Consider the following 72,089-nt stretch of genomic DNA (forward strand, 5'->3'; position numbering starts at 1 on the left):
TATGAACTCATTTATAAAAGCTTTTTCTTCATATTAGCGTTTTATAAGTTTAAATTCGGGTAGTACCTACCCGTTAAGTTCATACTTAGTAGCTAATATACAATTCAACTACTACAATTCTATATGAAAAACTGATTATAATAATATTTCGCGTTCAAACTTTTATACAATATTTTACAAACTTACAATACCGCTTATTTTACATAAAGCATGAAATATAGCACACAATAACTTTGATACAAGATAGTTGTGAAGACAATTCTAGCTAGTACACAAGTCGTTCAGCAAAGGCAATAAAGACACGTAATTCATACGTCCAGAAACAAGTCATGCATTCTGGTTTTACTAGGACTACTTCCCATCCTTGGTCTTGTGCAACATAACCGTTATGGCCGTTGATAAGACAGCGTGTTGTAACGTCATCAAAGGGACGAGGGTTACGTAATGTCCAACAGTCCCGTAATAATCTAAAAACCTCATTTCTTACCCCAATTACCGACTCCGTCACTTGTGGAAACGTTTTGTTTAATAGTTGTAGCCCGATGTTCTTGTTCTCACTTTGGTGAGAAGCGAACATTACTAATCCGTAAGCATAACATGCTTCTTTATGTTGCATGTTAGCCGCTTTTTCTAAATCACGAAGTCCAATATTCGGATATATTGAGTCAAAATAATTTCTTAACCCGTTGCGTAAAATAGCATTTGGGTTCCCCGCAATATATGCGTCAAAGTAAACACATCGTAACTTATGGGTTTCCCAATGTGATATCCCCCATCTTTCAAACGAAAGTCTCTTATAAACCAAGACATTCTTGGAACGTTCTTCGAATGTCTTACAAACTGATCTCGCCTTAAATAGTTGTGCCGAAGAATTTTGGCCGACTCTAGACAAGATTTCATCAATCATGTCTCCGGGTAGGTCTCTTAAAATATTGGGTTGTCTATCCATTTTGTGTTTTTAAACTGTAAAATAGACAAGAGTTAGATTCATAAAAAAATACTTATTAATACAAGCAATTTTTACATATATCATAAAGCATAAGAACACTATATTCCATATATTACACCACACGAATACAACTATCTTATTCCGACTCGCTCGTTTCTTCTTCTTCTTCGGTTTTGGTTCGTTTTGCCAAGTTTCTAGGGATATATGATGCTCCCCTAATACGAGCCGTCGTTGTCCACATTGGTTTAGAAAAACCTGGTGGTTTAGAGGTTCCCGGGTCATTGTTACAACTTAAGGACTTCGGGGGTTGACGATACATATAAAGTTCATCGGGGTTGGAATTAGATTTCTCTATTTTTATGCCCTTTCCCTTATTATTTTCTTTTGCCTTTTTAAATTCAGTTGGGGTAATTTCTATAACATCATCGGAATTCTCGTCGGAATCCGATTCATCGGAGAATTGGTAATCCTCCCAATATTTTGCTTCCTTGGCGGAAACACCATTGACCATAATTAACTTTGGTCGGTTGGTTGAGGATTTTCTTTTACTTAACCGTTTTATTATTTCCCCCACCGGTTCTATTTCTTCATCCGGTTCCGATTCTTCTTCCGGTTCCGATTCTTCTTCCGGTTCCGACTCTTCTTCCGGTTCCTCTTCGGGAACTTGTGAATCAGTCCACAAATCATTCCAATTTACATTTGACTCTTCATTATTATTAGGTGAGTCAATGGGACTTGTTCTAGAGGTAGACATCTATCACATAATATCAAACACGTTAAGAGATTAATATATCACATAATATTCATATGTTAAAAATATATAGTTTCCAACAAAAATGTTAAGCAATCATTTTTAAAGAAAACACGGTCGAAGTCCAGACTCACTAATGCATCCTAACAAACTCGATAAGACACACTAATGCAAATTTTCTGGTTCTCTAAGACCAACGCTCGGATACCAACTGAAATGTCCCGTTCTTATTGATTAAAAACGTTCCATATTAATTGATTTCGTTGCGAGGTTTTGACCTCTATATGAGACGTTTTTCAAAGACTGCATTCATTTTTAAACAAACCATAACCTTTATTTCATCAATAAAGGTTTAAAAAGCTTTACGTAGATTATCAAATAATGATAATCTAAAATATCCTGTTTACACACGACCATTACATAATGGTTTACAATACAAATATGTTACAACAAAATAAGTTTCTTGAATGCAGTTTTTACACAATATCATACAAGCATGGACTCCAAATCTTGTCCTTATTTAAGTATGCGACAGCGGAAGCTCTTAATAATCACCTGAGAATAAACATGCTTAAAACGTCAACAAAAATGTTGGTGAGTTATAGGTTTAACCTATATATATCAAATCGTAACAATAGACCACAAGATTTCATATTTCAATACACATCCCATACATAGAGATAAAAATCATTCATATGGTGAACACCTGGTAACCGACAATAACAAGATGCATATATAAGAATATCCCCATCATTCCGGGACACCCTTCGGATATGATATAAATTTCGAAGTACTAAAGCATCCGGTACTTTGGATGGGGTTTGTTAGGCCCAATAGATCTATCTTTAGGATTCGCGTCAATTAGGGTGTCTGTTCCCTAATTCTTAGATTACCAGACTTAATAAAAAGGGGCATATTCGATTTCGATAATTCAACCATAGAATGTAGTTTCACGTACTTGTGTCTATTTTGTAAATCATTTATAAAACCTGCATGTATTCTCATCCCAAAAATATTAGATTTTAAAAGTGGGACTATAACTCACTTTCACAGATTTTTACTTCGTCGGGAAGTAAGACTTGGCCACTGGTTGATTCACGAACCTATAACAATATATACATATATATCAAAGTATGTTCAAAATATATTTACAACACTTTTAATATATTTTGATGTTTTAAGTTTATTAAGTCAGCTGTCCTCGTTAGTAACCTACAACTAGTTGTCCACAGTTAGATGTACAGAAATAAATCGATAAATATTATCTTGAATCAATCCACGACCCAGTGTATACGTATCTCAGTATTGATCACAACTCAAACTATATATATTTTGGAATCAACCTCAACCCTGTATAGCTAACTCCAACATTCACATATAGAGTGTCTATGGTTGTTCCGAAATATATATAGATGTGTCGACATGATAGGTCGAAACATTGTATACGTGTCTATGGTATCTCAAGATTACATAATATATAATACAAGTTGATTAAGTTATGGTTGGAATAGATTTGTTACCAATTTTCACGTAGCTAAAATGAGAAAAATTATCCAATCTTGTTTTACCCATAACTTCTTCATTTTAAATCCGTTTTGAGTGAATCAAATTGCTATGGTTTCATATTGAACTCTATTTTATGAATCTAAACAAAAAAAGTATAGGTTTCTAGTCGGAAAAATAAGTTACAAGTCGTTTTTGTAAAGGTAGTCATTTCAGTCGAAAGAACGACGTCTAGATGACCATTTTAGAAAACATACTTCCACTTTGAGTTTAACCATAATTTTTGGATATAGTTTCATGTTCATAATAAAAATCATTTTCTCAGAATAACAACTTTTAAATCAAAGTTTATCATAGTTTTTAATTAACTAACCCAAAACAGCCCGCGGTGTTACTACGACGGCGTAAATCCGGTTTTACGGTGTTTTTCGTGTTTCCAGGTTTTAAATCATTAAGTTAGCATATCATATAGATATAGAACATGTGTTTAGTTGATTTTAAAAGTCAAGTTAGAAGGATTAACTTTTGTTTGCGAACAAGTTTAGAATTAACTAAACTATGTTCTAGTGATTACAAGTTTAAACCTTCGAATAAGATAGCTTTATATGTATGAATCGAATGATGTTATGAACATCATTACTACCTTAAGTTCCTTGGATGAACCTACTGGAAAAGAGAAAAATGGATCTAGCTTCAATGGATCCTTGGATGGCTCAAAGTTCTTGAAGCAAAATCATGACACGAAAACAAGTTCAAGTAAGATCATCACTTGAAATAAGATTGTTATAGTTATAGAAATTGAACCAAAGTTTGAATATGATTATTACCTTGTATTAGAATGATAACCTACTGTAAGAAACAAAGATTTCTTGAGGTTGGATGATCACCTTACAAGATTGGAAGTGAGCTAGCAAACTTGAAAGTATTCTTGATTTTATGAAACTAGAACTTTTGGAATTTATGAAGAACACTTAGAACTTGAAGATAGAACTTGAGAGAGTTCAATTAGATGAAGAAAATTGAAGAATGAAAGTGTTTGTAGGTGTTTTTGGTCGTTGGTGTATGGATTAGATATAAAGGATATGTAATTTTGTTTTCATGTAAATAAGTCATGAATGATTACTCATATTTTTGTAATCTTATGAGATATTTCATGCTAGTTGCCAAATGATGGTTCCCACATGTGTTAGGTGACTCACATGGGCTGCTAAGAGCTGATCATTGGAGTGTATATACCAATAGTACATACATCTAAAAGCTGTGTATTGTACGAGTACGAATACGGGTACATACGAGTAGAATTGTTGATGAAACTGAACGAGAATGTAATTGTAAGCATTTTTGTTAAGTAGAAGTATTTTGATAAGTGTATTGAAGTCTTTCAAAAGTGTATAAATACATATTAAAACACTACATGTATATACATTTTAACTGAGTCGTTAAGTCATCGTTAGTCGTTACATGTAAGTGTTGTTTTGAAACCTTTAGGTTAACGATCTTGTTAAATGTTGTTAACCCAATGTTTATAATATCAAAAGAGATTTTAAATTATTATATTATCATGATATTATGATGTACGAATATCTCTTAATATGATATATATACATTAAATGTCGTTACAACGATAAACGTTACATATATGTCTCGTTTCAAAATCATTAAGTTAGTAGTCTTGTTTTTACATATGTAGTTCATTGTTAATATAATTAATGATATGTTTACTTATCATAATATCATGTTAACTATATATATAACCATATATATGTCATCATATAGTTTTTTTACAAGTTTTAACGTTCGTGAATCACCGGTCAACTTGGGTGGTCAATTGTCTATATGAAACCTATTTCAATTAATCAAGTCTTAACAAGTTTGATTGCTTAAAATGTTGGAAACATTTAATCATGTAAACATCAATCTCAATTAATATATATAAACATGGAAAAGTTCGGGTCACTACATATGGCTCAAGTCTAACATGATTATATGATTTATATGCTCGATTTCGTTATTTGAAGTAACTAGCTTGAATATGAACTTTGGTGTGTTTGATTTGGTAATTTGGTTGCTTAAATATTGTTGTTATGGTAAAGTGCAAGTATTAAATGTGTTACTAGTAGCAATAGCTTCAATTTGATGTGTAGGTTGTTTTAGAAAACTTCATAAACTTGATTATTGGTTTTGGTGGATTTGGGTTAGGGTTTGATGAACTTGAAATGAACTTTTGATGCTTTGAATGACATGAAATGTTATTTGTAAGTGTTAGGTTGTATTGTATGCTTGATCACCTTCGAAACGGCATATCATTCATGTAAATTGGTTGCCGAATCATCGAATTTCATTTAAGAACTTGAGTGCATTTAATGAGGAGCTTTGAATGTCATTTTGGTTGTTGTAAAAGTAAATGTGATGGATGAAATGTGTTTAGTTGTTTTCCTTGTCAAAATACCTTTCCGATGATATAAGGTACATGCTTTGGTTGTTTGCGGGTCATAAATGGTGATTGGTTGAAGTTAGGTTCGTGCATAAAACTTAAAAACTGCCAGAATTCTCTGCACAGGTAATGGCGCGGCGCGCCATATACCCGCGCGGCGCGCCAAAGTGGTCTGTCCAACTTTGTCGATTTTCGAATAATGTTTGCTATGCTACGCACCTCCGATTCACATGTAACTTGTTCTAACATGCTCATATATGATTAAAAACCTCAGAAAAATAGTTCGGGACCCGACCCGAACGTGTTGACTTTTTTGTTGACTTTGACCGACCAAAGTTTGACTTTTTGTCAAACTTAACCAAATGATTATGCAACCTTCCTAACTTATTTCTATACTTGTATCTTGCATGAAACTTGACAATTTGATTTCACATGCTACATAATCGAGTCGTAACGAGCCATAGGACTAATTGAACATCTTTGACCTATCGTGTTTACCGTTATTGATACGACCTATTTGTTTAGGTCAAGACTAGCACTATCCTTCGCACACGTTACTTTGTGAAGTACTTTTCATACGTGCACTCAAGGTGAGATCATAGTCCCATCTTTCAAACAACTTTTATGCTTTAAACTATGGGATGAGAAACATATACGTATCATACTTTTATACATTGAACACAAGTACGAAAACGAACATTCCACGTACGGGTTTGAACGAAAATCCTCAATTCAATTATCATTAGTTACACTTACAGGGTGTAAATGTGAACTTATATTATGTGATCACATGGGCTTGACGAGCCTCATTCGGACGGTTCGCTACCGTTAGCGGATGAAATATATTTTCTGGTCTAGTGTATGTTCTAACACTACGCAAAGGGTGCAAAACAGTTAAGTTTGATAATTGGGTGCCCGCGAAACAAATAACAAATTTAGAATGCAAATGATTTTGATAATCATATTATATTAAATCTTGTGGTTCAAATGGAACGTTTACTAAAACACCTATGATTTCACCAACGTTTTCGTTGACAGTTTTCTATATGTTTTCTCAGGTCCTTGAAAGCTACATGATACATGCTTCCGCACTCTTTTTGATACTTGCTTGGATGTCGAGTATGCATGCATAGTTGGAGCGTCTTTTGACTACTTTAAATTGTGTCGCATAGGTTTCATTCGTACGTTAAACTTTGTATTGTAACTAATCTTTTGAACTACATTTGTAAACTTGAAACATCCCTTTACTTATGAAATGAATGCGACATATTTTGGTCAAACGTCATAATAAAGACTTATGACCACGCTACGGGACCGAAGTAGTCGTCACCGTCAAACATGATTTGGTCGGGTCGCTACAGATGGTATCAGAGCGTTGGTTGTAGGGATTTAGAGTTCATTGGTGTCAACCCCGAGTCATAGGGTACATTGGTGAGTCTAGACTACAACCGGCATATAGACTTGAAGTAGGAATTACTTGACTACTTGTGCATTATACTCGAACTCGTCTATCACATCAAATTCTTATTCAACCTTAATCTCACGTTACTTGATTTAATTGACGCGTCACCTTGACTATATGAATTAGTGTCGAATGCACATATGAATTAGGGTAATATAATTTCCTAGATTATATTACGGTAACTCATATGAACATTCCGACATTATGACATAAAGAATTTAAGGCGAGTCAAGGAAAAATTTTTCTCTAGCCTTATTCCATATCATGGTTAGTATTATTAAGAATACTAATTAATGGTATTCTTGTGTTTTGAAGGAACAATGCCTCCTCGTCGTGTGCCACGCCATGAGACTCCCGAACAAGCTCTACAACGAATGATAGCCATCGCCGTGGAAGCGGCCATGGCCGATCACTCCTCCAACAATAACAACAACCACAACAACAACAACAACAATGGAGCCGGTAACTCAAACGAAGGGTGCTCCTACAAATCCTTCATGGGGTGCAAACCTCACACTTTTGATGGAACCGGGGGACCGGTCGTGCTCACCCGATGGTTTGAGCAAACGGAAGCCGTCTTTAGCATAAGTGTAACAACCCAAACCATCCCGCGAACAAACCACGTGAAAATACAAAATAAAAAAAAAATTGCTGCACAGTGAACTGGCGCGGCGCGCCATGATGGCCGCGCGGCGCGCCATTCGGGTCTGTCCGGAAAGTCTCAAAATGCGAAAAAGATTGACTAGTTCCCGACACTTTTAGACAAAACGCTTTTTACCATACATCCAAATATGTAAAACTAACCTGTTTCAAATATAAAATCAAGTTTTACATAATGGGACCCACATTGGCCGTTTTACGACTTTCGTACAAAATACAAGTTTCAATCACAATTTACATTTAGACGAGTTAGGACTCTATAACCCAACCCGATACCAAGAGCATAATCCCGGGGACTACCAAATCCCCAATCCGCGTCCGCATATCCAAAAGCTACCCCATCGAGCCCAAGCACTCCTACGCAACTAGTCTAACAACTAGCTAGTTTCATAACGCAATACCTGTAAAAAGGTAAACAACGAGAGGGGTAAGCTAAAAGCTTAGTGAATGCAATAATTATACGAATACATATATAATTATACCTACTTGCAAACACTTACACAAACCGCAAACACGCTAGCGAACATAATTAGCTTATCGTCACAATAACAAGCTATAAATCTCCAATACCACAAGCTAGCATAACAACCGCATATAAATATAACTCGAATAATATAATATGCTTACAACACAAATAACCATGGTTAACCAATAGTACAAGGGAACGGCGCTCGCGAAAACGCCATCGGTGTTCATAACATCCGTTAGGGCACTTAACACCTCGCACCACTAACCCCTAGGGTGGCACCTTAACACCTCGGCACTTCACCCCGAGTGGCATCTTAACACCTCGATGCTTCACTCATTATTTTACGGAGTGGTGTCTTAACACCTCGACACTACACTCCTAGGTGGCATCTTAACACCTCGATGCTACACCCGAGTGGCATCTTAACACCTCGATGCTACACTCTTCACGTGAAACGTGGTGTCTTAACACCTCGACACTACACCTTTCACGCTACAACAAATAGATACATTATATACATACGTATATAATTATTCCACTCACCTTGGAATGCCCGCATAAGTCATGTACAACATGATCTTCGTCCTCAAATCCGAGCAAGTAATCACCTATAATACACATAGGCACAATATACACATAAATTACACATTCTCTAAAAGAGAACCCGACACAAACATCCCTTAACCGAGGGATTACACCTTGCTTGCCAAAACCCGCCCATTTAAAACCTAATGGACACTAACACATCACCACTTCGGGTGGTAATTCAAACCAACACAACAAAGTACGATTTAACCCTAAATCATACTTTACACCTATTAGACCAAACCTTGGTCTTAAAACTAAATTACTACTTAGGTAGTAGTCATTTCAAACGCCAATTACACAAAAACCCCAACACGTGCAATATTGACCCATAACAAGGTTGACCACGTTTGACTAAATCTTAAAATATCATTTTAACTCAAAATTACTTCTTGCGAGTAATTCATTCCAAAAACATCATTTAACACTTAACAAAATCGTTTAACATCCATTTAATCCAAATTAGTGTCATCCTCAATTTTGACCCAATTCAAATTACCCATTTTGACCAAAGTCATAAAACGCCCCAAAATCACTAACGACTAGTGATTATATTTCCAAGACAACCACTAACACTTAAATCAAGTATTTACCTACTTGACTTACCAAAACTTGACTTGAAACTTAATTTAACACCGAATCAAGCTTACTTGTCCCAAAATACCCATTCGACCCGTTTTGACCTAAATTAGGGTTTGCACCCAAAAACCAAGTCAACACAAGTGTTCTAAGGTTTAACCAACACACGCAAGATCCAAACTTACAATTTAATCAATCGAAACCCTAAGTCACCCATTTAGGCTTACTTACATGAATTTTACCCAAAACCCCCAAATTTCACAATAAAATGGGTTTATAACTCTAACTAACACAAACCCTAACTCAAACAAGAAATCAAACACTACAATTCGGATTAGGGTTTACCTCAAGCACCAAAACGAGCTCTAGTAGCTAGAAACACCAAGGAGAACCAAAACCCGCTTCCAATTTGGGCAAAAATCACCATCTTCATTATTAACTCAAGCTTCCTCTCTCTAGAAACTCATCTCTCTCTCTCTCTAAGATTGGAAGTGTTTGAATGGATGTCAAAATGATCCAAAAGTGGATCTAAAACTGATATTAAAGCCACAAATCCGTCCATAAGTGAAAGGACCAATGTACCCCTCATTTGACCCTTTAAAATGCTGAAAAAACGCATCAGGCACTTTCGGCGCGCCGCGCCATATGGTGGGGCGCCGCTCCACCCTACAGGTCAGATTTCAGAAACTTGTTTTGGCCATAACTTTTTGACCGTAGCTCCGTTTTTGATGAATCAAATATCGTTGGAAACGTAATGAGATTTACTATCAAATGGTAAGGTTTTAGAACATCAACTCCAACTTTATTTAGGATCCAAATATACACTTACAATTCTCGTATTTCGAATGACGCTCGAAATAACATGTAACTGAAAAACGGGTGTTACAACTCTCCCCCACTTAAATTGGATCACCTCCTCGTGATCCGCACAAACACTAGAAGTTAAGCACTTCTCCCACGAACATTTCCGCTTCCAACGCGAAGTCACACAAGTAGTAAACTCATCCGAATCCTCGCTTCGTGCACTAACGCATCATAATACCACAATATTGGGTAATCAACCCACGAGTCGAAACAACCGTAACCGTTGCTCCTACGCCGAGTATCCAAACTCATACCATACACTTCACAATCGTCCTAAGAGTAGAACAATTTACCGACAAACATCGTCGTCACGCCTCACGATCTTACGAAACACAACCAAGCCCGACATCCATAACATCTTCTACAAATCCGAAGATCTAACCACACGCTAATAATCACTAGCGTGCACTACCGCAATAAACGATATCTCATACACTCAACGTCCAGAATTTCCATTTCGGAAAATACGAAAATCACTACATATACCTTCAAGTTCTCTCGGCTACAACTCGCCACAAGCTACGTCCGTAACCATATCACTCAATCAGTTAATCCGCACACGACCAATCCGTCACTGGATTAATCCAGGACAACAATAATACACCACGAATTAGACGAAGCATCAACACATCGTCATAGGGTTTCTCCTCTGAACCATACAATACGGCTTCCTAGTACTAGCATAGAAGCTATTCGTATACCAAAATCCCGTCAACGGCGAAACATCATCACAAAATTTCCGCAATTCGCCACACGACTCACAAAAATATTCACCACGCCGGGTGAACTTTCCTACCTAGACCGTCCGTTAAGGATGGTCTCAACATTTCAATGCAACTAACAGTCGCATCACTAGGGAGCACACTCTCGTAAACAAACAACATCTGCGTGTCTCGATGTGAAACAGTCAAAATCGACACTCTCCGCCTCACATTCGTCCATAAAGTGGAATAATCCACTGACAATCTTCACGATTGCGTTTCCCGACAGGGAAAATACGATATTCGCCACGATATCGAACTCGTTCTCATTCAATTATACTGTCCGGGTTTCATGACAACCCAGATTTTTCACTACGGGAGCACTCGCAACAACACTTCATTCTCTCACTCCGGGATCTCAAACTTCACATTTGGTCTCATACCGCACATTGGTACTACACGACCACCTTACATAGGAAGTCTTACACTTCCTTCGATCCCATCCTCCCAATCTTCACGCATAACATTCCAGAGTTGTAACTCACAATCGTAAAGCACGATCTCGAGTCGACATTAGCAACCCGTCACTCTTCCTCGTTAGGAACTCCGAATACCTATTGAGGCTTAGCACGGTACGCTCCGACATTTCACTATACATAACACCACTGGAGTTTTCCTCGGGCGACAGTAAAAACTCCCCCACTTAGGATTTATCTCCCTATTCTCACCGCCAAGATGATAACATCCCGCGGAATTGAAATTCCACGTCACACCTGACCATTGTCACTGTTGGTCATAAACATCAATTCACCGCAAATTCACTTTAAGCTCTCAGAGCCGACAGGCACAATCATTTGAGACGTCGTACACGCAATGACATCGCACATTCATACCATAATTCACAACTAACTACCTTAATTGTTTGAAAAGCAAACTCCACCAAAGTCCTACATATGCCTCTAAGCCTAGGCATATGTCACTCCGCTTACTCAGTCGTGCATCTCAGTCGAGATCACCCGCCCTTTCACGCAATGAGCTTTTTCAACAATTGCTCACTCTCATGGAGAAGAGTGACCAATTCCGACACATAATTGCGTCCACCACAATGTCAACACTTCATCATATCCTTCGGACTAACCGACCATTAAGTCTGTCACCGGCTCACCGGTCATCTCTACCCGTCTATCACTTAAGAGCAACAAGATTCGCTCACCCGTCACTTCATAAGAAATATTCGTCACAATGCTCTTAAACTTCGACTTTCGCAACCGTCGAATTACCATCACCCGTCGATCACTATTATAATCTCTGATGCTTCCAAGGGTATCTCACGGGCACCCTAAGCACAAAGTGATCACACCACTACCGGAGTTGAACATTACACTAGCAGGTATAAAAAGGCACCTGACGCAGTGTCATGCAGACTCCCACCACAATCAAATGAATTTTAGAAAATCGATCTTTAGGTTCCACACACCCGATGTCACCCATCTCTCTATAATAATGACCCGAAGTCATACCTACCCGACAACCTTACGGTTTATTGTCTTATCGAAAGTTCCTAGCGATCACACGCTACTCGCAATTTTCAAAAGGCCAAAACGATATAGCCTAACGAAACCTTTCATCTAACACTAAGGAGATGCTTGAGAGCACCAAGTCTTACACCCTTCCACCTATCGGCACAGTCACAACGACGGGGGTATTCCGTTAGGAATGTTACCCTATAATCCACAACACACCAACACACTATCTTAAACATCGTCATATGGGTCCCACTCCCATGAGTTTAATGACCCGAAGACTCCTCGATTCACCAATTCCAAGGCGACTCACAATTAGAATCCTAACACGATTCTCTACCCACACACTCTACCGAGTGTAACTCAAAACTACAATCATTAGACTTGTCGTATTCCATTACGGAATTCAAGTCCTCGTCGCACACACGCAAGCGTAAATCGGTCATCCTAGTTACGATGGGTAACTAAAACCAATTACAATCTCAATAATGCACCCACTACTTAGGGTGGCTAAGCACGCACCAAACTCGTGAGTTGGCTCACTCACTTAACTAACCGAATCCATCGTACACTTCCCGACTCTTAACGAACTTGATGTGCCAACAAGCACATCACCCGAGACCACTATAAACTAGGAACCAATAAAAGATTCCAAATACGTCCCGTTCTACCCCAACCATGCCACGTTTCCTCCGTTCGGTACTTGTCATGTCATGCTTAGTGTCAAGATACGGTTTCGTAATAATGGTGATCATTCACTATTACAAATGCGTACCTTACCATTTCCACATGGTCACGCAAAGTACTTTATCCGGACTGACGCAACATTCACACAAAACAACACACGATAACTCCTAGTACCCGTATGACCAAAGTCCTTATCGTGAACTTGATCACTCAAAACCGCCAAACATACGAATCTCTCCAATAGATTCATCCCTAGGATACCGCACAAAAGATACCTGTATATATATACACATATATACAATATAATAATAGATATACACAAGTACACCGCAACAAGTCAACCTACAACCTAGGTGACTATTACTGAAACAACGTCCAAGTTCGCCTACTTACATTAGGCACTATCTGTCTAAGGCACTAATTTACACACGAAATAAGGCCCCCACATAATCACACTTTGGACAAAAACAAGTCCTAGTTAGTCATCTACTCTAAGGCACTAACAAATCTCAATCCGACCCGTATTCCTACAAGTCCCGCAAATAACGCACAACGGCCAATAAGTCTAAGACTAGGCACCTATTCCAAGGTCACCTAATTCCCTTAGACTATGCTCTGATACCACTTGTAACAACCCAAACCATCCCGCGAACAAACCACGTGAAAATACAAAATAAAAAAAATTTTGGTGCACAGTGAACTGGCGCGGCGCGCCATGATGGCCGCGCTGCGCGCCATTCGGGTCTGTCCGGAAAGTCTCAAAATGCGAAAAAGATTGACTAGTTCCCGACACTTTTAGACGAAACGCTTTTTACCATACATCCAAATATTTAAACTAACCTGTTTCAAATATAAAATCAAGTTTTACATAATGGGACCCACATTGGCCGTTTTACGACTTTCGTACAAAATACAAGTTTCAATCACAATTTACATTTAGACGAGTTAGGACTCTATAACCCAACCCGATACCAAGAGCATAATCCCGGGGACTACCAAATCCCCAATCCGCGTCCGCATATCCAAAAGCTACCCCATCGAGCCCAAGCGCTCCTACGCAACTAGTCTAACAACTAGCTAGTTTTATAACGCAATACCTGTAAAAAGGTAAACAACGAGAGGGGTAAGCTAAAAGCTTAGTGAATGCAATAATTATACGAATACATATATAATTATACCTACTTGCAAACACTTACACAAACCGCAAACACGCTAGCGAACATAATTAGCTTATCGTCACAATAACAAGCTATAAATCTCCAATACCACAAGCTAGCATAACAACCGCATATAAATATAACTCGAATAATATAATATGCTTACAACACAAATAACCATGGTTAACCAATAGTACAAGGGAACGGCGCTCGCGAAAACGCCATCGGTGTTCATAACATCCGTTAGGGCACTTAACACCTCGCACCACTAACCCCTAGGGTGGCACCTTAACACCTCGGCACTTCACCCCGAGTGGCATCTTAACACCTCGATGCTTCACTCATGATTTTACGGAGTGGTGTCTTAACACCTCGACACTACACTCCTAGGTGGCATCTTAACACCTCGATGCTACACCCGAGTGGCATCTTAACACCTCGATGCTACACTCTTCACGTGAAACTTGGTGTCTTAACACCTCGACACTACACCTTTCACGCTACAACAAATAGATACATTATATACATACGCATATAATTATTCCACTCACCTTGGAATGCCCGCATAAGTCATGTACAACATGATCTTCGTCCTCAAATCCGAGCAAGTAATCACCTATAATACACATAGGCACAATATACACATAAATTACACATTCTCTAAAAGAGAACCCGACACAAACATCCCTTAACCGAGGGATTACACCTTGCTCGCCAAAACCCGCCCATTTAAAACCTAATGGACACTAACACATCACCACTTCGGGTGGTAATTCAAACCAACACAACAAAGTACGATTTAACCCTAAATCATACTTTACACCTATTAGACCAAACCTTGGTCTTAAAACTAAATTACTACTTAGGTAGTAGTCATTTCAAACGCCAATTACACAAAAACCCCAACACGTGCAATATTGACCCATAACAAGGTTGACCACGTTTGACTAAATCTTAAAATATCATTTTAACTCAAAATTACTTCTTGCGAGTAATTCATTCCAAAAACATCATTTAACACTTAACAAAATCGTTTAACATCCATTTAATCCAAATTAGTGTCATCCTCAATTTTGACCCAATTCAAATTACCCATTTTGACCAAAGTCATAAAACGCCCCAAAATCACTAACGACTAGTGATTATATTTCCAAGACAACCACTAACACTTAAATCAAGTATTTACCTACTTGACTTACCAAAACTTGACTTGAAACTTAATTTAACACCGAATCAAGCTTACTTGTCCCAAAATACCCATTCGACCCGTTTTGACCTAAATTAGGGTTTGCACCCAAAAACCAAGTCAACACAAATGTTCTAAGGTTTAACCAACACACGCAAGATCCAAACTTACAATTTAATCAATCGAAACCCTAAGTCACCCATTTAGGCTTACTTACATGAATTTTACCCAAAACCCCCAAATTTCACAATAAAATGGGTTTATAACTCTAACTAACACAAACCCTAACTCAAACAAGAAATCAAACACTACAATTCGGATTAGGGTTTACCTCAAGCACCAAAACGAGCTCTAGTAGCTAGAAACACCAAGGAGAACCAAAACCCGCTTCCAATTTGGGCAAAAATCACCATCTTCATTATTAACTCAAGCTTCCTCTCTCTAGAAACTCATCTCTCTCTCTCTCTAAGATTGGGAGTGTTTGAATGGATGTCATAATGATCCAAAAGTGGATCTAAAACTGATATTAAAGCCACAAATCCGTCCATAAGTGAAAGGACCAATGTACCCCTCATTTGACCCTTTAAAATGCTGAAAAAACGCATCAGGCACTTTCGGCGCGCCGCGCCATATGGTGGGGCGCCGCTCCACCCTACAGGTCAGATTTCAGAAACTTGTTTTGGCCATAACTTTTTGACCGTAGCTCCGTTTTTGATGAATCAAATATCGTTGGAAACGTAATGAGATTTACTATCCAATGGTAAGGTTTTAGAACATCAACTCCAACTTTATTTGGGATCCAAATATACACTTACAAGTCTCGTATTTCGAATGACGCTCGAAATAACGTGTAACTGAAAAACGGGTGTTACAATAAGCGGTTGTCGGGACCAAAACAAGGTCAAATACTCCACTCACACATTCGCCGGTGTCGCTCTTACATGGTGGAATACTTATGTAAAATCGGTGGGTACCGATGAAGCTCACGCCCTCTCTTGGGCCTATTTAAGGGAAAAGATGGTCATCGAATATTTCCCTCGCGAAGAAACCCGAAAGCACGAACAAGAGCTAAGAACCTTAGAGGCGGTCGAAAACGATCTCAAGGCCTATAATCAACGATTCGCTGAACTATCCTTGATGTGTCCCAACCTCGTGAACCCCGAATCTCAAAGGGTCGAACTTTATATCTATGGTCTTCCAAAGAGCATCAAACAAGGGGTGATGTCATCCAAACCCGCTAACCTACAACAAGCATTGAACATGGCCCACCAATTGATCGAAACGGTTGACGAAATCGTAGTTCCGGCACCTAAGGCCGAGGATAAATCAGGCGGCAACAAAAGAAAGTGGGAACCCTCCCAATCAAGCGACAACAACTTTGCTAAGAAGCCTTACACCTCCGACGCCAAGAAAAGTTATGGCGGAAATAAACCCTTTTGCAACAAATGCCACAAACACCACTATGGTGAATGTAGCAATCTATTTTTCCACCGGTGCCAAAGGGGTGGTCATGTGGCCAACGATTGTATAAGTGCCGCCCCCGTCGCTCAAAAGGTGCCCAATGCACCAAAACCGGGTACTTGTTACGAATGTGGCCAAACGGGTCATTTTAGAAATGCATGTCCGAAGAAGAAAGCCAACCCCAACACACGCGGCCGAGCTTTCAACATCAACACCGAGGAAGCCCGAGATGACAATGAATTAGTCACGGGTACGTTTCTCCTCAACAACACTTATGTTACTTGTTTATTCGATTCGGGTGCCGATAAGAGTTTTGTATCCAAGACCTTGACTCATTCTTTTAATACTCCACCACTCCCACTAGATACCACTTATACTATTGAAGTGGCCAACGGAAAACTATTGAGTACCGACACATATTAACGGGGGTGTACGTTAAACATTTTGGGTAATGAGTTTGAAATTGACTTGATACCCATGGAACTAGGAAGCTTCGATGTATTAATCGGTATGAATTGGCTAGCCAAAACGAAATCTCACATCCTTTGTGATCTTAACGCAATCTGAATCCCTATCGAGAATGGTGAACCTTTGATCGTCTATGGCGATAAGAGTTGCACCGGACTCAACCTCGTTTCGTGTATTAAAGTTAGAAAACTACTCCGTAAGGGTTGTTTTGCGATCCTTGCTCACGTTAAGAAAGTCGAGTCCGATGAGAAGCACATCGATGATGTGCCAATTGTTAGTGACTATTCCGATGTATTTCCCGACGAATTGCCGGGTCTTCCACCTCATCGACCGGTTGAAATTGTGGACACCTCCGTCAAGACATTGAAACAAAGCCGAATTCCGATTGTTAAAGTCCGTTGGAACGCCAAAAGGGGACCCGAGTTTACTTGGGAAAGGCAAGATCAAATGCAAAAGAAATACCCTCATTTATTCCCGGCTCCGGAAACGCAAGATCCCGAGGAAGAAACAACGACTACTACGCCTACTTAAATTTCGAGACGAAATTTCTTTTAAGGAGTAGGTAATGTAACATCCCGCCTTTTTCCGTTTACTTTTCCGTTTAACTATTTAAATCCCGTTATATGTTTATAACATCTCCGGTTAATACGTGTTTTAAAATTATCTCGTCTAGGTATTTCGCGCACCCACAAACGAACTTGAGGGACTAGTTTCGCCAAAATGCCAAAGAGGTGACTAGCCTTTGACTAGTCAACCCCCACTCCCATCTTTTCTTTTTCATTTCCCTTTTCTTCTTCTACTTCCATATTTTCTCTCAATTCTCCAATTTCAAGAATCATCATCTAAATCAAATCGAGCAAGCATCCATCTAAACAAATTGCATATTCGGAATCTTCTCATCTTCCTCTTTGATTCCATACCAATTTCATCAAGTTTGGGTAACTTTCTAAAATCACTAGATTTTGTGTTCTTGATGTTTTTTTTAACTTATAAAGTTGTTAATTAGTGTCTATGGCTCAAGTCTAACATGATTATATGATTTATATGCTCGATTTCGTTATTTGAAGTAACTAGCTTGAATATGAACTTTGGTGTGTTTGATTTGGTAATTTGGTTGCTTAAATGTTGTTGTTATGGTAAAGTGCAAGTATTAAATGTGTTACTAGTAGCACTAGCTTCAATTTGATGTGTAGGTTGTTTTAGAAAACTTCATAAACTTGATTATTGGTTTTGGTGGATTTGGGTTAGGGTTTGATGAACTTGAAATGAACTTTTAATGCTTTGAATGACATGAAATGTTATTTGTAAGTGTTAGGTTGTATTGTATGCTTGATCACCTTCGAAACGGCATATCATTCATGTAAATTGGTTACCGAATCATCGAATTTCATTTAAGAACTTGAGTGCATTTAATGAGGAGCTTTGAATGTGATTTTGGTTGTTGTAAAAGTAAATGTGATGGATGAAATGTGTTTAGTTATTTTCCTTGTCAAAATACCTTTCCGATGATATAAGATACATGCTTTGGTTGTTTGCGGGTCATAAATGGTGATTGGTTGAAGTTAGGTTCGTGCATAAAACTTAAAAACTGCCAGAATTCTCTGCACAGGTAATGGCGCGGCGCGCCATATACCCGCGCGGCGCGCCAAAGTGGTCTGTCCAACTTTGTCGATTTTCGAATAATGTTTGCTATGCTACGCACCTCCGATTCACATGTAACTTGTTCTAACATGCTCATATATGATTAAAAACCTCAGAAAAATAGTTCGGGACCCGACCCGAACGTGTTGACATTTTCATTGACTTTGACCGACCAAAGTTTGACTTTTTGTCAAACTTAACCAAATGATTATGCAACCTTCCTAACTTGTTTCTATACTTGTATCTTGCATGAAACTTTACAATTTGATTTCACATGCTACATAATCGAGTCGTAACGAGCCATAGGACTAATTGAACATCTTTGACCTATCGTGTTTACCGTTATTGATACGACCTATTTGTTTAGGTCAAGACTAGCACTATCCTTCGCACACGCTACTTTGTGAAGTACTTTTCATACGTGCACTCAAGGTGAGATCATAGTCCCATCTTTCAAACAACTTTTATGCTTTAAACTATGGGATGAGAAACATATACGTATCATACTTTTATACATTGAACACAAGTACGAAAACGAACATTCCACGTACGGGTTTGAACGAAAATCCTCAATTCAATTATCATTAGTTACACTTGCAGGGTGTAAACGTGAACTTATATTATGTGATCACATGGGCTTGACGAGCCTCATTCGGACGGTTCGCTACCGTTAGTGGATGAAATATATTTTCGGGTCTAGTGTATGTTCTAACACTACGCAAAGGGTGCAAAACAGTTAAGTTTGATAATTGGGTGCCCGCGAAACAAATAACAACTTTGGAATGCAAATGATTTTGATAATCATATTATATTAAATCTTGTGGTTCAAATGGAACGTTTACTAAAACACCTATGATTTCACCAACGTTTTCGTTGACAGTTTTCTATATGTTTTCTCAGGTCCTTGAAAGCTACATGATACATGCTTCTGCACTCTTTTTGATACTTGCTTGGATGTCGAGTATGCATGCATAGTTGGAGCGTCTTTTGACTACTTTAAATTGTGTCGCATAGGTTTCATTCGTACGTTAAACTTTGTATTGTAACTAATCTTTTGAACTACATTTGTAAACTTGAAACATCCCTTTACTTATGAAATGAATGCGACATATTTTGGTCAAACATCATAATAAAGACTTATGACCACGCTACGGGACCGAAGTAGTCGTCGCCGTCAAATATGATTTGGTCGGGTCGCTACATAAAGTTTAAGTAGACGTGTAAAGTAAGTAAAACATTAAAAGCGCATGTATTCTCAGTCCCAAAAATAGTAAAGTAGAAAAAGAGAAGCTATAACTCACATTGAATAAACAGTAAAAGTCGATATGAAACGTATGCAAGTAGTAAGTCGGTCCGAAAGGTCGTCAACCTAAGTCAAAGGTCACTAGGTGAAAGGACCCGTTCATATCGATTATAAACGATTCACAATAGTTGATTACATCGCGAGGTACTTGACCTCTATATGATACATTTTACAAACATTGCATTTGTTTTTGAAAAGACAATCTTTCATTACATCGAAAGTTGACGGCATGCATACCATTTCATAATATATCCAACTATAACTGACTTAATAATAATTTTGATGGACTCAACGACTCGAATTCAACGTCTTTTGAAATATGTCATGAATGACTCTAAGTAATATCTCTAATATGAGCAAATGCACAGCGGAAGATTTCTTTCATACCTGAGAATAAACATGCTAAAAAGTGTCAACCAAAAGGTTGGTGAGTTCATAAGTTTATCATAAAACAATAAAATTCTGTAATTTTGATAGACCACAAGATTTAAATGTGCATGGTACAAATGGGCTCGAATCCTATACCCACCTGTAATGTACATGCGATATCTTTTAAATACAGTACACCTTTCTCGTGTACGAAATCATCTTTCATAAATTTTTGTAACCGTACACATATCTCGTGCACAAAATAACATACACATAACCTGTGTATAAAATTATTCTCTCGATACATAACATTCATATCAATTGGTGGCAATTATCATATCCACATAATTCAATGGTGGTAATTATCATGTCCACATAATTCAATGGTGGCAATTATCATGTCCACATAATTCAATGGTGGCAATTATCATGTCCACATAATTCAATGTTGGCAATTATCATGTCCACATAATTCAACAATAATCCGCAGAACTTCTGTCTGCATAATAATTCATTCGAGGAATGTTTTGCTTGTGTCTATCTCGTCAAACATTTATAAAAGCATTTCATATATTCGCAGTTCAAAATATATTTCAAAAGCATTTAATAAAGCAGTTATAAAAACAGCGCATGTATTCTCAGTCCCAAAAATGTAAAGAGTAAAAGGGATTCAAATGAAACTCACCTAATATATTTTGTAGTAAAAATACATATGACTATATTGAACAACAGAATAATGCAGGGTTGGCCTCAGATTCACGAACCTATATAAGTAATATATATTAAAACATATAAACTCATAATTCCATTTATTAATCATATGATATTTATTTAAGTGTTTTAATTATATAATAATTATACTAAATTCTATTTAAGATATATATATATATATATATATATATATATATATATATATATATATATATATATATATATATATATATATATATACACTTTACTTATATAATATATCTTCAATTATGTGTTACATATTTTTATTAATATTTATACATATGGTTATATTATTATATGTATATAAGTAGTTAGTATTATATCGAAAATCAGTAATTTGTTATAGATAATATTTATATAATTAATGTCAATATGTTCATTCTAATATCTTATGTAATATTAATATAATTATATTATGTAACAAATATATTTTTATGTATCTAATATGTATTTGGTAAAATAATATTTTTAATGATAATAATAATAATAATAATAATAATAATAATAATAATGATAATAATAATAATAATAATAATTATAATTATAATAACAACATGAATAACAATAAAGATAAACTACCTCAAGGGTATAATATCCCAAAATAAAATAAAACTGTCTCCGCCAAGACTCGAACCCGCAACCTCTCGTTAAACACAACACCCGCCTAACCATTAGTCTGTTTCAATATTTCTTCTATTATTCGAAACCTTTGTATATTAAATCCATTAACATGTTATCCCTCTTCTTCTTCTTCAGACAAAACCCCATGAATCATTATCATCTCCCTAACCTAGTCACGATCCTCATCATCTTTATTATCTTATATCTAATAACATGAACAACCTCATCATCATGTAACAATCCCACAGTCACGACATTCCTAATTCGTTTCAACTGGTAACATGAGTTGGGTCTTGGCTCATCAAGTCTTAAGAGCTTTACAGCCCAATATCCACAAGATTACGGCCCACAGAAAGAAAGAAAGATCTCGGCTCAAGTTATTCTTCAACTTGTAAATTGACAAGATACAGAAACATATACGGAGTACTTTTATTTAGTGGAAGTTGAGTCACCAACCATCATAATCACACTTCTTTATTTCTCCCACCTCATCATCGATATATATAAAAAAAAAATACACAGCTGTATCTCGGTGGGGTTTTTCTTGGTGAGGGTCGGTCAACAAAAGGGAAGTTGCAAGGTGTAGTTATTTTTAAACACTAATTAGTAATTAGCAATAGTGTATATGACCCCAACTTGCACCCTTTTAATTCGGTTAACTTCCTTTTGTAGAAAAAGAATAGCACATGGAGTTTAAAGGTGTCGGTTTTAAAAAAAAATGCACGATGGATTTGTAGTTTCAATTTATATATATTTTGTTATTGTTATATCCTTCACGGTCCCTTTATGTCTCAAAACACCCTCACTGCATCATTGTTAAAAAGTAACACAAAAAAAGGTTGTAGCAGCAAGAAAAGAGAGGGTTTAGGTGATGGTTGTGATGGTGTTGATGGTTTTCCGGTTGAAGATAAAACAGAAAGAAGAGTAACAGTATCATGGTTATGGTGGCGGTTAGGATGGTTTCAAGATGGTGAAGGAGAAGACGGTTTATTTAATAAAGAAAAGAAGTGATTGTTTGAGTGGTAAAAGGTGATGGTTATTCTAGCTCGATGGTAGTGGTGATGTGGTTGATAACAGGAACAAACTAAGTGAAGATGGATGTTTTGGGTTTTTGTTTCACAGCGATATTAACCATAAAACAATAGAAGTTATAGGTGGGTTTCGAACAAGAATAAACAAGGAAGATGATTGATGGTGTAAAAAGTGATGGTATTATCGGTTGTAAAGAAAGCACAAAAATAATAATGGAATAGGAGTTCGTTGGTGCAGTTTCTTCAAGAATGGGTTTGATTTTTCTAAGACTAACAGGGATTATGTAATGTACATTTAATTATTTGATGTTGTAACATTATTTGATCAATGAAGTTGACCTGTAACAGAAATTTGACAAAAAGGACAGAAGTAGCAATCAGATGAATAAAGTATTAAAACAAAATATTACGTGATTTGTATGACTAATTCACAGTTTGTTTTATTGTGAAATTAGAATCGTTCGTACAGAAAAGAAGAGAAAAGAGTTAAAGTTGAAAGGGATTTGCAACTGCTTCATGAATGTATCTGTATATCTCAATATCTATATCAGACTTTATGTATTTATATATATTTATATATCTATATCTGTTTATATTTAAATCTGTATATATATATATATATATATATATATATATATATATATATATATATATTAATTCATATGTATATCAGTAATTTTATATGTATATCTATTTTTGTATACGCATTTACATATATAAATCTATCATTTTGTATATGTATATGTATTTATATATATATATCTGTGTTTATATAAATTTTTATATATGTATATATATCAATTTCTTAAATTTTGGTATTTAGTAAGTATAAATATATTAAGGTAATTAATAACACTAATAATAATATCATTAATAATATTATTAATAAAAAGCCTACTAATACTAGATGACAAATAATAATATTTTTATTAGCAATTTTAATAAATTTAATTACTAATAATGATAATAATAATAGAAATGATAATAATAATCTTATTAGTTTTATTAATGATAATAGTAATATTGATAACAATATGATAACTTATACATATCAAATTTGTATATATATATATATATATATATATATATATATATATTTCTAATAGTAACTTAAGTTATCCTTCATTATAGTTAAGCACATAATAGTTTAGTCTATAATATATATTTATTTATATTTCCATTTACAATTAATGGTTCGTGAATTGTCGGGATTAGTCAAAGGATAATCGATCACATGAATATAGTTCCATATATTTGAGATTCAACTTAACAGACTTTGCTTATCATGTCGGAAACATATAAAGATTAAGTTTAAATTTGGTCGAAAATTTCCGGGTCATCACACTAGGTTAGTATGTTGTCCCAATAAGTTTAAAAGTGAATAAATTAAGTTTAAGTGTCATCTTCAACATCATCATTATCATCATCATTCATCAACACTAAGGTAAGTTTAACAAGAATAGAGATCGAAACAAAAGGCTGGCTTCAGACAGCTGTTACGACCTCTATACAAATCGAAAAGACACGTAGTCAGTGGCTATGGCTCCGTATGTGATTCCTCTAACCGCTGACTAATTTTCAGAACCTAACTCGTCTTCGTTTGACCGTGGCGACAGTTTTAGTGCTAGTAGGTCAGAAATTTCAGCACAACGTTACAAGGGCGTAGTGACTTTCGGAAGGCCATAAATCCTAAACCGTATATCGGATTAAGTCGAGGCCTAAACGAAAAGTCATATACTCGAAAAGAACTATCTGAAAATTAATTTTATAGAAGCCCAGGAGTCTGATCAGACCCTGAAAAACAGCAAACAAGTGCTCCGGTGAGGTTCTTGGTGCTTGATGCTCATCACGGTTCTCATCCTTGATGCTTGTAAGCTTCAAGTGTACAAATCTTTGATGTTTTAGCATCACTTTGACCAAGGTTCAACCATCAACACACAACTAAGAGTAAAATCTATCATTCTACAAGTTTTGAACATCAAGATTGCCTCTTTATTGCATAAATCCAATAAAGCTTCAACCTTTGTCCATTTTACAAAAGTTCATGCATCTATATCATACGTGATGATGAAGACTTGATCTTTATCATCAAAACAAACACAAAAAGGTTCCAAGTAAATGAGATCTACAATAATAACTTAGATCTCAAGTATTAAGAAAACCCTAAGCTAGAAAGCTTGGATCTTTACAAGATTAATGAGACCATAAGCTAGAAAGCTAAGATCTTTAACAAAATAATGAAAGTAATGAGACCATAAGCTAAAAAGCTAAGATCTTTAACATAATAATGAAATCCTAAGCTAAAAAGCTTGGATCTTTAGTGTTCTTGAAGATCTTGAAGCATAAAGCTTGGATCTTTAAGATACATGAAGATTACAAACACAAGTTTGAATCTTTATAACAAAATAACAAGATTAAAGCTAAAAAGATTTAGATCTACAAAATAAGTGAAGATTCAAAGCTAGAAAGCTTGACTCTTCCATGTTCTTGAAGGATTCAAACCCAAGTTTGAATCTTTAAGATATAACAAGATCAAAAGCTAAAAGCTAGATCCATAAAATGATGATGATGATGTCGTGTAGATGAAGGGAAGAAGAAGAAGAAAAAATTAAAAACTTACACTTTTTAGAGTGAGAAAGACTAGAGAGAGAATTAGAGAGTAAGTGTGTGTAAATTGCAAATGAGATCAAGTGTGAAATGAGTGAAATAAGGCTTGTATTTATAGGTGGTGAGGAGGTGGGAGGGGTGTTTAGACCGTGGGTTATGGTAGGAGATAAGGGGGACACCTTTTTGCTTTTTAGTTAATGGTTGTCTAAAGTTGGTGCTTATGTTAGGATCTCATGCAACATTAAGGATAATGCTTAACAAAAATGCTAGTATGTTCCCTCTAATAAATGGGTGATGTGTGCGAGGTGTATTAGGAAATAGTTATAATTTTTACAACGAAATACTATTAAATATGATACAATTTTACACAAGATATTTATTTATTTATAGAATGGATATACCTAAACCTTGCTACAACACTTATAGGCAGTGTACATAATCGTACAGTAGTGTAGTTTTTAGTAAGTCTGGTTCGTTCCACAGGGAATCTTTTAAACAAGCTTAACGCTATATTAGTTTTAATTTATAAAAATACACATATATATATTAGTAATATTATTATTATAAAAAGGGGGTTTTTACCGTTTAATGACCGGTTTTTCGATTTTAAAACTTTAGTCGCAGTTAAAACCTAATATTAAAAATAAATACAACTTAATTTAAAACGTAAAGTAAATAACGATAATGAAATTGCGATAAATAAAAGTGCGATAAAATAAAATTGCGATAATTAAAGAGTACGTTAATTAAAAGTGCAATTAAATACAATGACAATAAATAAAAGTGCGATAATTAGAAGTGCAATTAAATACAATGACAATAAATAAAAGAACGATAATTAGAAGTGCAATTAAATATCAAAATAAAGGAATTATGCTTATTTAAACTTCCGTAATCATAATGTTTGACGTGTTGATTTTAGTTTATTCTCATGGGTTAATTATCCTTTGTCCTGGATTATTTAATATGACCGTCTGGTTTTGTCCATAACAGTCCATCAGTCATAAATATAAAGTGCGAGTGTCCTCGTCAAATTATCCTTATATCCGAAGTAAAATATTCCAACTAATTGGGGACTTAAACTGTAACAAGGTTTTAATACTTTGTTTAATAATTACACCAGGATATCGACTGCCTGTAATCTAAGGTTTTAATACTTTGTTAACAATTACGCCAAGTGTCCTTGTACATAATTTCACCCTTGTTTTAATAAGTCTATTAACTATTAATCCATTCCCGTGTCTGGTTAAATGAACGATTATTCGTACATATAAATATCCCGTCCATCGTGTCCGATCGAGTGTATATGGTTATTTATAGGTACGTCCAATTGTAAATCTTTATAGTAAATTAACAAACTATCATTTAGTTAAACAAATATAAAGCCCATTAATAGCCCATAGTCTAATTTCCACAAGTGTCATTCTTTTGTCCAAACCCCAATTATGGTACAAAGCCTAATTACCCAATTTTAGTATTTAGCAAAACATCACGATTACTTCTGTATTAAATAAGCATAATAACAACTTAGCTACGATACATTAAATTAAAAAGGTTGAACATAACTTACAATGATTAAAAATAGTGTAGCGTTACACGGACAGAATTTCGACTTACACCCTTACAACATTCGCTAACATACCCTTTATTATTAGAATTGAAATTAAAATTAAAATTAAAATTAATATATATATATATATATATATATATATATATATATATATATATATATATATATATATATATATATATATATGAAGGAAGAAGAAAAAGATGTGTTTATTTTGGCCAAAACACGTTGAATTTATAGGACCTGGGCTGGATTTTTCAGCCATGCGATCGCATGGAATTAACTCTTCCAGGCCATGCTATCGCATGGCCAGCAGGTGAAGTTCACATGCCTTTGTTTTCTTGCTTGCCGACGTTTATAAATAATAATATAATATATAAATAATTATAAGAATTATTTAAATATTATATTTTATTTATGTGCATAGTTAACTTGTAATTTTTAGTCCGTTGTGTCGAGCGTTGAGAGTTGACTTTGGTCCCGGTTCCGATTTTTCGAACGTCCTTGCGTACAATTTAATATCTTGTACTTTTTGTTTTGCGTCTTGTACTTTTGTAATTTTGAGACGTTTCTTATCAATAATTGGAACCTCTTTGATTGTATTTTATACTTTTGAGCTTTTTGGTCGTTTGCGTCTTCAATTCGTCGAATCTGTCTTTTGTCTTCACCTTTTATTATTTAAACGAATATTACTTGTAAATAGAACTATTGCAACTAAAAGCTTGTCTTTCTTGAGGGATAATGCTATGAAATATATGTTCGTTTTCAGCATTATCAATGGGCATTTGTCTTTCATTAATATGGGTCACTAACTTATTTAAATTGGGCTAATTAAGTAGTCTACTAGCTAGTGTAGGGTGGGCTAAAGTCCAACAAGGTAGAAAGTCCAACAAAACTAACTAGTGTGCTCTAGTAAATTACTAAGCGTAATTAAGCATCCAAAAACCCAAGTAATTGTTATTACAAAATAACAATTAGTATTATGTAGTCATAATATTCAGATTATGACCAAAGTTAACCGTGTACCAAGTACATAGCTCATTTCAAACGTCAAGTGACACCAACGGTCGTAAAAGCTTTCGGGAATCAAGTTAAGTGATTACACACTTTATAGCACGTTGTAAGATATTAATGAAAGTAATTAATCATTAAATAATATCCCAGAGCATACACTAGCTCAGTATGCACATATACGCAGTTTCGTGAAAGCACAAAGCGCAAATGCAAGTTTAAAAAGCCGGGTCGTTACATTACCCACCTGTTAATGAAAATTTCATCCCGAAATTTTGAGGAGTGACCAACAATGGTACCGAATTTGAAGAAGGGGGGTACGTATCAAAGTTCCGAGAGACTCGTGGCTCAGAAGTGAGCTATTTACCTTGAAAGGTGCTTGGGTGTATAAAAGTATGAATAGGTATATGCCATTGATTAAGTCTCTTGTCCTAAGAGATCAAAAAATTGATTTCGTTTCTATTTAACATGAGTATGTCATCTGAATATACACTCACAAAAGGAAAGATGATGTTTTTAGCCTTACAGGCATCTTCAGTAAGCTGGATGCATGAAATGCATCATGAATGTTACCAAACTCCTCTAAAACGTTGAGCGCTTATGTCGCAATACCAAGCTGACCGGTAGAATGGAAAACATGGTGATCACAACCATGCGATTTGATGTCTAGATAGTATTAGCCACGGATTTTACTAACCCCTTGATTTCGGAAGAAGACCATAGGCATAAAAACCCCGATATTTAAGAATGTTTCATTTGACTAAATGAATTGAAATTTTAGCTGAAAGTGACCAATCGTACTTATATGCAATGTAAGCCATAATTATTTATAGTGTCTTTAGGACGGTTTGAACGAGCAATGAAGGATATCACTCAGTTTGCCATACTGCAGGTGAACTCATCCTTAGATGGAATGAAAGCACAGTTCCATAATGTAACTTTATCCTTTCAGTTACATGTTGAAGTTAGGGTTAACATTAACTAGAACAACATATAGTTGTAACCAATGAAGGAAGGAATATGTAGAGTAACCACATCAGTGTCGTAGATGTTTTAAGCAGTCCCCTTTCCAAGAGGATAACAAGATTCCTAAAATATTTTATATTACATTTCCGAAAGAAAATCGCAGGTAATGTGTGATCTTTGAACCAGGGTGAACTCTTCGAGCGGTTTGTTCTGAATTTATCTTTATACTTAAGGGGATGCGTGGATGAGAAGATACATGAACTCTTGGTCCTAAAGAATGGTTTACTCCTAGTGAAAATAATCTCCAAAAATGATTCCTTGTACCTCAATATAATGATTCATAGAGATGATGTTTACGAGGGGGTTGCGATTAGTCATGAAATATTGAGAGTAGAAACCCGTCTAGTGCCTTTTCTACGATAGGGTGACCACTGAGTGTTTCCCAGAAAACTGATTTATCGTCTCGCGTTTTTGCCAAGTCTAACCTTAAAAAGGAACATTTTACGAGCGCAAAGACTTCCTAACAAATTTTATAAATCCGCCATCCAAAGTGGCTCAAGAGTGTTTAATAAAGTTCTTAATAGTAAGCTTTATCCCTAACGGAGGGCGAGAAGAAGTGTGATCCACACACGGTGTAGTCCAATACGAAAACCTCTAATAAAGTCAACCAACGAAGTTTTGAAAAACCTTTAAACATTTGATGTGACGACATAAATGGAACGAAGTTCCTAGTAAATTTAGAAGTAAGTACAACGTGTACCATTTTGCACAAAACTATTTGACTTAAGTTAAACAACTCATCAAAGGAGCGATTTTTAAAGAATTTGAAGGTATCACTTAGTATGTACCAACCATAATAAGTAAAGGTAAACTTGTTAACTTAATTATATACATACATATATGATTTTATAAATCGCATAAGTGACAGAAAAAATTTATTTATTTTCATTTGTCCATAAATCTCGTGAAGACCGCACAAATAAACAACGTGTAAAAATTTTGATAAACATAGTTTTTCATATTTCAAAGGTTACGAGTTGAAAAAGATCGAGTGAAAATTTTTTTAATTTTCGAGTGACATGTTACTAAGTAATGAAAACTAATGAATTAGATGTAGTTTTGATAATTATCAGGACATAAGTCTTTGGGTCAAAAATGTTCACGTGTGAAGCCATTGCTAAAAAGTGAGGTATGAATGATAGAGCATGAGGATGAGAAGTTAATCGCTTCTTGACTTTGCAAAATGTCAAACAGGTAATGATTAATACTAAATTCGGAATACTGATGGTGTTAGTATCACTAAATGAGAATCCCCTGGAATAATTCAGGTATTAGAGTTATGTAAGAAAGAGCATCGTTCCAACAGGTGTGGCGAATAAGATCCTTGGGGTAACACAATAATTTTGAATGGTTTAAGTGTTAGTGGATGCCCGAAGGCTCTGCATGACGTGGCGATAGTGCCTTCAACACATACACACATGCATGAATCTCTCGATTTCGACGGTCAAGTCTTCATGATGATTTGGATACGAATAAGCAACGAAAAATTTTATATAATAAGCAACGAAAATTTTATAGAAATTGTTTAAGTTGACAATGTAAGAAAAGAAACGAAGTTCTTAGTAAACTAGAGTTATGTACAACACGTGCCATTCAAAGTAAAATATCTTTTGAATAAAAGATTTGGTTTGTAAAAGTGAAAGTAAAATTTTATATGTATTTGTCAAAAAATAAGTAATCATTTGCTTTAATTTATATAGCATATACGATTTCAAAAATTTGTACTAATGGCAAATAAAATGAATTTACTTTTATAAAGCTTTGAGAGGATCGTACAGTAAAATAGTGTGTACAAAATTTTGACAAACAAAATTTTCATATTTCGGAGGTTACAAGTTGGAAAAAGATTGATGATGATTGAGTAAAAGATTTTGAAAATTTTGGGTGATCCTTGAGGTAATAAAAACCATTGAGTTTAAATGTGGTTGATGACTATTGGTAGGGTATAGGTCTTTCGACCAAAAATGCTTAAGTGTAAAGTTGTTGCTTATAAGTGAGATGCGAAAGGGAGAGTATGAGGATGGGAATTAACTACCCATTGATTTTGGAAATTTTGAACTGGTATGACTAATATCGACGTAAGAGGGATGATGGTATGATTATTATCGAATAAGAAATCTCTCGGAATAAGTTAGGATTCAGAGTCGTGTAAGTATGAGTATCAAATAAGATTCTTGGGTAGTCCTTAATATAGAATTTGAATCGCTGAAGTGACGGGATACAATTTCCTTTATGTATCGTTGTGCAAGTTTATCCATTGTATTTGTTCCTTTCATGGCTAGAAAGTAAGCAGATTTGGTGAGATGGTTAATAATAACCCAGATAGTGTCCTAACCGCCTACCGTTTTTGGTAGCTTCATGATGAAATCCATTGTTATTCATTCCCATTTCCATTGTGGGATTTCGAGCTGTTGAAGTAACCCAGATGGCTTTTGGTATTCGGCTTTGACCTTTTGTGCCTTCATGCAACTAATAAGGTTTAGCTTCGGCTACTTCTCTCCTCGTAAACTATTAATGGTTCGCCATTCTCGCGAGGTATATGAATAATCTTCTCACTATAAATAACTTTCACTTTCATCCTTGAAAGCCAATCCGTTCCAACTATTTCTTCAAAGCTTCCTAACTTGATGAGTATTAGGTTAATCCTAAAGTCCATTCCAACTATTACATCAAGCTTCTCAAATTGATGGGTGTTAGGTTAATCTTAAGGTTCATTCCAACTAAATCTTATTATACTATCGCGAAAAATTCTATCAACCTTCTCAAATAACATTTGTTTGTGCATATGTAACTAATCCTTTCCAACTACTTCATTAAAATTTCCAAGTTTGTTGGCATATGGTCATCTCCAAATGACCCACCTGTTAATTTTAAGGTACTACCTTAAATCATTCCTCTATCCCTGCCAGCTTACCATTAGCTTGTCCTATAGAATACTTAACCCTCATGGTCGTCAATGGCTTATTAGTCATAACACTAAGGTTCTTAGACATAAGGTTTCTATCGCTCTCGTATTTAAACAATTCCGAGACAATAAAACGTTGTGATGAAATGTACCCTAACTAAAATCAGGATCCATGCGAGTCTCCATAGCTGAGATAACGATTGCTCTATCGCAAGTAAGTCCAAGGTTTTTCCTATTTGAGAACTTTTTCCTTAAGTGTCCAGGGTGTCTATATCTATAACAAATTTTCGAGTTATCAATTCTGCAATCAAGGCCCTTCTTACATAGTATCTGGGCTACGTGGTTATTCCTTCCCTACCTCTAACAGACCATAATGCGTATACTCAAGTGATCCCTGCCAAACTTTTCCCTGGATCACCTCATATTCCTCATGTGGTAACATTGGAACTTCTGCATGATTTACTTTAATATAATCACGCTGGCCAGGCGTCATTATATTGTACTAAATCGTACGTTCATTCCAATATCATTCCATATGGTCAATGTAACGTGATCACTTCAAGTTCTACTCGATTTCATCTAACGGTGCTTTATCTATGCTATCTCAAAACAAATTCTACATAATTAATCTCACGGTTTCTCGGTGTGGGTGCGTAGGTTTCGTTGATCATGCATCAATGCCTAGATGTCCCGAAATTTCTTCAAAATGTTCGGGTTTAAGTAACGTCGTTAGGTTCCTTTCTAGAAATTCAATCTGGGTCTCGCGTCGGGTAGCAAGTAGTAATATGATATATTTTGAGGCGACTCCCAAGTCTTTGGGTATGGCTGAGCATCAGTAGAAAACACTAGGACCTTGTGAAAGGAGATGCCTTCCCGACTTCTCCAATGCCTAAGAGCGTTAAGGACCTAAGTCCAGAAGTGTCGTTAGATCGTCGAGTAGTGGTGAAGAATGAAAGAGATAAGTGACAGTCATGAAAGCGTGCGGGATATGAGTCATCTTGCGGAAACTGAACAACCTTCTAATGTTCATACGTTGTACATGGCTATTTAGGGTGAGCTCGGGGTGCGGTTACTCCGACAAGTCCTCACATATCTCCTACTCCGAGGATCAACTTTAGCGGGAGTGTAATCCGAGGGGTTCTCCTCCTAGATTGTGTGAAGTAATGTTTCGATCTCTGGAACGGTGGAACGGTAGTAACAGGTGGATTAAAATACTAGTCCTTAGGGGTAGACGAGTGGGAAAGTAGTTCAGAAAAATGTCTAAACTGGGAAGGAATAGTTCTCCAAGTCGGTACAGCGAATAGCAGACATGTAGCAAGAGCGTAATCAGGCATAGTAACTACAGCAGCCTAGATCATCTATAGCAGTACGTAGCATGGCAATAGTAACAGTATCATACCGAAGTAACATGCTAAAAGCAGATAGTAGCATGCAGTAGCGAGTATAAGCAGCAACATGAAGTAAGTTCACATAGCAGTGAAAGTAGGCAGTAGCATGCAACAAGTTCATATAGCAGTAAAAGTAAGCAGTAGCATGCAGTAGTAGTAAGCAGTAACATGCAGTAATATAATACAGTAGCATGCAGCAGTTCCACATAAACAGGTAAACAAGCAAGTTGTAGATTAGTCCTATTAGTGAATCCTACTCGGCCTGGTCTAGACTCACTAATGCAACCTAATTCCCTGCAATCAATGCTCTGATACCAAATGTGACGCCCCGTACAAAACCATCGTGTACGGTTCTGATAATGCTAAAAACGAACATATATTTCATAGCATTATCCCTCAAGAAAGACAAGCTTTTAGTTGCAATTGTTCTATTTACAAGTGATATTCGTTTAAATAATAAAAGGTGAAGACAAAAGACAGATTCGACGAATTGAAGACGCAAACGACCAAAAAGCTCAAAAGTACAAAGTACAATCAAAGTGGTTCAAATTATTGATGAGAAACGTCTCAAAATTACAAGAGTACAAGACGCATAATGCAAAATAAAAGATATTAAATTGTACGTAAGGACGTTCGAAAATCTGGAACCGGGACCCAAGTCAACTCTCAACGCTCGACGCAACGGACTAAAAATTACAAGTCAACTATGCACATAAATATAATATAATATATAAAAAATTCTTATAAATTATTTATATATTATATTATTTATTAAAAGTGTCGGCAAGAAGAAAAACAAAAGTACATGACCAGGAAAAGGCAGCCATGCGATCGCATGGCCTGGAAGAACAAAAGCCATGCGATCGCATGGCTTACTGTAGCAACTCACATCCTATAAATTTCGCGTGTTCTGGCCGATCTTTTAACATCTTTTTCTCTTCCTATCTCTCACTCGTATTATATATATATATATATATATATATATATATATATATATATATATATATATATATATATATATATATATATATATATATATATATATATATATATATATTATAATTTTAATTTTAATTTTAATAATAATAAGGGTATGTTAGCGAATGTTGTAAGGGTGTAAGTCGAAATTCTGTCCGTGTAACGCTACGCTATTTTTAATCATTGTAAGTTATGTTCAACCTTTTTAAATTAATGTCTCGTAGCTAAGTTATTATTATGCTTATTTAAGCCGAAGTAATCGTGATGTTCTAAAATATTAAGATTGGGTAATTGGGTTTTGTACCATAATTAGGGTTTGGACAAAAGAACGACACTTGTGGAAATTAGACTATGGGCTATTAATGGTCTTTATATTTGTTTAATTAAATGATAGTTTGTTAATTTAATATAAAGATTTACAATTGGACGTACGTATAAATAACCACATACACTCGATCAGACACAATGGGCGGGATATTTATAAGTACTAATAATCGTTCATTTAACTGAACACGAGAATGGATTAATAGTTAATGGACTCATTAAAACATGGGTGAATTATGTACAAGGACACTTGGCGTAATTGTTAACAAAGTATTAAAATATTGGGTTACACGCAGTCGATATCCTGGTGTAATTATTAAACAAAATATTAAGACCTTGTTACAGTTTAAGTCCCCAATTAGTTGGAATATTTGACATCGGATATAAGGATAATTTGACGAGGACACTCGCACTTTATATTTATGACGGATGGACTGTTATGGACAAAAACCAGACGGACATATTGAATAATCCAGGACAAAGGACAATTAACCCATGAGAATAAACTAAAATCAACACGTCAAACATCATGATTACGAAAATTTAAATAAGCATAATTCCTTTATTTCATATTTAATTGCACTTTTAATTATCGCACTTTTATTTACTGTCATTTTATTTAAATGCACTTTTAATTATCGCACTTTTTAATTATCGCAATTTTATTTATCGTCATTTTATTTATCGCAATTACATTATCGATATTTACTTTACGCTTAAAATTAAGTTATATTTATTTTTAATATTTTACATTAGGTTTTAACTGCGACTTAAGTTTTAAAATCGACAAACCGATCATTAAACGGTAAAACCCCCCTTTTATAATAATAATACTACTTATATTTATATATATATATATTTATTTACAAATATAGTTTTAAAAATATAGCGTTAAACTTGGCGAGTTCCCTGTGGACGAACCGGACTTACTAAAAACTACACTACTGTACGATTAGGTACACTGCCTATAAGTGTTGTAGCAAGGTTTAGGTATATCCACTCTATAAATAAATAAATAACTTGTGTAAAATTGTATCGTATTTAATAGTATTTTGTAGTAAAAATATAACTATTTTGTATACACCTCTACGCACATCAGGTTCATCAACAACAGGATCATTACAAGGTCAAATACTATATGCTGTTTGAAAACCAGTTTTGCATTCATAAAAAGATAGCGTTTTACAAAAGATAACGTGCTTCTTATGAATAGAAGCGTTAACATAAGTATGTGACCCAAAGGTCGTTACAAAGCCATTGTTTGAAAAATAACGTAAGTTGCGAATGCAAAAGAAAAGTTCCATGATTGAGACATCTCTAAGTAATGCAGCGGAAATCTAACACAGCATGTCCATAACAGCAAGTCTATAACACCAAGACAGCAAGTCTAACAGCGGAAGCAACACCGTCTAAGCACCTGAGAAATACATGCTTAAAAAAATCAACACGAATGTTGGTGAGCTATAGTTTATTTGTAATCAGTAATGTAATGTAGACCACGAGATTTCAGTGCTTCAACCAGCAGTTTAAATCAGTAATTCAAATCAGTATGATAAAGTATATGCTTATCCGTGGGCACCCGGTAACTAACTTAACGTAATAGTAATACCCCATAAAAGTACACTTGGCGAGTGCGTATATCCTCGAAGTATTAAACACCTGTTAAATACTAGCGCGACTAGCCCGAGTGGGGATGTCAAACCCTATGGATCCATATCTAAGATTCGCGTCTACCGGTTCAAAAACCAATGACTAAATGTTACCGTGCTAAGGGAAAAGTTTATGCCGTTATATAACCCACACATATGTAAAGTTTAAGTACTCGTGTAAAGTAAGTAAAACATAAAAAGCGCATGTATTCTCAGTCCTAAAAATAGTAAAGTAGAAAAAGGGAAGCTATAACTCACAGTGAATAAGCAGTAAAAGTCGATATAAAACGTATGCAAGTAGTAAGTCGGTCTGAAAGGTCGTCAACCTAAGTCAAAGGTCACTAGATCCGTATGTTGTCCCAATAAGTTTAAAAGTGAATAAATTAAGTTTAAGTGTCATCATCATCAACATCATCATTATCATCATCATTCATCAACACTAAGGTAAGTTTAACAAGAATAGAGATCGAAACAAAAGGCTGGTTCGGACAGCTGTTACGACCACTATACAAATCGAAATGATGCGTAGTCAGTGGCTATGGCTCCGTATGTGAGTCCTCTAACCGTTGACCAATTTTCAGAACCTAACTCGTCTTCGTTTGACCGTGGCGACGGTTTTAGTGCGAGTAGGTCAGAAATTTCAGCACAACGTTACAAGGGCGTAGTGACTTTCGGAAGGCCATAAATCCTAAAACTATATCGGATTAAGTCGAGGCCTAAACAAAAAGTCATCTACTCGAAACGAACTATCTGAAAATTAATTTTCTAGAAGCCCAGTAGTCTGATCAGACCCCGAAAAACAGCAAACAAATGCTCCGGTGAGGTTCTTGGTGCTTGATGCTCATCACAGTTCTCATCCTTGATGCTTGTAAGCTTCAAGTGTACAAATCTTTGATGTTTTAGCATTACTTTGACCAAGGTTCAACCATAAACACACAACTAAGAGTAAAATCTATCATTCTACAAGTTTTGAACATCAAGATTGCCTCTTTATTGCATAAATCCAATAAAGCTTCAACCTTTGTCCATTTTACACAAGTTCATGCATCTATATCATACATGATGATGAAGACTTGACCTTATCATCAAAACAAACACAAAAAGGTTTCAAGTAAGTGAGATCTACAATAATAACTTAGATCTCAAGTATTAAGAAAAACCTAAGCTAGAAAGCTTGGCTTACAAGATTAATGAGACCATAAGCTAGAAAGCTAAGATCTTTAACAAAATAATGAAAGTAATGAGACCATAAGCTAAAAAGCTAAGATCTTTAACATAATAATGAAACCCTAAGCTAAAAAGCTTGGATCTTTAGTGTTCTTGAAGATCTTGAAGCATAAAGCTTGGATCTTTAAGATACATGAAGATTACAAATACAAGTTTGAATCTTTATAACAAAATAACAAGATTAAAGCTAAAAAGATTTAGATCTACAAAATAAGTGAAGATTCAAAGCTAGAAAGCTTGAATCTTCCATGTTCTTGAAGGATTCAAACCCAAGTTTGAATCTTTAAGATATAACAAGATCAAAAGCTAAAAGCTAGATCCATAAAATGATGATGATGATGTCGTGTAGATGAAGGGAAGAAGAAGAAGAAATAAAAAAAACTTACACTTTTTAGAGTGAGAAAGACTAGAGAGAGAATTAGAGAGTAAGTGTGTGTAAATTGCAAATGAGATCAAGTGTGAAATGAGTGAAATAAGGCTTGTATTTATAGGTGGTGAGGAGGTGGGAGGGGTGTTTAGGCCGTGGGTTATGGTGGGGGACACCTTTTTGCTTTTTGGTTAATGGTTGTCTAAAGTTGGTGCTTATGTTAGGATCTCATGCAACATTAAGGATAATACTTAACAAAAATGCTAGTATGTTCCCTCTAATAAATGAGCATTTGTCTTTCATTAATATGGGTCACTAACTTATTTAAATTGGGCTAATTAAGTAGTCTACTAGCTAGTGTAGGGTGAGCTAAAGTCCAACAAGGTAGAAAGTCCAACAAGACTAACTAGTGTGCTCTAGTAAATTACTAAGCGTAATTAAGCATCCAAAAACCCAAGTAATTGTTTTTACAAAATAACAATTAGTATTACGTAGTCATAATATTCCGATTATGACCAAAGTTAATCGTGTACCAAGTACATAGCTCGTTTCAAACGTCAAGTGACACCAACGGTCGTAAAACCTTTCGGGGATCAAGTTAAGTGATTACACACTTAATAGCACGTTGTAAGATATTAATGAAAGTAATTAATCATTAAATAAGATCCCAGAGCATACACTAGCTCAGTATGCACATATACGCAGTTTCATGAAAGCACAAAGCACAAAGGCAAGTCGAAAAAGCCGGGTCGTTACAAAGAACCAGTATTTGAACTGCTAGTTTGGTTAGAAGAAGAACTAAACTTAGGCCTGCCACTAGCAATATTCTGATTTGAGTTATAATTATTGCTATTATTATTATTATTATTATTATTATTATTATTATTATTATTATTATTATTATTATTATTATTATTATTTCTTCCTTTAAAACCTGGTGGATAACCTATCAACTCAAAACATCTGTCAACAGTATGACCATTCATACTACAATGAGAACATTTGAAATTAGGATTTGGTCCTTTACCAAATCTTCTAACAGTATTACTATTACCACCTTGAAACTGAGTAACAAAAGCAGAAGAATTCCCTACAGTTTTTAAACCTATTCCCTTATGGGATTCTTCTCTAGAAATAATTGCAAAAGCAGTTCTCACAGAAGGAACAGACTCGGAAGTAAGAATATGACTCCTAATTGGAGCATATATATCATCAAGATCCATTAGAAACTGCATCAATTTAATCATAGAAACATGGTAAGTTAATCCTTTAGATGCATCACAAGAGCAACTAGCAGCACCACAAGTGCATGGGGGTAGTTTGACAAGAGCATCAAATTGTTTCCAGTATGAGTTCAATTTATTGTAATATTCTGAAACAGTTGCACCACTTTGAGTTAATGTATTAATCTTTTGATACACATTGAAAATTACAGCACAATCCAATTTATCATAAGTTTCTTTGAGTTCTTGCCAAACTACTGCTGCATTTTCAGAAAAAATTTGTCCCAAATATAACTCTTCGGATATAGATCCTAATATCCAAGAAAGAACAACAACATTACCATGCTGTCCCACTGTTTACCAAGAACATCATCTTGAGTATCTTTAATACAAGTTTTATCAATAAAACCCCATTTATTTTTTATTTGTAAAGCAAGAGTCATAGCACTACACCAGACTTTATAATTTTCAGTGTCTTTCAATTTTATTGTAATCAGTGGGACACTTGTAATATCACTAGCATGCAAATAAAGAGGGTCACCAAAATCCAATTTACTAATTAGGGTTTCAGAACCCTCATCACCACTAGTAGACATTGTACCAAATACAAAGAATACACAGAGTAAACCAAGTATACACAAGAATAATGCAATTACACAGAGAAGCAGATTAACCACAACCAGAATAGCTGTGCTTGATCAGGTTTTCTTGAAGTCTTAAAGACCAAGATTCAAGAGTTGGGCACAGTATTCTTCCTTTATCAAAAGAAACACAGAACAATTAACACAATTTAGAGAAATAAATCAAACACAAATAAGGAAGAGAATACAATACAGAGTACTCCTTGCTTGATAAGAGAACAAGAACAGATGAATCAGCGGAAGCAATCAACACCAATTAACTCCAATTAGATGGAGTTTTGATCTGAGCACCAAATACAAACGAAATCCAACCCACAATCTTTGTCGAACCTGAAAAACACCTTGTTGATGAAATATCAACGATCACCAACACCAAAGTACAACAGATCTACGATTTCAATACCCAAAACACTAGATCTGAAAAAACTTATGAACGAAACCCTAGATCTTTCAAAAACACCACCAATCAAACCCTACAGCTCTGATACCATGAACAGAAAACAACAAGAACACACAGATCTACACTTTAACCAGCGGTGCAAACAATTATTTCAGAAGAAAAGGAATCGTCCACAAAAAGTGTGCAATTCCAAATACAGATACAAATTCAATAGATTGTCCACAACTGTGTGCAATCTCAAATACAGAAACAATAAAAATACACACCTACATCTATGACCATGACTCAATCGTTTTTTAGAGAAGAAGATGAAAACCCTAGAAAACGTCTACAGTACAAATTACATTAGAACCAAAGAAATAAACTGAATTTATAACTTAAAATCTTGAAAGCCGACTTAACCACCTGAACAATAAGAAAATTGCACAACAGTCCCTGCAGAAATAAAAGAATAAAAGAAATACTTCAAGGATATGAGACTTGGCATATTTGATCCTTCAACAGTATATATAGTAATAGTAATCAGTGTGGTAAAAAAACCCGATTACTCGCCGATTAATCTCCGATTAATCATTTTAAGAGCAATCCGTTCCGATTTTCAAAAATCCGTTTAATTAAACGGTCAACGTCAATTGATAGGTCAAAACCAAATTTGGTAACCAAAATTCGGTCAAAGTAAAAAAGGTTAACATTTTACATGAATTTAAACTAAAAATTTATAATTTTGGAGCAAAATGAACAATTTTAGACAATTATGTTAAAGTTTATTTTTATATTTAAGGTTTTTTTCTATATTTACACATATAATTTTTAAAATTTAATATTTAAAAGTATACAGTACAATCCGATTAATCTCCGATTAATCTCCGAATTGCCGATTAATCTTTTTAAAGTTCCAACCGATTAATCTTTCGAATAGCGAATTTTGCAACCTTGATAGTAATAGAATGAAGGGATACTCGTTTGGTGGGAAAAAAAAATTATGTAAATATAATAAGGGTTAGGGGTATTTGAGTAATATTACTAGAAAATAACAGTTAGAAACGGCTTCTAATACCCCTTGGTTGAGGAGTAACAGGAGGATTCTAGAGCATAGTCATTGATATATGATTCAATCATTCATTTCTTCACGATACCTACCTATAATTTTCATTTATTGATTTAACTTGATGTACTCTTATTTTGATATATAGGATTAGATAGTTTAACATGTGCCAAAACTGTGTAATGCATCCCAGGTAATGAACTAAACTAACTTTATTTTTTCAGAAATACATTTGATTTCGCGATGAAATTTGCTCAGGAAAGGCTAAAGATATTTTTCCATTTTTGTGTTTTCGGCTGTTTCAAAAGGTAAACGACGCATATAATAAAGAATCAAATCAGACATTACTTGATTATTTCTAGCACAACTATCACAATCAAACTCACACTTAAAAATAAAAGAGTACAACATTGAGTTAACCCGTTAAGCGGATTTCAATCTTCAAATGAAAAACCAAGGAGTAACTTTAAACTTATAAGTGAAACAAAATCAATTTGAATTTTCATTTTTTGGATAGTTCCCCAGTTGCTCCCTTTGCCAACTCTCATGAGGTGCAATATGAACATGCTCAGGCTTGTATTTCTGCATCCCGAAAATTAATAAATGAATAATTATATAAATAAATGGACAACATATAATATACAAAGACCTTAACCAAGAACCTCTCAAAACAGGATGCTTAACTCAAAATCAGATTCTTATTACTAATTAGTAAAGCTTGTGTACTTTTCACTTATTGATTTGTTTGTGTATAGCTCTTGATCCAGAAGGTTAAATTATTGTTTACATAATATGGAGTAATTGTAAAGATAATTATATGGGTGGATTTGAGTTATAATCTCAAACAAAGTCAAAATAAAAAATTATACAGGGAGAACAAGTCAAACATGTTGGAAGTCACCTACTTTTTAATGGGTACAACAAAAATTTTATTGAAAAAAGTGATTAATGTAGTAACAATATTGTTATCTTGTAATCATAAAATTAACGAATTGGTCGTATAAAAAGTGGACAAAAAGAAGGGTGTACGAGTGACCTGACCCGCTTCCGCCCATACTAGTAATGGTCAATTCAACCCGAGCCCGTTCATATTCCCCTTATACAAAGGTTGCAAAAATCACTACTCGGGGAGTACTCGGTTTGAACTTTTTAGGGAATACTCGAATGTTGACCAAATTTGACTTTGACGAATGTTGACTGAGTTTCGACCAATTTTACAGATTTTCCAAGTGATTCTGAGGTTTGACCGATTTTCCAAGTAATCCTGAGGTTTGACCGACTTTTCGAGTACCGAGTTTAGACTGAGTCTGACCGAGTTTAGACTGAGTCTGACCGAGTTTAGGCTGAGTTTGACCAAATTTAGCCTGAGTTTGACCGAGTTTTAGCATGTTTGACCGAGTACTTGCAGAGTTGCAAAAAACAAGTACTCGCCGAGTAATTCCGAGTTCTGTAACTAAGCCCTTATAGAACATAATCATTTTCAAGATTAGAACATTCCATGAAAGACTGAAAATCGAAGATGTGTGCACCTCCATTTTTGTCAACAAATCTGCTGCATTCGAGGCAGATAAAACTATGTCCCGAGCAACTTGCTTGATGAAACCTTCCTTGACACCGGTGTCAAATAATGCAAGCAAACTATTGTAATACCCATCAACATTTAAAAGACCAACCTGGAAAAAACCCAAATAAAATGAAGATTATCGAAGCCATCATATATCATATCATATACTCAATGAAATTAAACATGAAAGAACAACTTACAGGTTTTTTATGAATCCCGAGCTGCGACCATGTTATCATCTCTAATACTTCCTCCATAGTTCCATAACCTCCTGAAAGTCCAACACCAAGACCAATTGAATACAACATCAATGAATAAAATTAAGGAGATGAAGATCAAACTTGATTAAAGATATACCAGGAAGTGCAATAAAGGCGTCAGCTTGTCGAGCCATTTCAGCTTTCCTTTCGTGCATATCTGAAACGATTCGTACCTCTCCAACAGATTCACCAGATATCTATCAATATGAGCAAACCCATCATTCAATAGGAAAAAAACAATTTAAATCATTTCCGTCGTAAAAGTCGCAAGTCGGGGACTAGTCGGACATTGACCAGCTTTGACTTTGAATGTATTCAAATTACTTTGACCAATTTTGACTGAATAATTCCGTTTTGACTGACTAAAATGGACCTTTGATAACTTTGACTGAATAAAGTCGGAGACGACTTCAAAGTCCCGACTAGTCAGACACTATTCAGCCTAGTCAGAGGACCTTTACAACCATAATTTCAAGATACAATGCATAGTTCAACATCTAAACAGGACTATGAAGCTTAAAATATTAAATACTAATGAATTGATGTAATAATAGGATGTATACTTAAAATATTAAATACTAAAGAATTGATGTAATAATAGGGTGTATACTATTAACTGAATTTGCAATAAATGTCATTTAGAAAGTGTATTTATTAGCTGGGATATTTGTCAACTTGAGTTCTCCGATGATATGATGTATTACAGTTACATTATTTATATTGATAGAGATAGGCATTACTTATAGCTAAATTAAATTATGCATTTCCCTCGAAGATTCTCTTCTACTAGTTTAAAGTGATTTGTTTCTCTTCTACTATTTATATCGATAGAGATAGGCATTACTTACCACTAAATGCTGATTAGTACTTACAAATCCATTTAACAAAAAACACCAAGAACAAAGTTATTCTTTTCTTATTATTTAGCACAAACCTTAATCTGAGGATGCGTTTGTTTACCTCTTAATTGAATGGTTCAGCGCTGAATGTTGAATCGCATTTGTTTCTGACCTCTAAATGTAAGATAGTGTTGAATAGTTCAACATTCAATGCCAAACCATTCAGAGCTGGAATGGTCTCTTAACCATTAAGCACCAAAATTTTATGTAATTTTCTTTTTAAATTATATCAAGAACACTTTTTAAACATTTTTTTTTGTAATTTTTATTCATGTCAAAGGTTGACAAGGTAATTTTACATCATTCATGTTATTCGTTCAAAATGAATATTAATCAGGTTATTGTCATTCAAAAGCAAATTCATTCGGAACCTTTGAATCATTCAGATTAGGAAACATTCAGAGCTAAATCATTCAGTTTTATCAAACGTACCCTAACTAATGAACTGAACCACTTCGGCTCGAAAGGATACTTAGGTAACTATAACAAACTAAGAAAACTCAGATTTGATGGGGAAATACCTCAAGAGGTACAAGGGCTTTAGGAATAACCCTGCAAGTGAATAAGCAACAATAGTATTAAAACCAGCATAGATTAATTAACAAATTCGGTTTATCAGAATTTCACAAAGAACAAGGATTAATGTTAGTGTGTGTTACCCAAGAACATGGCAACCTCCATCAAACACTCTTTGAGATATCATACCCATTAAACCAACACTACCACCACCGTACACCAAGTTTATCTTCCTCTTCACCTATATTTAAAAGAAGCAAAAACCAAACACTAACTCCATAACAAGATACCACTTGAAATCACAATTCACAATACTTTCCAAATTTGGAAAGAAAAAAAAATACGTTTTAATTGATGAATAACTCGAGCTTATGAGCTTCAAGAGGTTAGATTGTTAGTTTCTGACATTTCAATTTGATAATAAGCTGATCTAAACACTCTTTAATAATACAAACATCGATATCCAGTTTCATCAACCAAAAGCACAAACCCTATAAGGAACCCATTACCCATGTTCTAAGAGGCATTTCATCAAACAGATGGCAGACATAAACAATAAGAATAAAAATTGAATGAAACTAACGATTTCATCTCCTAATTGAATAGCAGCGTCACTGAATACTTCACGATGACCAGGATTGCTACCACAAAAAACACAAACCCTTTTGAATTTGCTGCTTGAACCACCGGTTTCCATAGCAACAACCGGTCCGATAATTTATGAACAGAAAAAGATATTCAAAGTATGCACAATTTATCTTTAAAAACATTAGAGAGAAAGAGAAACAAGAATACAATATTTGTATTTGTATGCAAATTAAAATATTGTATTATCGTCATATATGACGATAGTTAGGAAACTTATGTATATACAAATAAATAAATAAACATAATAAAAAAAGCCCACATGCTTTTATTTCAACACCTGTTTGTTTCGCCGGTTAAAGATTTATTATATATATATATATATATATATATATATATATATATATATATATATATATATATATATATATATATATATATATATATATATATATATATAGGGTGAGGATCAATGGGTAAGTAACTAATCGGGGGGAAGTGGGGGAAGCAAAAAAAAATTCGCTTTTTTTGGAAAAAAAAATTTCCCGGCATCAAGATCACACGAAAATATGAACATTTAGAAGAGACACTTCGTGATGAATGTTATTATTTAGGCGGGAAAACGATCGACAAAAATAACATTCAAGATAATATTGTTCGTGTCATATGAACGTTTTTTTTCCATGTTTTGTGAAGTAAAATTTAGCCCGATTTAGAGTTTAGAGTTTAGGGTTTAGGGTTTGGTGTTTTGGGTTTATTCCATAAACCCAAAACACCAAACCCTAAACCCTAAACCCTAAACTCTAAACCGTTCGTGTTAAAAACTCAATCTAAATCTTAAATCTAAACCCTAAATCTAAACCCTAAACCCTAAATTTCTAAACCCTAATATCTAAACCCTATAAACCCTAATATCTAAACCCCAATAGCTAAAACCTCAAAATACGCTCGAAAAACACGATAATTGTTATATATTACTTCTTCGAGCGTTTTCCCGCCAAAATAAAAACATTTATCACAAAGTGTCTCTACTAAATGTTCATATTTTCATCTCATCTATAATGTTCGTGAACAAAGTTTTTTCAAAAAACGAAAAGAAAAAAAGTTTTTCCTTCCCCCGCTTCCACCTGAATGATTACTTCCCTCTTGATCCTACCAATATATATATATATATATATATATATATATATATATATATATATATATATATATATATATATAAAATAAATCTTTAACCGGCGAAACAAACAGGTGTTGAAATAAAATTCAAGCTAAAATACAACAAATTTGACTGATTTTACCGACTTTCTGGCTTTTCCGAATTTTGAGAGATTTTGACTTGATTTTTTTCAATTTTGACCCGAATTTTAACCGTTGACTGTCAAAGTAGACGGTTTTATTCGAGACGGGACGGGCTAGTCACCAAATCGTCGCAACGGGCGTCGCAACGGCTCGAGACGGGGTGTTTTGCAACAGTGATTTCTATCTATTTCATATCAATTTTATCTAATACGGAGTATTATCAAACAACACTTGTGCAGTTAAATTATTATCATGTTGTTACCCATTAGTACAAGTTAACTTGAATGCAGTTGGGCCGTGTGGCCCGCGTTTGAGGAAAATTTATAGTTTTGCTCTTTTTAAATGGTTTATTTATAAACGTTTTGTAGAAAGTTAGAAAATAGAAATTTTACTTCAACTGCAGGCAAGATTCAATACGCAAGACGTTAGTCAGTTTGCATTTTGCGTGTTACCGAGTCGTAGACAAAAGTTACGAGTTTGAACTATAAAATAAGGTAACACGCAAATACTGACTTGCATCTTGCGTCTGGTAGTTGACTATTTGTCATATGTTAGTATTTGTACATTAAATTGGTATTGTTTGACTTATGTGTTCTCTTTCTTTTTCTTTTTTTTGTGAAAAGCAAACACATTTTATTAGATGACTTTTACATTTACATCAAGCCTTAGAGTAGAAAGTTGGGAACTCAAAATAAACCAAAAGCCATTGGTGTGTTTGGACGAAAGTAGCTGGAGCTGGAGCTTATGAGCAGGAGCTGGAGCTGGAGCTGGAGCTGGAGTTTGTTTTTGAAGCTGGTAGCTGGAGTTTATTATTTTTTATAAATGTTTGGTAAACTAGCTGGAGCTTATTTTTCAGTTCATAAGCTCTACTTTTTTTCATAAGCTACTACAAGTAGCTTCTTTTTTCAGAGCTTATGATTTTCATAAGCTCTACTTTTTTTTACTACCAAACGAAGCTTATGACTTGGAGCTTATTAAAATCATAAGCTCAAGCTCCCATAAGCTTCCATAAGCTACACGCCAAACACACCCAATAGCTGAAAGTCGAAACTAGCTAATATACAAAGGAAACACATAACGGGATGAACAGTTGGGACCGCAACGACTAGATTAACCATGATCATTGATGGTGTTAGGACATGTGAGCCACTCCAGCCAAGCTACTGAAGTTTTCCTCACTCGATTTGAAAATCACTCAAAAATGCAAACTTGAATTTCTTGTAGTGCAAATGGGTCTCACCAACATAAGTTGCGGAAGAGTTTTTTGTTCCTGTTTTGCCAAATTTTGTACGCGTAAACCCAAATACATGCCTACCACATACTATTGTTCGCAATAGTATTTAAGGACGAAGTGTAGCCGGTTAGAAGTTCATTAATTGACAGCGATAGCATGCAATCAGCACCCACCATCGAAAAAGATGTTGCCAAATATCCTTCGCGAACGAGCAGTGAATAAAAATGTGTTGCAAATTCTCAATGTCACCATCACACACCAGACATCTTGTCGAATGAATATCTATACCCCCTTTTATCGAGTTCAGTTCCAATGGGAATCGATTTCGTTGGGCTCTCTAAACAAACACCTCGATTTTTGAGGTAATAATTTGTTACGGAGTGTTGTTGAAGACGAGGTGAAACCTGCAAACAATTTTTTGTTTAATGAGTCGGTTAATACCAAAGAATGAAACTTGTCGTTGCCATGAGAAGACCATTTCCAAGTATCACTTTCTTGACTGCTGTAGTTATATCTCGAAAGTGCTGCTTCAATCTGTTGTAGTTCGGATATTGAGTGTCCCGAGGGGACATGATTTCAGTTCCTGTCTACTTCTCGCTCCTGATCGTTCCATAAAATTCTATCTTTGACAAGCACGTTTTTATTAGCTTCGAACCTGAAAATTCTGTCATAACGATCGCATAGGGGTTGATCCCCCAAGCCAAGCATCTTTCAAAAATAAAGTATCATCACCATTATTAACAACTTTAGAAAAAAGAGTTGGAAAAATTGGATGTCAACTTAGAAAGGTCCAAATACACTTTGATGATACCACTCCAAATGGAATTATAATTTATATATGGAGTATTAGCGTAAGAGACCAAAACCCCTCCCGACTGTAAATGCTTTTTGATGATTTTTACCCAAATAGCTTCTTTTTCAACATGAAACGCCACGACCATTTCCCTAGTAGTGCCAAGTTTTTTGCTTTTAAAGCCTTAATATTTAACGCACCCCGCCCATAAGATGAAAGAATAGAATTCCATTTAACCCATGTCATTTTTGAATTTTCACCTGACCCGCCTCAAAAATTTTTACGTCTCAAACCTTCGAGCAAGTTGATGGTGCTTGAAGGAGCGCGAAATAGGGAGCAAACATATAACGTGAGGCTACTAAGTACCGATTTAGAGAGGGTGATACGGCCGCCGAAATATAACGACTTCGCTTTCCAATTCGACAATATTTTCTTAAACTTTATAATAATGAAACCCCACTCATTTTGTTTTTTCATATTGCAACCAATGGGTATGCCTAGGTGTGTAAACGGAAGTGAAACGGTGCTACAACCTATAAAGGCCACCATATTCTCCAAAAATTCACTCGAGATACCTATACCGAACAAGCTACTTTTAGAGAAGTTTACTTTCAATCTCGAAGCCTTTTCAAAACATTGAAGTAATTTCATTACAATTCTTGCGTTCCGTTTGTTCCATTTCCAGAAAAAGTGATTCATCCGCATATTGTAGATGGGAAACGACAACCCGATATTGACCCACCTTTATGCGTTTGTAAAGTCATACCTTGATATCGGCTAAAAAGTCACGTTTTTACCCCCGATATTAGCCTCATTTATGGTAAAGTAATTGACTTTATCATATAAATAAGCATTTATTTGCTTCATTTGGTAGATTATGTCATTACGAAGGGTATGTTTCAAGAATCACTAAAAACGGATGAAAAACGAGGAAAACCGAGCAAAACTGGCTAAGACAATTCGCTCGCATTTTAATTATTAACTCATAAATTTTGTAAAATATTATTTAGTTGATCCTATATTTTAGGGTACTTAATTACGAACGCGTGGGTTCAAAAATTGCTCAAAATGGACGAGAAACGAAGAAGTTAGAGCGAAAACGGTGAAAACCAAATTACGACCTCGAAAGACCAAGTTACGATCCAGAAAACAAGCCTGACCAGGCATCCATACGGCCTTGGCCCAGGGCCATGCCGTACGGGCTGCCCAAATCCATATGGCTTGCCAAGATCCACAGTCCACGCCCATGTTGCACGATCCTCCAACAGCCCAAAGCCATGCCATACGGGCATGGCCCATGGTCTGCCATCATCTAGCCCACGACCTGCCAGGGTCAGTTTGTGCCTATTTAAAGGCCATTTTCCATCCCACTTTCAACGCACCCCAACACCAAAAACACTCTCAAAAATCACTTAAATTTTACTTCCTTAATTCTTGTTTATTTTTCTTTCTCTTTTAGAACTTCTCGGCTTCCTCTCTCTCGGGAATCGATCCGGGAAGAGGGAAGCATGAGAAAAGTTAATAAATCTTTAGTATTAGTAGCTAGCTTGGTACTGTAATGCTTATGGATATTCAAGAAGAAATACAAATGTTATTCAGTCCGCATCATCTGGTACTATCTACCCTTTTCTTCTATCAATTTATCATAATATTCTTGTTTGATATTTGCGACTTATTAATATTAGAAATTCTTACTGCTATGATGTGTGAGTAATTACTTGATTGTTTACCATGATTTAGTTAGGGATGATTATCGTTTCGCATTCACTCTCCATCATGATTTTAAACCTCGTTATTATCGTCCTTCCACCAATAAACGTGATTAAAACCTTTTATAAAGTCGACAATTATAAGGGTAATTAATTATGTATGTTTATACATTGGTCAAGGTATGAACCCATCGGAAATACTATAAAGTATATGGGGAATTACCGTAGGACCAGATCAAGACATTGGTCAAGAGTATAAGACTCGAGGAAATATTGTTACAACAGTAGAGTACAGGGTTGATGTACTATACGACCACTTGAACATAGTCAAGGTTAGAAGCTATGGAACCACTATAAGTGTAAGTACATTATGGATCCTCTATCTGAGAAGTATATTATAGGAAACACTGAGAGTGGAGTACGTTGTGGATAACTAATGGGTTTATTGGGTAGATTGTAAGGGCTGGTTTAGATCATAAATGAGAATTTGACGCACTACAATACAAACTAAGCTTATAAATCTTTAAGGATGACTGAGAACCATCAGAGGTTCTAAGTTGTCTACAAACTATTTGATTTTACCAAACTATTGACAGAAAGAAATTCGAAACACAATCATAACCACTCACTTGGGTGATACACTGAGGTATTAAGAAAGGTTGGATATTATATGTATCTGACTATGCTACTTTATTCGTGCGCCCGGGTATGCATCGCATCCAAGATGGGCCGCTTATATCCTTTACCGGATAAGCGTCGGGAGTTGAGCATAGTCCATCCGATCATAATCACGTTAACCTAGTTCCTCGTAATATGCTAATCTAGAAATCAATTAGTAGATAATCTAGTATTTACACCAAGGTATATATAACCAAGGAGTGCCTCGCACTCATCCCGACACTACGTTATCTTAAATCATGGTGAACCAAGTCTTATCTGTAGTGACCCGAACTTTTCCATGTTTATATATATTAAATGAAATTGTTATTTACATGATTAAGTGTTTCCAGCATATTAAGCAATCAAACTTGTTAAGACTTGATTAATTGAAATAGGTTTCATATAGACAATTGACCACCCAAGTTGACCGGTGATTCACGAACGTTAAAACTTGTAAAAACTATATGATGACATATATATGATTATATATATATAGTTAACATGATATTATGATAAGTAAGTATCTCATTAGGTATTTTAATAATGAGTTATATACATAAAATTGAGTTTATTGAATTAAGAAACTCGAAACGATATATATAATGATTATCGTTATAACAATGTCTTACTAAATACATATGAATCATATTAAGATATTGATACACTATGTTTAATCATGATAAATGATAAGTAAACATGTCATTAAGTGTATTAACAATGAACTACATATGTAAAAACAAGACTACTAACTTAATGATTTCGAAACGAGACATATATGTAACGATTATCGTTGTAACAACATTTAACTGTATATATATCATACTAAGATATATTAATATATCATAATATCATGATAATGTAATAATTTAACATCTCTTTAGATATAATAAACAATGGGTTAACAACATTTAACAAGATCGTTAACCTAAAGGTTTCAAAACAACATTTACATGTAACGACTAACGATGACTTAACGACTCAGTTAAAATGTATATACATGTAGTGTTTTAATATGTATTCATACACTATTGAAAGACTTAAAGACACTTATCAAAATACTTCTACTTAACAAAAATGCTTACAATTATATCCTCGTTCAGTTTCATTAACAATTCTACTCGTATGCACCCGTATTCGTACTCGTACAATACACAGCTTTTAGATGTATGTACTATTGGTATATACACTCTAATGATCAGCTTTTAGCAGCCCATGTGAGTCACATAACACATATGGGAACCATCATTTGGCAACTAGTATGAAATATCTCATAAAAGTACAAAAATATTAGTAATCATTCATGACTTATTTACATGTAAACAAAATTACACATCCTTTATATCTAATCCATATACCAACGACCAAAAACACCTACAAACACTTTCATTCTTCAATTTTCTTCATCAAATTGATCTCTCTCAAGTTCTATCTTCAAGTTCTAAGTGTTCTTCATAAATTCTATAAGTTCTAGTTTCATAAAATCAAGAATACTTCCAAGTTTGCTAGCTTACTTCCAATCTTGTAAAGTGATCATCCAACCTCAAGAAATCTTTCTTATTTACAGTAAGATATCTTTATAATACAAGGTAATATTCATATTCAAACTTTGATTCAATTTCTATAACTATAACAATCTTATTTCGAGTGGAAATCTTACTTGAACTTGTTTTCGTGTCATGATTCTGCTTCAAGATCTTTCAAGCCATCCAAGGATCCTTTGAAGCTAGATATATTTTTCTCATTTCCAGTAAGTTTATCCACAAAACCTGAGGTAGTAATGATGTTCATAACATCATTCGATTCATATATATAAAACTACCTTATTCGAAGGTTTAAACTTGAAATCACTAGAACATGGTTTAGTTAATTCTAAACTTGTTCGCAAACAAAAGTTAATCCTTCTAACTTGACTTTTAAAATCAACTAAACACATGTTATATATCTATATGATATGCTAACTTAATGATTTAAAATCGGAAAACACGAAAAACACCGTAAAACCGGATATACGCCGTAATAGTAACACCGCGGGCTGTTTTGGGTTAGTTAATTAAAAACTATGATAAAATTTGATTTAAAAGTTGTTCTTCTGGGAAAATGATTTTTCTTATGAACATGAAACTATATCCAAAAATCATGGTTAAACTCAAAGTGGAAGTATGTTTTTCAAAATGGTCATCTAGACGTCGTTCTTTCGACTGAAATGACTACCTTTACAAAAATGACTTGTAACCTATATTTCAGACTACAAACTTACACATTTTCTGTTTAGATTCATAAACTTAAGTTCAATATGAAACCATATCAACTTGAAACACTCAAAACGGATTTAAAACGAAGAAGTTATGGGTAAAACAAGATTGGATATTTTTGCTTGTTGTAGCTACGTGAAAATTGGTAACAAATTTATATTAATCATATCCTAGCTAACTTATATTGTATTATACATATATTCTAATATATTATGTAATCTTGGAATACCATAGACACGTATGCAAATGTTTTGACATATCATATCGACCCATCTATATATATTATTTGGAACAACCATAGACACTCTATATGCAGTAATGTTGAAGTTAGCTATACAGGGTTGAGGTTGATTCCAAAAATATCTATACTTTGAGTTATGATCTAGCCTGAGACGTGTATACACTGGGTCATGGATTGATTCAAGATAATATATATTGATTTATTTCTGTACATCTAATTATGGATAACTAGTTGTAGGTTACTAACGAGGACAGCTGACTTAATAAACTTAAAACATTAAAACGTATTAAAAATGTTGTAAATATATTTTGAACATACTTTGATATATATGTACATATTTGTTATAGGTTCGTGAATCGACCAGTGGCCAAGTCTTACTTCCCGACGAAGTAAAAATCTGTGAAAGTGAGTTATAGTTCCACTTTTAAAATCTAATATTTTGGGATGAGAATACATGCAGTTTTATAAAGGTTTTACGAAATAGACACAAGTAATTGAAACTACATTATATGGGTGAATGATCGAAGTGAAATGTCCCGTTCTTATTGATTAAAAACGTTCCATATTAATTGATTTCATTGCGAGATTTTGACCTCTATATGAGACGTTTTTCAAAGACTGCATTCATTTTAAAACAAACCATAACCTTTATTTCATCAATAAAGGTTTAAAAAGCTTTACGTAGATTATCAAATAATGATAATCTAAAATATCCTGTTTACACACGACCATTAAATAATGGTTTACAGTACAAATATGTTACAACAAAATAAGTTTCTTGAATGCAGTTTTTACACAATATCATACAAGCATGGACTCCAAATCTCATCCTTATTTAAGTATGCGACAGCGGAAGATCTTAATAATCACCTGAGAATAAACATGCTTAAAACGTCAATAAAAATGTTGGTGAGTTATAGGTTTAACCTATATATATCAAATCGTAACAATAGACCACAAGATTTCATATTTCAATATACATCCCATACATAGAGATAAAAATCATTCATATGGTGAACACCTGGTAACCGACATTAACAAGATGCATATATAAGAATATCCCCATCATTCCGGGACACCCTTCAGATATGATATAAATTTCGAAGTACTAAAGCATCCGGTACTTTGGATGGGGTTTGTTAGGCCCAATAGATCTATCTTTAGGATTCGTGTCAATTAGGGTGTCTGTTCCCTAATTCTTAGATTACCAGACTTAATAAAAAGGGGCATATTCGATTTCGATAATTCAACCATAGAATTTAGTTTCACGTACTTGTGTCTATTTTGTAAATCATTTATAAAACCTGCATGTATTCTCATCCCAAAAATATTAGATTTTAAAAGTGGGACTATAACTCACTTTCACAGATTTTTACTTCGTCGGGAAGTAAGGCTTGGCCACTGGTTGATTCACGAACCTATAACAATATATACATATATATCAAAGTATGTTCAAAATATATTTACAACACTTTTAATATATTTTGATGTTTTAAGTTTATTAAGTCAGCTGTCCTCGTTAGTAACCTACTACTAGTTGTCCACAGTTAGATGTACAGAAAAGCATGAAATATAGCACACAATAACTTTGATACAAGATAGTTGTGAAGATAATTCTAGCTAGTATACAAGTCGTTCAGCAAAGGCAATAAAGACACGTAATTCATACGTCCAGAAACAAGTCATGCATTCTGGTTTTACTAGGACTACTTCCCATCCTTGGTCTTGTGGAACATAACCGTTATGGCCGTTGATAAGACAGCGTGTTGTAACGTCGTCAAAGGGACGAGGGTTACGTAATGTCCAACAGTCCCGTAACAATCTAAAAACCTCATTTCTTACCCTAATTACCAACTCCGTCACTTGTGGGAACGTTTTGTTTAATAGTTGTAGCCCGATGTTCTTGTTCTCACTTTGGTGAGAAGCGAACATTACTAATCCGTAAGCATAACATGCTTCTTTATGTTGCATGTTAGCCGCTTTTTCTAAATCACGAAGTCCAATACTCGGATAAATTGAGTCAAAATAATTTCTTAACCCATTGCGTAAAATAGCATTTGGGTTCCCCACAATATATGCGTCAAAGTAAACACATCGTAACTTATGGATTTCCCAATGTGATATCCTCCATCTTTCGAACGAAAGCCTTTTATAAACCAAGGCATTCTTGGAATGTTCTTCGAATGTCTTACAAACTGATCTCGCCTTAAATAGTTATGCCGAAGAATTCTGACCGACTCTAGACAAGATTTCATCAATCACGTCTCCGGGTAGGTCTCTTAAAATATTGGGTTGTCTATCCATTTTGTGTTTTTATACTGTAAAATAGACAAGAGTTAGATTCATAAAAAAAATACTTATTAATACAAGCAATTTTTTTACATATATCATAAAGCATAAGCACACTATATTACATATATTACACCACACGAATACAACTATCTTATTCCGACTCGCTCGTTTCTTCTTCTTCGATTTTGGTTCGTTTTGCCAAGTTTCTAGGGATATATGATGTTCCCTTAATACGAGCCGTCGTTTTCCACATTGGTTTAGAAAAACCTGGTGGTTTAGAGGTTCCCGAGTCATTGTTACAACTTAAGGACTTCGGGGGTTGACGATACATATAAAGTTCATCGGGGTTGGAATTAGATTTCTCTATTTTTATGCCCTTTCCCTTATTATTTTCTTTTGCCTTTTTAAATTCAGTTGGGGTAATTTCTATAACAACATCGGAATTCTCATCGGAATCCGATTCATCGGAGAATTGGTAATCCTCCCAATATTTTGCTTCCTTGGCGGAAACACCATTGACCATAATTAACCTTGGTCGGTTGGTTGAAGATTTTCTTTTACTTAACCGTTTTATTATTTCCCCCACCGGTTCTATTTCCTCCTCCGGTTCCTCCTCTTCCGGTTCTGATTCTTCTTCCGGTTCTGATTCTTCTTCCGGTTCTTCTTCGGGAACTTGTGAATCAGTCCAATATATATTCGACTCTTCGTTATTATTAGGTGAGTCAATGGGATTTGTGCTAGAGGTAGACATCTATCACACAATATCAAACATGTTAAGAGATTAATATATCACATAATATTCACATGTTAAAAATATATAGTTTCCAACAAAATTTGTTAAGCAATCATTTTTCAAGTAAACACGGTCGAAGTCCAGACTCACTAATGCATCCTAACAAACTCGATAAGACACACTAATGCAAAATTCTGGTTCTCTAAGACCAACGCTCGGATACCAACTGAAATGTCCCGTTCTTATTGATTAAAAACGTTCCATATTAATTGATTTCGTTGCGAGATTTTGACCTCTATATGAGACGTTTTTCAAAGACTGCATTCATTTTAAAACAAACCATAACATTTATTTTATCAATAAAGGTTTAAAAAGCTTTACGTAGATTATCAAATAATGATAATCTAAAATATCCTGTTTACACACGACCATTACATAATGGTTTACAATACAAATTTGTTACAACAAAATAAGTTTCTTGAATGCAGTTTTTACACAATATCATACAAGCATGGACTCCAAATCTCATCCTTATTTAAGTATGCGACAGCGGAAGCTCTTAATAATCACCTGAGAATAAACATGCTTAAAACGTCAACAAAAATGTTGGTGAGTTATAGGTTTAACCTATATATATCAAATCGTAACAATAGACCACAAGATTTCATATTTCAATATACATCCCATACATAGAGATAACAATCATTCATATGGTGAACACCTGGTAATCGACATTAACAAGATGCATATATAAGAATATCCCCATCATTCTGGGACACCCTCCGGATATGATATAAATTTCGAAGTACTAAAGCATCCGGTACTTTGGATGGGGTTTGTTAGGCCCAATAGATCTATCTTTAGGATTCGCATCAATTAGGCTGTCTGTTCCCTAATTCTTAGATTACCAGACTTAATAAAAAGGGGCATATTCGATTTCGATAATTCAACCATAGAATGTAGTTTCACGTACTTGTGTCTATTTTGTAAATCATTTATAAAACCTGCATGTATTCTCATCCCAAAAATATTAGATTTTAAAAGTGGGACTATAACTCACTTTCACAGATTTTTACTTCGTCGGGAAGTAAGACTTGGCCACTGGTTGATTCACGAACCTATAACAATATATACATATATATCAAAGTATGTTTAAAATATATTTACAACACTTTTAATATATTTTGATGTTTTAAGTTTATTAAGTCAGCTGTCCTCGTTAGTAACCTACTACTAGTTGTCCACAGTTAGATGTACAGAAATAAATCGATAAATATTATCTTGAATCAATCCACGACCCAGTGTATACGTATCTCAGTATTGATCACAACTCAAACTATATATATTTTGGAATCAACCTCAACCCTGTATAGCTAACTCCAACATTCACATATAGAGTATCTATGGTTGTTCCGAAATATATATAGATGTGTCGACATGATAGGTCGAAATATTGTATACGTGTCTATGGTATCTCAAGATTACATAATATACAATACAAGTTGATTAAGTTATGGTTGGAATAGATTTGTTACCAATTTTCACGTAGCTAAAATGAGAAAAATTATCCAATCTTGTTTTACCCATAACTTCTTCATTTTAAATCCGTTTTGAGTGAATCAAATTGCTATGGTTTCATATTTAACTCTATTTTATGAATCTAAACAGAAAAAGTATAGGTTTATAGTCAAAAAAATAAGTTACAAGTCATTTTTGTAAAGGTAGTCATTTCAGTCGAAAGAACGACGTCTAGATGACCATTTTAGAGAACATACTTCCACTTTGAGTTTAACCATAATTTTTGAATATTGTTTCATGTTCATAATAAAAATCATTTTCCCAGAATAACAACTTTTAAATCAAAGTTTATCATAGTTTTTAATTAACTAACCCAAAACAGCTCGCGGTGTTACTACGACGGCGTAAATCCGGTTTTACGGTGTTTTTCGTGTTTTCAGGTTTTAAATCATTAAGTTAGCATATCATATAGATATAGAACATGTGTTTAGTTGATTTTAAAAGTCAAGTTAGAAGGATTAACTTTTATTTGCGAACAAGTTTAGAATTAACTAAACTATGTTCTAGTGATTACAAGTTTAAACCTTCGAATAAGATAGCTTTATATGTATGAATCGAATGATGTTATGAACATCATTACTACCTCAAGTTCCTTGGATAAACCTACTGGAAATGGGAAAAATAGATCTAGCTTCAAAGGATCCTTGGATGGCTTGAAAGTTCTTGAAGCAGAATCATGACACGAAAACAATTTCAAGTAAACATGGAAAAGTTCGGGTCACTACAGTACCTACCCGGTAAATACAGTACCTACCCGGTAAATAAATTTCGTCCCGAAATTTTAATTAGTTGAAGGTGTTGACGAATCTTCTGGAAATAGATGCGAGTATTTCTTCTTCATCTGATCTTCGCGCTCCCAGGTGAACTCGGGTCCTCTACGAGCATTCCATCGAACCTTAACAATTGGTATCTTGTTTTGCTTAAGTCTTTTAACCTCACGATCCATTATTTCGACGGGTTCTTCGATGAATTGAAGTTTTTTGTTGATTTGGATTTCATCTAACGGAATAGTGAGATCTTCTTTAGCAAAACATTTCTTCAAATTCGAGACGTGGAAAGTGTTATGTACAACCGCGAGTTGTTGAGGTAACTCAAGTCGGTAAGCTACTGGTCCGACACGATCAATAATCTTGAATTGTCTAATATACCTTGGATTTAATTTCCCTCGTTTACCAAATCGAACAAAGCCTTTCCAAGGTGCAACTTTAAGCATGACCATCTCTCCAATTTCAAATTCTATATCTTTTCTTTTAATGTCAGCGTAGCTCTTTTGTCGACTTTGGGCGGTTTTCAACCGTTGTTGAATTTGGATGATCTTCTCGGTAGTTTCTTGTATTATCTCCGGACCCGTAATCTGTCTATCCCCCACTTCACTCCAAAAAATCAGAGACCTGCACTTTCTACCATAAAGTGCTTCAAACGGCACCATCTCAATGCTTGAATGGTAGCTGTTGTTGTAGAAAAATTCTGCTAACGGTAGATGTCGATCCCAACTGTTTCAGAAATCAATAACACATGCTCGTAGCATGTCTTCAAGCGTTTGTATCGTCCTTTCGCTCTGCCCATCAGTTTGTGGATGATAGGCAGTACTCATGTCTAGACGAGTTCCTAATGCTTGCTGTAATGTCTGCCAGAATCTTGAAATAAATCTGCCATCCCTATCAGAGATAATAGAGATTGGTATTCCATGTCTGGAGACGACTTCCTTCAAATACAGTCGTGCTAACTTCTCCATCTTGTCATCTTCTCTTATTGGCAGGAAGTGTGCTGATTTGGTGAGACGATTAACTATTACCCAAATAGTATCAAAACCACTTGCAGTCCTTGGCAATTTAGTGATGAAATCCATGGTAATGTTTTCCGATTTCCATTCCGGGATTTCGGGTTGTTGAAGTAGACCTGATGGTTTCTGATGCTCAGCTTTGACCTTAGAACACGTCAAACATTCTCCTACGTATTTAGCAACATCAGCTTTCATACCCGGCCACCAAAAATGTTTCTTGAGATCCTTGTACATCTTCCCCATTCCAGGATGTATTGAGTATCTGATTTTATGAGCTTCTCTAAGTACCATTTCTCTCATATCTCCAAATTTTGGTACCCAAATCCTTTCAGCCCTATACCGGGTTCCGTCTTCCCGAATATTAAGATGCTTATTCGATCCTTTGGGTATTTCATCCTTTAAATTTCCCTCTTTTAAAACTCCTTGTTGCGCCTCCTTTATTTGAGTAGTAAGGTTAGTGTGAATCATTATATTCATAGATTTTACTCGAATGGGTTCTCTGTCCTTTCTGCTCAAGGCGTCGGCTACCACATTTGCCTTCCCTGGGTGGTAACGAATCTCAAAGTCGTAATCATTCAACAATTCAATCCACCTACGCTGCCTCATATTCAGTTGTTTCTGATTAAATATGTGTTGAAGACTTTTGTGGTCGGTATATATAATACTTTTGACCCCATATAAGTAGTGCCTCCAAGTCTTTAATGCAAAAACAACCGCGCCTAATTCCAAATCATGCGTCGTATAATTTTACTCGTGAATCTTCAATTGTCTAGACGCATAAGTAATCACCTTCGTCCGTTGCATTAAAACACAACCGAGACCTTGCTTTGATGCGTCACAATAAATCACAAAATCATCATTCCCTTCAGGCAATGACAATATAGGTGCCGTAGTTAGCTTTTTCTTCAATAATTGAAATGCCTTCTTTTGTTCATCCTTCCATTCAAATTTCTTCCCTTTATGCGTTAATGCAGTCAAGGGTTTTGCTATTTTAGAGAAATCTTGGATGAATCTTCTGTAGTAACCAGCCAATCCTAAAAATTGACGTATATGCTTCGGAGTTTTTGGGGTTTCCCACTTTTCAACGGTTTCGATCTTTGCCGGGTCTACCTGGATACCTTCTTTGTTCACTATGTGACCGAGGAATTGAACTTCTTCCAACCAAAATGCACACTTTGAAAACTTAGCTTACAGTTTTTCTTTCCTCAATACTTCTAGCACTTTTCTCAAATGTTCTTCGTGCTCTTGATCATTCTTTGAGTAAATAAGTATGTCATCGATGAAAACAATGACAAACTTGTCAAGATATGGCCCACACACTCGGTTCATAAGGTCCATGAACACAGCTGGTGCGTTAGTCAATCCAAACGGCATAACCATAAACTCGTAATGACCATAACGCATCCTAAAAGCAGTTTTTGGAATATCATCCTCCTTTACTCGCATTTGATGATATCCAGAACGTAAATCGATCTTCGAATAAACCGACGAGCCTTGTAGTTGATCAAATAAGTCATCAATTCTCGGCAGTGGATAACGGTTTTTGATGGTAAGTTTGTTCAACTCTCTGTAGTCAATACACAACCTAAATGTACCATCCTTCTTCTTGACAAACAAAACAGGAGCTCCCCATGGTGATGTGCTTGGTCGAATGAAACCACGTTCTAATAGTTCTTGCAGTTGGCTTTGCAGTTCTTTCATCTCGCTGGGTGCGAGTCTATAAGGAGCACGAGCTATTGGTGCAGCTCCTGGTACAAGATCTATTTGAAATTCAACAGATCGATGTGGAGGTAGTCCCGGTAATTCTTTCGGAAATACATCGGGAAATTCTTTTGCGACGGGAACATCATTGATGCTCTTTTCTTCAGTTTGTACTTTCTTGACGTGTGCTAGAACAGCATAGCAACCTTTTCTTATTAGTTTTTGTGCCTTCAAATTACTAATAAGATGTAGCTTCATATTGCCCTTTTCTCCGTACACCATTAAGGGTTCTCCTTCTTCTCGTACAATGCGAATTGCATTTTTATAACATACGATCTCTGCTTTCACCTTCTTCAGCCAGTCCATGCCAACTATTACATCAAAACTCCCTAACTCTACTGGTATCAAATCAATCTTAAATATTTCGCTACCCAGTTTAATTTCTCGATTCCGGCATATATTATCTGCTGAAATTAATTTACCGTTTGCTAATTCGAGTAAAAATTTACTATCCAACGGCGTCAATGGACAACTTAATTTAGCACAAAAATCTCTACTCATATAGCTTCTATCCGCACCCGAATCAAATAAAACGTAAGCAGATTTATTGTCAATAAGAAACGTACCCGTAACAAGCTCTGGGTCTTCCTGTGCCTCTGCCGCATTAATATTGAAAACTCTTCCGCGGCCTTGTCCATTTGTGTTCTCCTGGTTCGGGCAATTTCTAATAATGTGGCCCGGTTTTCCACATTTATAACAAACTACATTGGCATAACTTGCTCCGACACTACTTGCTCCGCCATTACTCGTTCCGACACCATTTGTTCCTTTCATTCTGTTAACCCCTGGTCCGTAGACCTCACACTTAGCCGCGCTATGACCATTTCTTTTACACTTGTTGCAAAATTTGGTGCAGAACCCCGAGTGATACTTTTCACACCTTTGGCATAGCTGCTTCTGATTGTTGTTGTTGTTGCGGTTGTTATTGTTGTTGGGATGATTGTTGTAGTTGCTGTTGTTGTTGTTGTTGTTGTTGTTGTTGTTGTTGTTGTTGTTGTTGTTGTTGTTGGGCCGTTTGTTGTAGTTGCGATTGATGTTGCGATTGTTGGGATAATTGTTGCGATTATTATTGTAATTGCTGTTGTTGTTGTATTGGTGATTCTTATCACCGTTTTCCTCCCACTTCCTTTTGACTTGCTTCACATTGGCCTCTTCAGCCGTCTGTTCTTTAATTCTTTCCTCAATCTGGTTCACTAGTTTGTGAGCCATTCTACATGCCTGTTGTATGGAGGCGGGCTCGTGTGAACTTATATCTTCTTGGATTCTTTTCGGTAATCCTTTCACAAATGCGTCGATCTTCTCTTCCTCATCTTCGAACGCTCCTGGACACAATAGGCACAATTCTGTGAATCGTCTTTCGTACGTGGTAATATCAAATCCTTGGGTTCGTAACCCTCTAAGTTCTGTCTTGAGCTTATTGACCTCGGTTCTGGGATGGTACTTCTCGTTCATCAAGTGCTTGAATGCTGACCACGGTAGTGCGTACGCATCGTCTTGTCCCACTTGCTCTAGATAGGTATTCCACCATGTTAACACAGAACCTATGAAGGTATGCGTAGCATACTTCACTTTGTCCTCTTCAGTACACTTACTTATGGCAAACACCGATTCTACCTTCTCGGTCCACCGTTTCAATCCGATCGGTCCTTCGATTCCATCAAATTCCAAAGGTTTGCAGGCAGTGAATTCTTTGTAGGTGCATCCTACACGATTTCCTGTACTGCTAGATCCAAGGTTATTGTTGGTATGTAGCGCAGCCTGTACTGCGGCTATGTTTGAAGCTAGAAAAGTACGGAATTCCTCTTCATTCATATTCACGGTGTGTCGAGTATACAAGATAGTTGTGAAGATAATTCTAGCTAGTATACAAGTCGTTCAGCAAAGGCAATAAAGACACGTAATTCATACGTCCAGAAACAAGTCATGCATTCTGGTTTTACTAGGACTACTTCCCATCCTTGGTCTTGTGGAACATAACCGTTATGGCCGTTGATAAGATAGCGTGTTGTAACGTCGTCAAAGGGACGAGGGTTACGTAATGTCCAACAGTCCCGTAACAATCTAAAAACCTCATTTCTTACCCCAATTACCAACTCCGTCACTTGTGGGAACGTTTTGTTTAATAGTTGTAGCCCGATGTTCTTGTTCTCACTTTGGTGAGAAGCGAACATTACTAATCCGTAAGCGTAACATGCTTCTTTATGTTGCATGTTAGCCGCTTTTTCTAAATCACGAAGTCCAATACTCGGATAAATTGAGTCAAAATAATTTCTTAACCCATTGCGTAAAATAGCATTTGGGTTCCCCGCAATATATGCGTCAAAGTAAACACATCGTAACTTATGGATTTCCCAATGTGATATCCTCCATCTTTCGAACGAAAGCCTTTTATAAACCAAGGCATTCTTGGAATGTTCTTCGAATGTCTTACAAACTGATCTCACCTTAAATAGTTGTGCCGAAGAATTCTGACCGACTCTAGACAAGATTTCATCAATCACGTCTCCGGGTAGGTCTCTTAAAATATTGGGTTGTCTATCCATTTTGTGTTTTTATACTGTAAAATAGACAAGAGTTAGATTCATAAAAAAAATACTTATTAATACAAGCAATTTTTTTACATATATCATAAAGCATAAGCACACTATATTACATATATTACACCACACGAATACAACTATCTTATTCCGACTTGCTCGTTTCTTCTTCTTCGATTTTGGTTCGTTTTGCCAAGTTTCTAGGGATATATGATGTTCCCTTAATACGAGCCGTCGTTTTCCACATTGGTTTAGAAAAACCTGGTGGTTTAGAGGTTCCCGGGTCATTGTTACAACTTAAGGACTTCGGGGGTTGACGATACATATAAAGTTCATCGGGGTTGGAATTAGATTTCTCTATTTTTATGCCCTTTCCCTTATTATTTTCTTTTGCTTTTTTAAATTCAGTTGGGGTAATTTCTAACATCATCGGAATTCTCATCGGAATCCGATTCATCGGAGAATTGGTAATCCTCCCAATATTTTGCTTCCTTGGCGGAAACACCATTGACCATAATTAACCTTGGTCGGTTGGTTGAAGATTTTCTTTTACTTAACCGTTTTATTATTTCCCCCACCGGTTCTATTTCCTCCTCCGGTTCCTCCTCTTCCGGTTCTGATTCTTCTTCCGGTTCTGATTCTTCTTCCGGTTCTTCTTCGGGAACTTGTGAATCAGTCCAATATATATTCGACTCTTCGTTATTATTAGGTGAGTCAATGGGATTTGTGCTAGAGGTAGACATCTATCACACAATATCAAACATGTTAAGAGATTAATATATCACATAATATTCACATGTTAAAAATATATAGTTTCCAACAAAATTTGTTAAGCAATCATTTTTCAAGTAAACACGGTCGAAGTCCAGACTCACTAATGCATCCTAACAAACTCGATAAGACACACTAATGCAAAATTCTGGTTCTCTAAGACCAACGCTCGGATACCAACTGAAATGTCCCGTTCTTATTGATTAAAAACGTTCCATATTAATTGATTTCGTTGCGAGATTTTGACCTCTATATGAGACGTTTTTCAAAGACTGCATTCATTTTAAAACAAACCATAACATTTATTTTATCAATAAAGGTTTAAAAAGCTTTACGTAGATTATCAAATAATGATAATCTAAAATATTCTGTTTACACACGACCATTACATAATGGTTTACAATACAAATTTGTTACAACAAAATAAGTTCCTTGAATGCAGTTTTTACACAATATCATACAAGCATGGACTCCAAATCTCATCCTTATTTAAGTATGCGACAGCGGAAGCTCTTAATAATCACCTGAGAATAAACATGCTTAAAACGTCAACAAAAATGTTGGTGAGTTATAGGTTTAACCTATATATATCAAATCGTAACAATAGACCACAAGATTTCATATTTCAATATACATCCCATACATAGAGATAACAATCATTCATATGGTGAACACCTGGTAATCGACATTAACAAGATGCATATATAAGAATATCCCCATCATTCCGGGACACCCTCCGGATATGATATAAATTTCGAAGTACTAAAGCATCCGGTACTTTGGATGGGGTTTGTTAGGCCCAATAGATCTATCTTTAGGATTCGCATCAATTAGGGTGTCTGTTCCCTAATTCTTAAATTACCAGACTTAATAAAAAGGGGCATATTCGATTTCGATAATTCAACCATAGAATGTAGTTTCACGTACTTGTGTCTATTTTGTAAATCATTTATAAAACCTGCATCTATTCTCATCCCAAAAATATTAGATTTTAAAAGTGGGACTATAACTCACTTTCACAGATTTTTACTTCGTCGGGAAGTAAGACTTGGCCACTGGTTGATTCACGAACCTATAACAATATATACATATATATCAAAGTATGTTCAAAATATATTTACAACACTTTTAATATATTTTGATGTTTTAAGTTTATTAAGTCAGCTGTCCTCGTTAGTAACCTACTACTAGTTGTCCACAGTTAGATGTACAGAAATAAATCGATAAATATTATCTTGAATCAATCCACGACCCAGTGTATACGTATCTCAGTATTGATCACAATTCAAACTATAAATATTTTGGAATCAACCTCAACCCTGTATAGCTAACTCCAACATTCACATATAGAGTGTCTATGGTTGTTCCGAAATATATATAGATGTGTCGACATGATAGGTAGAAATATTGTATACGTGTCTATGGTATCTCAAGATTACATAATATACAATACAAGTTGATTAAGTTATGGTTGGAATAGATTTGTTACCAATTTTCACGTAGCTAAAATGAGAAAAATTATCCAATCTTGTTTTACCAATAACTTCTTCATTTTAAATCCGTTTTGAGTGAATCAAATTGCTATGCTTTCATATTTAACTCTATTTTATGAATCTAAACAGAAAAAGTATAGGTTTATAGTCGAAAAAATAAGTTACAAGTCGTTTTTGTAAAGGTAGTCATTTCAGTCGAAAGAACCACGTCTAGATGACCATTTTAGAAAACATACTTCCACTTTGAGTTTAACCATAATTTTTGAATATAGTTTCATGTTCATAATAAAAATCATTTTCCCAGAATAACAACTTTTAAATCAAAGTTTATCATAGTTTTTAATTAACTAACCCAAAACAGCCCGCGGTGTTACTACGACGGCGTAAATCCGGTTTTACGGTGTTTTTCGTGTTTTCAGGTTTTAAATCATTAAGTTAGCATATCATATAGATATAGAACATGTGTTTAGTTGATTTTAAAAGTCAAGTTAGAAGGATTAACTTTTATTTGCAAACAAGTTTAGAATTAACTAAACTATGTTCTAGTGATTACAAGTTTAAACCTTCGAATAAGATAGCTTTATATGTATGAATCGAATGATGTTATGAACATCATTACTACCTCAAGTTCCTTGGATAAACCTACTGGAAATGAGAAAAATAGATCTAGCTTCAAAGGATCCTTGGATGGCTTGAAAGTTCTTGAAGCAGAATCATGACACGAAAACAATTTCAAGTAAGATTTCCACTCGAAATAAGATTGTTATAGTTATAGAAATTGAATTAAAGTTTTAATATGATTATTACCTTGTATTAGAAAGATAACCTACTGTAAGTAACAAAGGTTTCTTGATCTTGGATGATTACTTGGAATGGATTTAGAAAACTTGGAAGTAAACTTGCAATCTTGGAAGTATTCTTGATTTTATGAAACTAGAACTTTTGGAATTTATGAAGAACACTTAGAACTTGAAGATAGAACTTGAGAGAGATCAATTAGATGAAGAAAATTGAAGAATGAAAGTGTTTGTAGGTGTTTTTGGTCGTTGGTGTATGGATTAGATATAAAGGATATGTAATTTTATTTTCATGTAAATAAGTCATGAATGATTACTCATATTTTTGTAATTTTATGAGATATTTCATGCTAGTTGTCAAATGATGGTTCTCACATGTGTTAAGTGACTCACATGGGCTGCTAAGAGCTAATCATTGGAGTGTATATACCAATAGTACATACATCTAAAAGCTGTGTATTGTACGAGTACGAATACGAGTGCATACGAGTAGAATTGTTGATGAAACTGAACGAGGATGTAATTGTAAGAATTTTTGTTAAGTAGAAGTATTTTGATAAGTGTCTTGAAGTCTTTCAAAAGTGTATGAATACATATTAAAACACTACATGTATATACATTTTAACTGAGTCGTTAAGTCATCGTTAGTCGTTACATGTAAATGTTGTTTTGAAACCTTTAGGTTAACGATCTTGTTGAATGTTGTTAACCCATTGTTTATTATAACAAATGAGATGTTAAATTGTTATATTATCATTATATTATGATATATAATATATCTTAGTATGATATATATATACAGTTAAATGTCGTTACAACGATAATCGTTACATATATGTCTCGTTTCGAAATCATTAAGTTAGTAGTCTTATTTTTACATATGTATTTCATTGTTAATACACTTAATAATATATTTACTTATCATTTAACATAATTAACCAAGTGTATCAATATCTTAATATGATTCATATGTACCTAGTAAGACGTTGTTATAACGATAATCGTTATATATATCGTTTTCGAGTTTCTTAAATTAATAGTCTCATTTTTATGTATATAACTCATTGCTAAAATACCTAATGAGATACATACTTATAATAAAATCATGTTAACTATATATATAACCATATATATGTCATCGTATAGTTTTTACAAGTTTTAACGTTCGTGAATCACCGGTCAACTTGGGTGGTCAATTGTCTATATGAAACCTATTTCAATTAATCAAGTATTAACAAGTTTGATTGCTTAACATGTTGGAAACACTTAATCATGTAAATAACAATTTTATTTAATATATACATAAACATGGAAAAGTTCGGGTCACTACACGAAGCCGAATATGCCCCTTTTGCTTGGTAACCTAAGAATTAGTAAACCGATCTACTAATTGACGCGAATCCTAAAGATAGATCTATTGGGCCTAACGAACCCCATCTAAAGTACCAGATGCTTTAGTACTTCAAATTCGTTTTTATCATGTCTGAAGGATTTCCCGGAATGATAGGGGATATTCTTATATGCATCTTGTTAATGTCGGTTACCAGGTGTTCACCATATGAATGAATTTTATCTCTATGTATGGGATGTATATTGAAATATGAAATCTTGTGGTCTATTATTATGATTTGATAATATATAGGTTAAACCTATAACTCACCAATATTTTTGTTGACGTTTTAAGCATGTTTATTCTCAAGTGATTATTAAGAGCTTCCGCTGTTGCATACTAAAATAAGGACAAGATTTGGAGTCCATGCTTGTATGATATTATGTAAAAACTGCATTCAAGAAACTTATTTTTGATGTAATATATTTTTATTGTAAACCATTATGTAATGGTCCTGTGTAAACGGTATATTTTAGATTATCATTATTTGATAATCTACGTAATGCTTTTTAAACCTTTATCGATAAAATAAAGGTAATGGTTGTTTTAAAAATGAATGCAGTCTTTGAAAAACGTCTCATATAGAGGTCAAAACCTCGCGACGAAATCAATTAATATGAAACGTTTATAATCAATATGAACGGGACATTTCAGTTGGTATCCGAGCGTTGGTCTTAGAGAACCAGAAATTTGCATTAGTGTGTCTTATCGAGTTTGTTAGGATACATTAGTGAGTCTGGACTTCGACCGTGTTTTCTTTAAAAACGATTGCTTAACACTTTTGTTGGAAACTATATATTATTAACATGTAAATATTATGTGATATATTAACCTCTTAATGTGTTTGATATTGTGTGATAGATGTCTACCACTAGTACGAATCCCATCGATTCACCTAATAATAATGAAGAGTCGAATATATTTTGGGAAGATTCACAAATTCCCGAAGAGGAACCGGAAGAAGAGGAACCGGAAGAGGAGGAACCGGAAGAGGAGGAACCGGAAGAGGATGAACCGGAAGAGGAGGAACTGGAAGAAGAAGAGGTTCCGGAGGAAGGAATACTGATACCTATAGTAAATCGATTAAATAAAAGAAAATCCTCAACCAACGGACCAAAGTTAATAATGGTCAATGGTGTTTCCACCGAGGAAGCAAAATATTGGGAAGATTACCAATTTTCCGATGAATCAGATCCCGATGAGGATTCCAATGATGTTATAGAAATTACCTCGACCTAATTTAATAAAGCGAAAGAAAATAATAAGGGAAAAGGTATAAAAATAGAGAAACCCGATTCCAACCCCGATGAACTTTATATGTTTCGACAACATCCATATTTCCTAAAATGTAACAATGACCCGGGAACCTCTAAACCACCAGGTTTTTCTAAACCATTATGGAAAATGACGGATCGTATTAGAGGAACACCGTATATTCTTAGAAAATTAGGAAAACGAACCAAGTTCGAAGAAGAAGAAACCAGTGATTCAGATTAGAGGGTTGTAATCATGTTGTGTATTATATGTATTGTAGTGTGCTTGTACTTTTATGTTCTATGTAAAAATTGCATGTATTGTTTGTTAATTATCTTTTACGAATCTAATCCTTGTCTATTTTACAGTATAAAAATAAAATGGACGTTAAGGGTAGACAACCGAATATTTTAGAAGACCTACCAGAGGATATGATTGAGGAAATCTTGTCTAGAGTTGGTCAGAATTCATCAGCACATTTAGTTATGGCGAAATTAACTTGTCAAACATTTGAAAGACTTTCCAGAAATGCCTTAGTTTATAAAAGGCTTTCCTTTGATAGGTGGGGTATATCACATTGGGGAGACCGTAAGTTACGCTGTGTTTTCTTTAAAGCATTAAATGCGGGGAACCCAAATGCAATTTTACGTTACGGGTTAAGAACCTATTTTGACTCAACATATCCCAACATAGGATTTCGTGAATTAGAAAGAGCTTCTAACATGCAACATAAAGAAGCATGTTATGCTTACGGTTTAGTGATGTTCGGTTCTTACCAAAGTGAGAAAAAGAACATCAGATTGCAACTTTTAAATAAAACCTTCCCACAAGTGATGGATTCAGTAGTTGGGGTGAGAAACAAGGTTTTTAGATTATTACGTGGCTGTTGGACATTACGAAACCCTCGTTCTTTTGATGACATTACAACATGCTGCCTAGCCAATGGTCATAACGGTTATTTTCCACAAGACCAAGGATGGGAAGTCGTCTTAGTAAAACCAGAATGCATGACTTGTTTCTGGACTTATGAATTACGTGTCTTTATTTCCTTTGCTGAACAACTTGTGTATTAACTAGATTTATCTTCAGAACTGTCTTGTATCATAGTGTACTATATTTCATATTATATGTAATATAGCGATGTTGTAAGTTTGAAGAATATTTGTATGTGATATATTATTATAATCAGTTTTTCATATGGAATTATAGTAGTTGAATTGTATATTAGCTATTAAGTATGAACTTAACGGGTAGGTAGTACCCGAATTTAAACTTATAAAACGCTAATATGAAGAAAAAGCTTTTATAAATGAGTTCATATTATGCTACGAAATACTATTGACTACTCTTAATATTCTGTATGATTAACTCGATTCAGTTGGCTATTTTGAAGGAAATGGCACCGACTACTCGACACACCATGAATATGAGCGAAGAGAAATTTCGTACCTTTCTTGCTGCAAACATAGCCGCAGTACAGGCTGCGTTACATACCAACAATAACTCTGAATCTAGCAATACAGCTTACGGCGCAATAAATCGTGTAGGATGCTCCTACAAAGAATTCACTGCCTGCAAACCTTTGGAATTTGATGGAACCGAAGGACCAATTGAATTGAAACGGTAGACCGAGAAAGTCGAATCGGTGTTTGCCATAAGTAAGTGTACTGAAGAGGACAAAGTTAAGTACGCTACGCATAAATTCACATGTACTGCGTTAACGTGGTGGAACACCTATCTTGAACAGGTAAGACAAAATGCTGCTTACGCACTACCGTGGTCGGCATTCAAGCAATTGATGAACGAACAGTACCATCCTAGAAACGAAGTTAATAAACTCAAGGCAGAACTTAGAGAGTTACGAATACAAGGGTTCGACGTTACCACATATGAACGACGATTCACAGAGTTGTGCCTATTGTGTCCGGGAGCATTCGAAGATGAAGAAGAGAAGATCGATGCATTTGTAAAAGGGTTACCAGTAAGGATTCAAGAAGATGTGAGTTCACACGAGCCCGCTTCTATACAGAAGGCAAGTCGAATGGCTCATAAACTCATAAATCAGATTGAGGGAAGAATTAAAGAGCAGGCGGCCGAAGAAGCCAACACGAAACAACTCAAGAGGAAGTGGGAGGAAAACGGTGACAAGAGTCACCAGTACAACAACAACAACAATTACAACCACAAT

The 72,089-nt window shown here is 35.0% G+C and overlaps 2 protein-coding genes across 2 annotated transcripts; both read right to left on the reverse strand.

Annotated features, from left to right (window-relative positions):
* Positions 1–23,461: 23,461 nt before the first annotated feature.
* Positions 23,462–40,007, reverse strand: LOC139849994 (uncharacterized). Its single transcript, XM_071839597.1, has 3 exons — positions 39,773–40,007; positions 39,123–39,671; positions 23,462–23,475 (listed from the first exon to the last, which is right to left on the reverse strand). Exons 1-3 carry the CDS (start codon positions 40,005–40,007, stop codon positions 23,462–23,464), a joined length of 798 nt encoding a protein of 265 aa, XP_071695698.1.
* A 1,860-nt stretch (positions 40,008–41,867) lies between these two features.
* Positions 41,868–45,566, reverse strand: LOC139848098 (cytokinin riboside 5'-monophosphate phosphoribohydrolase LOG8). Its single transcript, XM_071837826.1, has 7 exons — positions 45,320–45,566; positions 44,880–44,977; positions 44,742–44,772; positions 43,419–43,518; positions 43,262–43,332; positions 43,027–43,170; positions 41,868–42,079 (listed from the first exon to the last, which is right to left on the reverse strand). Exons 1-7 carry the CDS (start codon positions 45,431–45,433, stop codon positions 41,987–41,989), a joined length of 651 nt encoding a protein of 216 aa, XP_071693927.1. The 5' UTR covers positions 45,434–45,566; the 3' UTR covers positions 41,868–41,986.
* Between the last annotated feature and the right edge of the window lie 26,523 nt (positions 45,567–72,089).

This window comes from Rutidosis leptorrhynchoides, chromosome 5 (genome assembly GCF_046630445.1).
Source record: "Rutidosis leptorrhynchoides isolate AG116_Rl617_1_P2 chromosome 5, CSIRO_AGI_Rlap_v1, whole genome shotgun sequence".
Lineage (NCBI taxonomy): Eukaryota > Viridiplantae > Streptophyta > Magnoliopsida > Asterales > Asteraceae > Rutidosis > Rutidosis leptorrhynchoides.

Bases quoted from the DNA above. Each gene is read 5' to 3' on its own strand.
- LOC139848098 (XM_071837826.1), bottom strand. From the start codon at position 45,433: ATGGAAACCGGTGGTTCAAGCAGCAAATTCAAAAGGGTTTGTGTTTTT. The intron at 44,978-45,319 runs GTTAGTTTCATT...TTTTAAATATAG, and splicing joins TTCAATTAGGAGATGAAATC to GTGAAGAGGAAGATAAACTT. The intron at 42,080-43,026 runs GTGCACACATCT...TTCGGGATGCAG, and splicing joins ATTTGTTGACAAAAATGGAG to AAATACAAGCCTGAGCATGT.
- LOC139849994 (XM_071839597.1), bottom strand. From the start codon at position 40,007: ATGTCTACTAGTGGTGATGAGGGTTCTGAAACCCTAATTAGTAAATTG. The intron at 39,672-39,772 runs GTAAACAGTGGG...CTGAAAATGCAG, and splicing joins TACTCAAGATGATGTTCTTG to CAGTAGTTTGGCAAGAACTC.